The 56,327-nt window shown below is 42.7% G+C and overlaps 1 pseudogene; it reads right to left on the bottom strand.

The window, feature by feature from the left end:
- Positions 1-17,163: 17,163 nt before the first annotated feature.
- On the bottom strand, positions 17,164-56,111 carry LOC149459875 (alcohol dehydrogenase 1-like; annotated as a pseudogene).
- Between the last annotated feature and the right edge of the window lie 216 nt (positions 56,112-56,327).

The raw sequence follows: 56,327 nt of genomic DNA, 5'->3' as shown, positions 1-56,327 counted from the left end.
GCTAAACTTGTGACCCTGCAGACAAATGTTTATGTCACCCCATACAAGATCATAGCTTAGCTGGGCTGCAGCCAACCTTGGAAATCAAGGGCATCATATAGCAGCTATATATCTGTATACATTAGAAAGACTAATCCCCCACTAAAAAGAATCGGATGAGAAAAAAAACAGTTGGAAAATATTTTATTAGATATAAGCAGATGTGTGTTACAAATGTGAGAAATCATAGTAGCAATCCTTCTCTGACAATCAATATCAGTCACAATCAATTGTAATCTTTTCAATGTGTTTTATTTAACTGTGACTTGATGACAGAATTTTAAAGTGGTTGTAAACCTCAGACATAAAATATGAACAAAATGTCTCTATTAAGAGCACCAAGTGTCCTTTCTGTCTGCTGCTTTGTTCCTCTGCTATCTGCATGAGTTATTTCTGACAAGTTTTCCTGACACTAAGAAGAAAATGGTGACAGGGGAGGGACTTCCAGCAGATTGACAGGCCCAGCTCTGTTCCTGTTAGCTGTGTGTGGGTGTGTGGGTGTGTGTGTGTGGGGGGGATGTCCTTTCCCTTCAATCAGCTCTTAGAACTCTCCTTACTGAGCTCTGCAGTGTGTAATTTCAGCTCTCCGCTCCTTTTTGCTGAACTCTCAGACAAGCATTATAAATACAGCACTTTGAACGGATGTAGAAAAGAGATGGCTGAAAATAGACAATCACAATTCATGTAGGAGGATTTGTTTTATCTCTGTGCATCATCTGAGGCTAGTCACTCCGCTGGTTATATGTAAGAGTATCAACAAATCCAATCAAAAAGGTTATATAAATTACATTTTAAAAAATCATAACTCATAATGCATAACTTCGATTTCATTCGAAGGAACAGAGCACATTGATATTAACATCAGTCCACCAGAAGTCTTCAATTAGAACAAGACTGTGCAGATGCCTGAAACAAAACAAAAATAGTGATAGTCAGCATGGTGTGCAATAAAAATACATAGACAACATACATTTCAATATTATATAGTTTTTGGACCTACAGTAAAGTGTATCAAAAGCCAAAACTTGTTTTTAAAGTGGACATTTGCCCCCCTTTCACTAAAATTCACAAGAGCAAGCAGATCTACTGTGAAGTCATCGTACACTCAATCGTTTCTCCACTTTCTGGCTGAATGAGGCACTGGTGAAGTTCCTGGAAGAGCTTCAGCAAGTAAAGGGAGATGGATTCATCTAGCTTTAGTGGAATCAGCCATTGTGAATTGAAGGGGAAGGAAAATAAATAAGGTAGGTGTAGAAAATAGGCAGCCCCATAAAATTAAAATCCAAAGCCTAATACCTAATATATACAGTAATCTATCTATTGTCAATAGAAAATACTAGTGATTGCATTTTTATTGTATCACCACAAGATGCCAGAACTACATCCTGTTTATAATAGGACACAGAAGGGGGGAACTAAATGTCTAACACTTTGTTTCCGGCAGGACCGTGATTACAATGAACATCCCGTCTGACGCCAGTAAGAGTTTTCTGTGTTTATTGCAGGTAAGCAGAAGGCTGTTTAACGTGATAAATAGGACAAAATGACTTAACATGTGTCCTGGTGGTCAGTAAATGCTGGTACTATTATGCAATCAGACTACTTGCAGCATGAATGTGAATATATATTGCAGGTATGCAATTTGGTGCTAAGATACAGGGAATGTGTCTTCTCTATTGTAATACGCTATTGTCACAAGTTAGCTTGCAGCCTCTTGCGTATTTACTCTTACCTCCTTGCTGCTCTTGATTCCTTCACATGTGTGTTTGTCTGTGTTCACCTGTGGGCGTCGTCTCCTATTCACTGGGTTTTATGTCCTTCCCTTCCATCACTTCCTGTCCCGCCTCCTCGTCTGCCTGTCTTTAAGATGTGCTCAGACTAGGCTACATTGCCTGAGCAACTTCGTGTTGTTGGAGCTCCTGTGTGTTTCCGCTGTGTATCCTGTGTTGTCTATCTGTGTACCGACCCCAGCTTCGTTCCTGACCTTGCTAGTTTTCTGCCTGTCCTGACCTCGGCTTGCCCATTGGATTCCCTGTGTCTTCTTCCTTGCACCCTGCTCCCACTAGCGGTCTCCTCCACCTCAGCTGGGTGTACCTGGGGGCCGCAACCTGGTCCCAGCCTGCTGCAAGTCCATCCCCACTATCAGGAGCCCTGGTGAACAAGCAGGCTGGGGCTTAGATTCCGCGCCCTGGGGAACCCCAAGCTGTGGTTTTATAGAGCTCACTACCATAGATGTGACAGCTATTGTTATGAAGAATAGGTTAATAGCCTATCTGCAGAGGTCTAGATATTCAGTATTACGATTAAAGATGTTTATTAGAGATGAGCGAATTATTCAAAAATTCGATTCGGCTGATTCGCCGAATTCGCGGAATAAATTCGATTCGAGGCGAATATATTCGCTGCGAATTTAACGTGTAAAAAGGGTGTTTCTAGGCTTCAGAGAGCCTTTATATTAGTGCAGAACACTGTACCTTTAATTTAAATGCCCTTGGAGTCTGCTGGGGAAGAGAAATAATACTATCAGTCAGTATGACATGCAGATGAGTGCCGTCGATCTTAGAATCACCGCACACTTCACTCATTTGGGCAGTCACGGGGCCAAAACCAGAGTGTGGAGCCACAGTGTGGCGGTGGAGGCAGCAGCAATGGGAGGCCATACAGCACCCTATTACAAAATGGAACCCACCAGCAGTGTGAGGAGACCTGAAAGTGGCACATGGCAGAGTGTGGCGATGGAGACAGCAGCAATGGGAGGCCGTACAGGGACCCATGACACACTCTGGACCTGGCAGCAGCATGAGGAGGCGGTACAGGGGCCCATGACAGATTACGGGCCTGGCAGCAGCATGAGGAGTCGGTACGGGGGCCCATGGCAGATTACGGGCCTGGCAGCAGCAATGGGAGGCCATACAGCACCCTATGACAAAATGGAACCCACCAGCAGTGTGAGGAGACCTGAAAGTGGCACATGGCAGAGTGTGGCGATAGAGACAGCAGCAATGGGAGGCCGTACAGGGACCCATGACACACTCTGGACCTGGCAGCAGCATGAGGAGGCGGTACAGGGGCCCATGACAGATTACGGGCCTGGCAGCAGCATGAGGAGTCGGTACGGGGGCCCATGGTAGATTAAGGGCCTGGCAGCAGCAATGGGAGGCCATACAGCACCCTATGACAAAATGGAACCCACCAGCAGTGTGAGGAGACCTGAAAGTGGCACATGGCAGAGTGTGGCGATGGAGACAGCAGCAATGGGAGGCCGTACAGGGACCCATGACACACTCTGGACCTGGCAGCAGCATGAGGAGGCGGTACAGGGGCCCATGACAGATTACGGGCCTGGCAGCAGCATGAGGAGTCGGTACGGGGGCCCATGGCAGATTACGGGCCTGGCAGCAGCAATGGGAGGCCATACAGCACCCTATGACAAAATGGAACCCACCAGCAGTGTGAGGAGACCTGAAAGTGGCACATGGCAGAGTGTGGCGATGGAGACAGCAGCAATGGGAGGCCGTACAGGGACCCATGACACACTCTGGACCTGGCAGCAGCATGAGGAGGCGGTACAGGGGCCCATGACAGATTACGGGCCTGGCACCAGCATGAGGAGTCGGTACGGGGGCCCATGGCAGATTACGGGCCTGGCAGCAGCATGAGGAGGCGGTACAGGGGCCCATGGCAGAGTGGCGGAGCGTAAGCAGCTAAAATTGAAGGCCATACAGAGGCCTATGTTAAAAAGTCCCCCCAGCAGCAGCGTGGGGAGACGACTAATAGTCGTCTCCCCACGCTGCTGCTGGGGGGACTTTTTAACATAGGCCTCTGTATGGCCTTCAATTTAAGCTGCTTACGCTTCGCCACTCTGCCATGGGCCCCTGTACCGCCTCCTCTTGCTGCTGCCAGGTCCAGAGTGTGTCATGGGTCCCTGTACGGCCTCCCATTGCTGCTGACTTCATCGCCAGACTCTGCCATGTGCCACTTTCAGGTCTCCTTACACTGTTGGTGGGTTCCATTTTGTGATAGGGTGCTGTATGGCCTTCCATTGCTGCTGCCTCCACCGCCACCCTGCGCCATGTGCCTCTGTCGTCTGCTCACGCTGCTGACGGCTTCCGCTTTTTAACCGAGGCCTGTGTTTGGCTTCCGAATACTGCTGCATCCACCGCCACCCTGCGCCATGTGCATCTGTCGTCTGCTCACGCTGCTGACGGCTTCCGCTTTTTAACCTAGGCCTGTGTATGGCTTCAGAATAATGCTGCCTACACCGCCACCCTGCGCCATGTGCCTCTGTCGTCTGCTCACGCTGCTGCCAGGTCCATACTGATTCATGGCCCCCTGTACCGGCTCCTCATGAACGTGGTTCAGTGGGTTTGCATCACTTAACGGCAAATCGTTGACAAACGCTGGGACGTTCAGTGTTGTGCGCATTAAGCCAGACACCAAAGGGCAGCACAGACCTGTTATTACTCGCTCAAGCATGGCTGAACAAAACCAGTCTCTACCACAAATTGGACCCAGACCTGCCCAGGGTCTCGTAAGTAGATTGCACGGAGGAGTAGAGTTCGTTATTGGAATTAACTGTGAGGGACTTTTAAACCTAGGCCTGTGTATGGCCTTCAATTGAAGCTGCTTCTGCTCCGCCACTCTGCCATTGGACTCTTGATAGTCGTCGACTATCAAGTGCAATCTACTTACTCCTCCGTGCAATCTACTTACGAGACCCTGGGCAGGTCTGGGTCCAATTTGTGGTAGAGACTGGTTTTGTTCAGCCATGCTTGAGCGAGTAATAACAGGTCTGTGCTGCCCTTTGGTGTCTGGCTTAATGCGCACAACACTGAACGTCCCAGCGTTTGTCAACGATTTGCCGTTAAGTGATGCAAACCCGCTGAACCACGTTCATGAGGAGCCGGTACAGGGGGCCATGAATCAGTATGGACCTGGCAGCAGCGTGAGCAGACGACAGAGGCACATGGCGCAGGGTGGCGGTGTAGGCAGCATTATTCTGAAGCCATACACAGGCCTAGGTTATAAAGCGGAAGCCGTCAGCAGCGTGAGCAGACGACAGAGACACATGGCGCAGGGTGGCGGTGGATGCAGCAGTATTCGGAAGCCAAACACAGGCCTCGGTTAAAAAGCAGAAGCCGTCAGCAGCGTGAGCAGACGACAGAGGCACATGGCGCAGGGTGGCGGTGGAGGCAGCAGCAATGGAAGGCCATACAGCACCCTATCACAAAATGGAACCCACCAACAGTGTAAGGAGACCTGAAAGTGGCACATGGCAGAGTCTGGCGATGAAGTCAGCAGCAATGGGAGGCCGTACAGGGACCCATGACACACTCTGGACCTGGCAGCAGCAAGAGGAGGCGGTACAGGGGCCCATGGCAGAGTGGCGAAGCGTAAGCAGCTTAAATTGAAGGCCATACAGAGGCCTATGTTAAAAATAATAACATGTTTGGGGCATGATTCATGGCGGATTTAGTCAGTTGTGTCAGGAACTGGTGGTTTGAAATCCAGACTAATCCACGCCTGATTCATTTTCACAAACGTGAGTCTCTCCACACTTTGGGTGGACAGTCGTGTCCTCCGCGGAGTTACAATACCTCCTGCCGCACTAAACACGCGCTCCGATGCCACGCTACTGGCCGGGCATGACAGCCTTTCAAGGGCAAATTCAGCTAGTTGGGGCCAAAGGTCAAGTTTCGTTGCCCAGTAGTCAAGGGGATTGTCTACCTCGGTTGGCAGGGTGCTGTCCAAGTAGGCCCGAGCCTGTTGTTTGAGGTCCTGCTCCAGGTCCACCTGATGCTGCTGCTGCTGCGGCTGGTTAGTAGTTTCCTCACTGCGCTGGTGAAGAAAGCTACTCATCATCGACTGCAGACTGAGGCAGCCGCTGCTGGTGGAGCTGCCACTGCTCCTACCACCCCACCCCTCCCCTGCTGCCATGGCAGTGGAACGCGAGCGCACAGGGCCCACAGTGTCTGAGGATGGACGTTGGCGCAGAAAGGCAGAGACCAACTGACTACATAGGTGGTTTTTATAGTACTTTATTTTGGCCTCCCTCTCAGCAGGTGTGAAAAAGGCCACCATTTTTGAACGGTAGCGAGGGTCCAACAAGGTGGACAGCCAAAATCATCCCTCTGTCTGATGGTTATTATTCGGCTGTCGCTACGCAAGCAACCGAGCATGCTATGGGCCATTTGTGCCAAGGAATGCGAGGGACTCCCTGCCTCCATCTCCACAGCATACTGCCACGGTGCGTCTGGGTCCTCTGTCTCCTCCTCCTCCTCCTCTACCAGATGCTCCTGCTCCTCCACTCCTGTCCGCTGAGTGGAAAAACCACCCATTTCACTCAATAATTCCTGAGCACCAATGTCCTCCTCTACCTCCTCCTCTTCTTCCTGTCCTGCCCCCACAGGGGTCATGTGGCGTTGAGATCTGTGCGCCACGTCTACCGCACCCTGACCAGCCATTGTTAACAGCATTTGTTCCAGGACGTGCAACAGAGGAATGACGTCGTTCATCCCATAGTCCTGCCGACTCACGAATAGCGTGGCCTCCTCAAAGGGCCTGAGCAAGCGGCAGGTGTCACGCATGAGCTGCCAATGGCTGACATCTAAGTTACACAGGGGAGTACCTTTATCCGCTTGTAACATCAGGAAATCGGTGATGGCCTTTCGCTGTTCGTAAAGGCGGTCTAACATATGTAGGGTTGAATTCCACCTTGTTGCAACGTCGCAGATCAGGCGATGCTGTGGAATTCCGTTCTGCCGCTGCAGCTCAAGGAGGGTGTGCTTTGCGGTGTAGGAATGGCTGAAATGCATGCAAAGTTTACGTGACATTTTAAGGATGTCTTGCAGTGGGATGGTGGATTTTAGGAACCGCTTGACAACCAGATTGAACACGTGAGCCATGCATGGCGCATGGCACAACCTTCCTTGACGCAGAGCAGACACCATGTTCTTTCCGTTGTCGGTCAACATGGTTCCGATTTTCAGTTTGCGCGGAGACAGCCATCTGTCGATATCTCTCTTCATTACACTTAGAAGTTCCTCCCCTGTGTGACTACGTTCGCCAAGGCATACCAGGTGCAGCACAGCGTGACACCGTTGCACCCTGCACATGTGATATGCCGGTCGGGTAATGGGACTTGGCACGGGGGTGGCGGCTGAGGACACGGCGGAAGAAGAGGTGGTAGAGGCGGACATCTTTGCTGGACCAAGGACGTGCAAACGTGGAGGCAAAAGTGGCGTGACCTGTCCAAGTTGCTGGTGCGGCTGTGCCGGCACCACGTTCACCCAGTGGGCCGTAAATGACATGTACTGTCCCTGACCGTAGTTACAGCTCCACACGCAGAGACCGACATGCTCAAAGACTGGCCCACCATCTCTTCTACATGTGAATGCAGGGCTGGCACTGCCTTTTTGGCGAAGAAATGCCGGCTTGGCACTCTCCACCGCGGCTCGGCACAAGCCATCATTTCTCGGAAAGGTGCTGAGTCCACCACTTGGAAAGGGAGGGACTGCAGCACCTGCAACTTGGACAGGAGGACGTTCAGCTTCTGCACCGTCGGGTGCGTGCTCGCAAACTGTTGTCTCTTGGAAACGGATTCCAAGAAAGACTGCTGACGGAATCCGTGAAGAGGAGTAGCAGGAGAAGGAGCATCTGAACGAGCGGAAGATCGGAAGATGCCAACGAGCGACAACTCCCCTCAGCAGAGGTGTTGGAGCCTTGACTGGCTGATAGAGGGCGATTGACGTCGGGTGACGGAGCAAGTAACGGAGCGGGTGATGGAGCGGGGGCTGGGGCAGGCAGAACCGCCGTATCTTTATCACGGTTTTCTCAGGCCACCGAATGGCGACGCTGCATATGCTGACGCAACGCTGTAGTCCCAACATGGGCCCCCTGGCCACGCTTGACTTTCTGGCCACATAGTCGACATACGGCTACGTTTACTTCCTCGGGCGGCTTGACGAAAAATTGCCACACCGCCAAGTAGGAAACTTTGCCCCCGCTACTCCTCACTGGCTGACTGCTACTTCCTCCGTGCACACCGGCACCACTACTGGCCGTGGTGGTAGGCTGCAGTGGAGCTGGTGCTCTACTCCATGGCCGTTTGCCTCCACTGACACTGCTGCGACCCTGCTGCCTCCTGGGCAACCCAGCGACTGTTTTGCTCGCTGGCAAGCTGGCACCCTCTTCTCCTGATGATGCGGAAGCAATAGCCTGATGACGACGAGGCTGCCAAGTGCGATCAGCCTCATCATCATCAATTAGGGTCTCCGTGTCACTACTAGCCCCCTCGGCTGCGTGTGGGTCAGGAGACAGACCTGTCTCTAGACCAGCTACCGAGCCACTCTCCTCGCCAGTACTTCTTCGCCTGGCTGCTGAAGAGGCGGATGTCTCCCCCCGTTCCTGACCGCCCTCTGTTAGCTCTTCCTCACTGTACAGTGGGGCTGAGCCCACAGCATGCGATACTTCGCTTGGTGAGGGAACACCAAAGGACAGGGGCAGGTAGAGGACACGTGATTTCAGTGGGCTTGCTCCCGGGCCATGCCAACTAACGGTTGTGTCTGACATACCCACCGACCGTTGGCTGTAGGTGTCAGAGGTGACCTGGGAAGAGGAAGACGACCGAGTCAACCAATCGATGACGGCAGGGTTGTCGGTGGAGACACGACCGCTGGATGACACCGGGAGCACTGGCCTCTGGCTGCGACTAGTGCTGCCTCGACCCCTTCCTCTGCTGCCACGTCTGCTCGCTCCTGAAACATTGCCTCCTCTGCCACTCCTCTGCGTGTTGTCTGACATACTCTTTAATTCAATAGTGGTTGTGAAGCAGAAAGTAACGATTCTGTGTCCCTGAGTAACGATTCTGTGTCCCTGAGTAACGATTCTGTGTCCCTGAGTAACAATTCTGTGTCCCTGAGTAACGATTCTGTGTCCCTGAGTAACGATTCTGTGTCCCTGAGTAACGATTCTGTGCCCCTGAGTAACGATTCTGTGTCCCTGGGTAACGATTCTGTGTCCCTGAGTAACGATTCTGTGTCCCTGAGTAAGGATTCTGTGTCCCTGAGTAACGATTCTGTGTCCCTGAGTAACAATTCTGTGTCCCTGAGTAACGATTCTGTGTCCCTGAGTAACGATTCTGTGTCCCTGAGTAACGATTCTGTGGCCCTAAAGTCTCTGTGGCCCTAACTCTGTCCCTAATACAGACAGGTCTGTCTCTCTTGAATGACCGGAGGCTAATGGAGAATTCTAAGATGGCCGCAATTTATAGCTCCACCATTACACAGTGCTGGCTGGCTGGCTGCTGATTGGCTAATGCGATCACATGTCATGAATGAATGCATTATGGGTCAGCGCGCCTTGTCTGCGCGCCTTCCCAGAGATCCCCGCTCCGTCGCCACACATGTCACTGCCATTTTTGGGAAAATTCGATTCGTGCATCCGAAGTTTGCTAATTTTCGGATTCGGCGCGAATCGAATTTTTCCTGATCTTCGAAACGAATTCCACTTTGCCATGTTCGATTCGCTCATCTCTAATGTTTATTAATGCATATGAAAATACTTATTAATGTATATGGAAATGTTTAGTAATGTATAGAGGACCGTGATTACAGTGAACATGCGGTCTCGTGCAATTAAGAGTTTTCTGTGTTTATTACAGCCATTCCTAATAAAGCACTTCTGGTGTCACCGACCCATCATTCGCACAGTGGAATTATTAACCATATGTGCAACAAAATTGGTGCCTAACGTGGGGACGGGTGAAAGGAACACCGAAAGGTCACAGAAGTGAAAAGGAAAGACTACACTGTTCGTGGTGAAGTTACAGAAAAACATTAGGAGTATGGATATCAAAAAGTTGCAAGACAAAATCAGTGAACACCTGATTCACAGGCCAGTCGATGATTTGATGGAGACTTGCCAGTTTATAAAGGCCTCCGAAGCAAGTATGGCACAAGGAAAAACCTGGCGCCATTACATGCGAATAGTGAATGAGGTGTTAGATGAACTGGTAGAGACTGAAAGTGAAGAAGTGGTGACACAATTTCTGCAGGCAACTAAGAAATTCATTGGTGAGTTAGAGAAGAGAGATAACATGGAAGCACCAAGCGATAGTAGCAAAGACCCTCAAGCGCAACAACAGTTAAAGGATTTAAAACAGCAATACCACAGTATACAGGAAAAACTTCAAGAAACAGCCAAGATGATAGAGGAACAGATGGAAGAACTTCGCACTAAAGACAAAGACTCAAAAGAAAGTCCTGCAAAACAAGACTCTAATCTAGTTGCTCAGAGACTTTCCCATACTAACTTGCCAGAAGTTACAATCAGAAAGGACTTTAAAATTGCTGGTCAGATAGGTAAATTGCAGTTTCCATACCATAGTTTGTAGACAAAATATCTTTCACACAAAACAATCAATATACACTTATTGGGATTTTTTTTACCAAAAACATGTAGCAGAATACATTTTGGCCTAATACTTTTTACTATATATTTTTTATAGCTGAAAGTAAAAAATATTGTTTTCCTTCAGAATGTTTGGTCTTTTTTTGTTTATAGAGCACAGGTCATCAAATACCACCGAAAGAAAACTCTATTTGTGTGAAAAAAGGACGTAAATTTCGTTTGGGTACAGCATTGCATGACCACGCAATTATCAGTTGAATTAGTGCAGCACCCAGTAGCAAAAAGAGGTCTGGTCATTAAGGGGGGTAAATCCTCTGGAAGGCAAATGGTTAAAGGCAAAAGATGATAACACCACGTAGTGCTCAGTGGACCCTCCCTTGTGTATTCCACACTCCTAGCTTTGTGGGCTTAAGAGTCAAAAATGCTTATTTCTGGTGAGATGTGCTCACAGAGATACCGAGGGTTCAATGGATTAACAGACCCATGTATAGGTGCAATTCAACAGTATGTTCCATAACTCACCATGCGGGCAAGAGGGAAACAGAAAGGAGATTTTTAGGGTTTGATGTGGGAATTACCATAGTTTATGCACTGTGCCACTTTGAATATTGTTCCCTTTATCTTATCTAGATTATGGTTCCGAGGCGATCCTTATATTTTATTTTTATTTTCAATTTTTATTAGAGATGGTTTTATCTGGATAGATTATTTTTTATATTTTTTTGTTATATTGGTATTTTAAAGTATTAGATTTTGTGTCACATGAACGGTATGGTTGGGAGTAGGAAGTAGTATCCATTACCAGTAGTTTGAAGCTAGTACACCCAACAGGAAGTGAGTCACTAAGATGGGAGGTGGGTATATTTAGCATGCAGGGACTGTAGATTACTGTCTGTGAGGACGCCCCTTGAGAAGGGGCAAAACGTGTTGACACAATTTCCGGTTCCGGTAGTTCTGTGTGACGTCACATCCAGTGAGTGGAGCGCACGCAAATAGCGGCACTCCGGAGCCATCTTGATTAGTGCTGTATTACCTTTGGAGGCTATGCAAGAATTATTATCTAAAGGCTCATGTATTGCTGATTTAATGTGAGTGTAATATATATTGATGTTTTATTTGAATAAATAAGCCCAACAATATTACAGTATTAGGGTCCTTTCTGCTTCCCTCTTGCCCGTATGGTGAATTATGGAACATACTGATGAATTGCACTTATATATGGGTCTGGTACTCCATTGAACCCTGGATATCTCTGTGAGCATATCTCACCAGAAATAAGCGTTTTTGACTCTTAAACCCAAAAAGCTAGGACTCCATCATATCTGGTGAGTGTGGAATACACAAGGCAGGGTCCACTGAGCACTGCGTGGTGTTATCATCTTTTGCCTTTAAAGAATTATTATTATTATTATACAGTATTTATATAGCGCCAAAAGGTTTTCTCTGCGCTGTACCTTATAGTGGGGGACAGTACATGAGACAGTACAGTAACAAAACAAAACACGAGGGGTTCGAGGGCCCTGCTCTTTCGAGATATATAATATATATTTTTGGACTTTCCTTTCTTTGACACAGATTTTTTTTATTGCAGCACTTAGTCACAGATTATTTAAGATTTTGGACTTCATTTAATTTTTTTTTTTGCGCTGTGTTATTCATTATTTTAACTTCTAACTTCAGCTTGTTCAATTAGGCTTTGGCAATAAAACCTGGAAGCTGATTGTTTCTGTGCAGAGCTGCTCCAAAATTTGGATGCTCCGGTTTTAGTAAATAACCCCCTAAGTATTTAATATAAGATTTTGTGAAGAAATGTGAAAAGCATAAACTTTTAATATCCACTGTGGTTTCAAGTTGAGAAACACTGCTCTAGGTTAATTTTCAGCTACCAGAACATTTTATGGCTTATTTCCGATATTTACTTCTGTCCTCAAAAGAAACCTGTGAAGTCAGTGACTTGGCAACAGGGTTTACAATTGTTCTCAGACCTACTTTTTTTGAAAATTATTAGTTTTAATATTTTTTATTTTTTTGCATTTTGCTTGTGACCTAGAACTGAAATTTTATTATCTAAACTAATGTGTGCTGATGACATGTGATCCTCATCTGCCTGTTCCTTATTTTGCCAATTTCTGCAGGGGAAGGAATGCTAAACTTGTGACCCTGCAGACAAATGTTTATATCACCATACCTTGATTTGCAAGGTTAGCTGGGCTGCAGCCAACCTTGGAAATCAAGGGCATCATATAGCAACTATATATCTGTATACATTAGAAAGACTAATCCCCCACTAAAAAGAATTGGATGAGAAACAACAGTTGGAAAATATTTTATTAGATCTAAGCTGACGTGTGTTACAAATGTGAGAAATCGTAGTAGCAATTCTCCTCTGATAATCAATATCAGTCACAACCAATTGTAATCTTTTTAATTTATTTTATTTAACTGTGACTTGATGACAGAATTTTAAAGTGGTTGTAAACCTCAGACATAAAATATGAACAAAATGTACTTGTCTGTATTAAGAGCACCAAGTGTCATTTCTGTCTGCTGCTTCATTCCTCTATCTGTATGAGTTACTTCTGACAAGTTTTCCTGACACCAAGAAGAAAATGGTGACAGAGGAGGGACCTCCAGCAGATTGACAGACCCAGCTCTGTTCCTGTTAGCTGTGTGAAGGGGGGGTGTCCCATCCCTCCAATCAGCTCTCAGAATTCTCCTTACTGAGCTCTGCAGTGTGTATCAAATGCCAAATTTTGTTTTTAAAGTGGACATTTGCCCCCCTTTCACTAAAATTCACAAGAGCAAGCCGATCTACTGTGAAGTCATCGTACACTCAATAGTTAAACATTTACTGTTTCTCCACTTCCTGGCTGAATGAGGCACTGGTAAAGTAACCTCACAGATGCATCTTGGGAAGGTTACATCACCATTGCCTTCCCCTCGGGTGATCTGCACTGTAACATGTTCCAGACCCAAAGTTCCAGGAAGAGCTTCAGCAAGTAAAGAGAGATGGATTCATCTAGCTTTAGTGGAATCGGCCATTGTGAACTGAAGGGGAAGGAAAATAAATAAGGTATTGATAAACATTCCTAAAGCTGCCTTTGTTGAAATTTTTACAAGGGCAAAGTTCTTCTTTATCTTTGAATGCCGTAGGGGATGCTTAAAACCTAGGGGGAATTTTTTTATGGCCATCTTTGTCCAGTTCAGGGGATATTCCTTCACTTCCTGTCTTGTATACACAACAAGTATAAGAGGAAATCTCTCCAAAGTGAAATTCTGTCTTGGACAGTTGTCACTAGAACAATTGCCCCCGTATGGAGGTTTCCCTCTATTCCTGTTCTAATGCTAACTCAGTATTTTGGATTTTCCTTCAGTTTTTACTCCCTCACCACTCTATCCAAAACTAAAAAAAAGAGAAAAAAACGTTTGTCTTTACATACACTTTAAGCGTATTAATTTAGGATCTAGTACATGATTCTGCAAAGGATGTTGCAGACCTCACCACAAATATATCTAATTGACATCAGTGAAACCACTTTTTGTGGTCCAGGTTTACTTTCAGGATAAATCCACTGCAAGGCCACCCCAAAGCAGAGCTGTATTACCTGCAAGGTGGCCTAGGCAGGACCATGGTGTCTGGAGGGTGTCTAGGGAGCTTGGCTTCAGCCCTCACACCAGCAATCACATCTTCATATGCCTGCATTCACAACTGAACAAATTGTAAGCAGAGTGTATTCCTGTTGATTTTGAAACATTTTTTAACAAGGGCAATTTGAAAAAAATTAAAGCCTGTATGTTGTGCCTAGTCAGGCATAGGGAATAAAGATGAAAGTTGCTCAAGTGTAAATGGAATCTAGAGTGACAGCCAAGTGTCCCAATCCTAATTAAAGTGGTCTTTAACACACAACCAAAAATTCAATATATCACAGCTTACCAATCATTACATGTGGTGGCTACATAAGTTTTAATTTTTTTTAGTTTTTTTTTTCACCTGGTGGCCTGGTCAGTAACACACTTCTTGTATTAGAGTGCCTCAACTCTAGATTAAAGAGCACAGGGTGCACAATTGGACAGGAGCCTTGTCATTTTGGGAGGAGGGGATGCACTGGCAGATTTAAATACACTAACAAAATGAAGCTGAACTACAGCTAATATTTTATAAGCAGTTACAGCAACAGTTTTTCCCTTATGGGATAAGGTTTGTATATAAATAAATATAAATAAATAAAAGCTTACCGTTGTAAGCATCCATACCAGTGTTAAATGGTTTGCCTCATTCCTGTAACTGATACATCTGCAAGATAGTTAGTTCTTTTGAAAAAGAACAGACTTACAGACTTACCGGCCACATCACCAGATGAAAAAAAAAGAAGGAAAGCCTAAAAAAAGAAACACATGCAACCATCACATTTAGGAATTGGTAAACAGCAATATAATAAAATGTTTGCTTTTGGGTTTAATACTATATAGATATTGTGTATTGGGCATACAAAAAGCTTGGTGTGACAGCCTTATACCTGGTAATTGGCCAAATCATTTCTGTCAACACCCCCCTCCAGATCCAGAAAAGAGGGGCTACGAACACACTTGACAGTTCTCCTCTACTTGACACCTATCAAGTCTTATGAGAGACACTGTACCATTTTGCTTGTTGATTAGACTCTGCTGAACCAGGACTTCATACGTTTTTTTAATTCTTCAACCCTTTTGTTTTGCTGTTGCATTGTTGTCTCTTTGTTTTGAAAAGCATAAACATTGTTTCTAATACAGTAGCGCAGAACTTAAAGAATCTCTATCTCTTGAAGGGCGCTACTGTAGTGTAAAACTCTGGATACACCTGTCGGTGGTGACAGTGTGTGTTACAGACATTTATTCTATGTCATAATTGCTATTGCTAGTTTTGTGAAGGTTTAATATGTTTTCATAAAAATATTTGCTAGAAACTAAACAGCCAATAGCTTAGTTAGCTAAAGCCAGCGACAATCGCTCTGTAGCACTTAATTTGTGGTCCCGCAAGCTGTAAAATCTTTGTGCCAGGGAAGGCTGAGAGCTTCATTGTTATATCATTGACAGCACGGTGTGAGTTGATCAGCCATTTGTCACAAGTTAGTGAAAAGGGCATTGATCTGACCCACGTTTGTCACAAATACTGCATTAAATTTAAGCTTTGGTACGGACTGGAAACGTGAGACTTTTAGGCCGCATAATTCACTGCCTGCAAGGAAGTCAATGTGACTCATGTGATGAGATAAGAAACTAACATCATTCTTGGAAAGGTGCCATTTTACAAAATAATCTTTTTTTTTTACTTTCTGATAATAGTATGTTCCCTCACTAAACAATTCTGTAATTGATGTCTTTATATGCAATTAACATATTTTACAGATGTCTCACTTGTAATCTTTGTTCAACAGCAAACCCTTCATAATGCTACCTCGAAACAGCCAACTATAAGAAATTTATGCAGTATGTTCAATATTACTAAAACCCACCTTTTTCCAGATCTCAAAAGTTCAAACCCTTTACTAATTTCAGTAAAAGGGCAAATTATGGGTCACAAAACCATCCGGGTCAAATTTGCTGTAATGCATTTCATTCTTACAGGTTTAATTGTAGAGACATGATTAAGCCCATGGGGTAAAATGCGTCAGCAGGGGGTTTCTAAGGCACAACCTGGCAACAAGCTTGTGTTGTCTGATAAGATTTATGGCCTGAGAAGTTAATTTTAAACCCCTTGAGACCATTGTAGTCAGGCCCTTCTGCTTTCTGGTTATGCAAATAAAAGTTCTGTTTTTAATACAAAGTGACAGTGCCACCAGGCCAGTCTGGGGGTGACTGATGTAAGGGGGAAGTGAATACAGTAAAGTAAGGAGGGCAGTGATATAAAGGTTCCCCCTTATATCAGTAAATTCCCCCCCCCCCTTACCTTAGTGTATTCACTCTGCAAAAGGTGATCTATTGCAGCAGTTTTCACTGGAACAGATGGTAAGGGGAAACTTTCACATGGGACACCTGTCCGACAGAAAACTGCTGCAAGCTCCTTTAACAAATTGTTATTTTACCAGTGCATTTGTATTATTATACCTGGGATTTCTGCTCAATTTCTGTGTTGGTGGGTAATTGTATACAGGACTGAAATTGAAGGGAAATTTCTCCACCTGGACGCAAGTGGTAAAACTGCTGAGGTTTATTAATCGGACCTTCAAGTAAATGGAGAAATACGAGGTGTGTCTTAAGAGTTCAGTGAATGGTATCAGAAAACAAACAAAACAGAAGATGCAAGCAAGTTACCTTTATTGGCCTTCAAAATAATCGCCATCTTGCACAACACACTTTTGGCAACGTTCATAAAGCTTCTGGAAACTGTGAGCAAAAGCCTCTTTAAGAATTGATCGCAGAACCACTGTCACACATTCTAGGATTGCTGCCATGTCCACAAAACGCTCTTCAGGCGAGGAAACAGAAAGAATTCTAGAGGCACCAGATCGGGGCAGTACGGTAGATGATCAAGAACAGGTATGTCACGCTGAGCCAAGAATTGGTGCACATGGGTCACACAGTGCGCAGGCGCATTATCGTACAGCAACATTCACTGTCCATTCCTGTGCAACTCTGGCCAACCATGGTGAATGCATGGTAGCAACCATTTCAAAACCTGCAACGTTCATGGTTTGACCCGCAGGAACGAATTCCTTATGGATGATGCCATCATTGTCAAAGAAGATGATCAACATTGTCTTGACTTTTGCAGGCAACTCCTTTTGGGTCACGGGGAAGACGGTTAACACCATTCCATCGACTGTCGGATTCTGGGTCGAACTGGTAGGATGGATCCTGGTCATACATTGTAATGAAATCTCCAGAGCTTTCCATCCGTTTTGCTTTTTGTTCATCTGTCAACTTGTGCGGCACAAACTAATAACAGATCTTTCACTTAGCCAGATTTTCGTTAATGTCCAATTCCTCCGCCATCATTCGTAGAGTCAATCACCGATCTCATGCCAGAATTTGTCGCACTCGCTCAGTCATGTCTGGGGTTCTGCTGAATGTGGCTCATCCTCAGTTGTTTCCTCCCCATTTCAAAAGTGTTTGAACACATATTCTGCTCACGGCTTCCATCCCGTACAGTTGCACCAACGTTTCATGTTGCTCCGTTTTTCCCAATTTGTAGTAGATCTTGATGTTCACTCGTTGCCCCATTTCACTGTGACCCTACCTTTTACACTGAGTACGTTCAACTGCATGCATCGGCTTTAACCTAACAATCACGTGTACTCCATGCTAGATGGCACTAGGTGACGCTTTTCAATGTGTCTCTGGATAGCCATGTGCAAGAGTGCGAACCTGGCCCATGTTGCCATTGAGATATCAGATCATTCACCAAACTTTTTAGACACACCTTGCATAGTTTTTGACTTTTCTTATAACTTAAACACATTGCTAATAGCACTATCAATATGTGTGTGTAAATATTGATATTTGCATTGTTTTGCACTTAAAATGCTAATTGTATGTACTTTTTTAAGATGTCAGTAAAAAATGTGGCTCTGTCGGTAAAAAAATTTGGTGCTGTTTGTAAATTTTGGTGCTTTCTGAAATTCTCTGGTTAGTATGACGTCAGATTGGAGTTTGGTATCATTTTTTGGTAAGATTTTTGATTCATATAGGAACTTTAAGATGAGCAAACTGACTGACCGAAAATCCAACCATCTGCTTGTCTCACGCCTCACCAAAGCTATGCATGTCAATACACATTTCTCCTGTCATGTTGCACAGACTGATTAATTTGCTCCAGGGAAGGAATGCTTAAAGAAAACTTTAAGTTTTATGAAATATTTTACTTAGAGTAAAATAAAAAAGCTAAGGAGTATGTAAAGTCAAATTCTTGTTCAATAGTATTGGATAGCTCAGGGCATAGTTAAGACACTCCTGTCAGTTTTTTTGTTTGTGTTTGTCAGGAAGATTTACCTTCACTTCTCCTCTCAGAGTCAAAGCACAAAGTACATGTTGTAAGAGAAAACCTATGTAAAGAGAAAATATCACCGAACCATATTTCTCAGTTTGAAGATTTCCCCTTACCTTCTGTTTCTGTGTCAACTCAAAGATATTGCATTTCTCATCCCTCTCTGTACCGTAGACAATGGTGCCTAGAAACAACAGTGAGGGTGAATTTTCCCCGAGGGGACAGAGACAGTGATAAAAAACAGACAGGAGTTCCAACCCTTCAATATTCTATCTAAAACTATCTAAACCAGTGGTCTCTAAACTACAGCCCCGGGGCTGGATGTGGCCCTTTGCTTGCCTTTATCCAGCCCCTGGGGCTCTTTTCCTGCCACTGATGCAAGACACTATTCCTCCCACTGAAACCAACAATGAGGCGCTTTTCCTTCCACTGACACCAACAATGGTGCAATATGGTAAACAATTCAGATGATGGCATAAACCATGGAGGTCAGTAAATTAAGCTTATAAAGGGTCAATTCAAGTAATTCAACCAATAACAATGTGGTAACTCTCAGCATTTTTCACTGCATGTTCTACAGTAGGACAATACGTCCAATAACTTATTGAATGTCAAGCTTTCTTGCTCTGTGACTGTTAATGACAAGCAATGCTAAGTTGCTATTGTGAGTGTTACCACTGCTGTTACTAAGGTAGTTTTTTATGCAAGTGTAGTTCATACTAATCTATAAAGGCATCTTTATTTGGTGTCAACATAGATAATACTGCATGAGTGTGGTTGGGCACATGTTCTTGTTCCTTTCTTTGCAATAGACTGAACTTCATGCAGTTCTGCTGAGCAGTTCTCTATGTAAATACCATAAGGTTGTGCCATTGGCAGCAAGCTGTGTTTATCTAAGAAAGACTTGTGTTTGGGATGCTGACACCCCTGCCATCACATTGCCTGCCTCTGTAGAAAAGTGTCTGGTCATTTTGTTTACAAGCCTGTCAATAACTGGTAAAAAGCAATGTTTACGCAAATCATCCAAACTTTTCATAGATGTTCGTTCTGTAGAAGCCTGAAAAACATAGTCTTGTAGGCGTCAAGATAGCTGTATTGGCCTCTTTTCCTGTTTTGAGCTAACAACACCTGCCTTATCACAGAGTCTCTTTCATCCTTCCATTATGTCTTTCCATGTTTCTTCTGAACATTTTTTGTTATGATGGTCAATATCACAGACTGAACCAGATCATTTGCAGCTGAAAGATCCAAATTAGGTGATTGCAGCTGGTCAGATATATATTTGGAGACTCAGAAAAGATCCTCAATGTGAGGTATATAACAAATTCCTCATCTATCAGCGCACTAATAGTGCTTTTGGTTTTCTCCATGGATGTGGTTGGACACTGAGAACTGTTAGAGTTGCACAGATGGCTGGTAATGTTTTCTTGAAAGCCCATGATGCTGAACACTGGCATGTCCACTGTGTGTTGGAAAGCCTTTTCAACTTCTCTGTGGGTTGCAGTTCTTTTAGTTTTTTTCATAAAAAGATCATGTAAAATAGATCCAGAAAAAAAGTTGTAGAGCATTTTTACAGTTTCAAAAAATTCTGCTGCAGGTTGTACATTGCTTACACAGTCCACTAAGAACAGGTTCAGCAGGTGCGCATGACTATGTATGTAGAGGGCTGGGGGAATTCTCTATGGAGCCTCTCTTGTACCCCATTATTACATCCTGAAATGACTTCTGCTCCATCAGAACATGGTCTAACACATGCATTTATGTCAATGTTGCAACTTCTGAGTGTTTGTTTGATTTTTGTTACAAAATATTCTGCATCCAGGCCAAATTCTAGCTTTGCAAAATGTAGAAATTCCTCTTGCACAACATCTTTGTTTAAAGAGTGTACTGCCACTGAAATATACTCTGTTTTACTTAAGTCTTTTGTTTCATTTACCATTATAGTAAAATGCAGAACCTCTTTAATTTCTGCACTTATGTTGCTTCTCACCATATTTGCCATGATATGAAAATCTTATTCTGGATGTCATGGTGTGTGTATTTTGCATTTAAAGGATTGTCAGCTATCTGTTTAGCAACTTTTTTGTCAACCATGGAAATGACATGTAGTAATTCAGTGAAGTTTCCTCTGTTAGAAGAAATGCAATCTTCTCGGTGGCCTCTCTGTTCGAGACTCTGGGAAGCAGTGTAACGCAAACTTTCCACAACAGCTCCCCTATACTCTCTGTTCTCTTGAACTTTCTTTACATTTATGTAAAAAAAGACAAAACCTCAGCGCCCAGGACTCTCCTATTAAACACACAATTCCCCGTGAGATGCTGCTGTACACAGGTGCAAAAACCAAAAAAACTTATATCAATAAAAACCAGCGCAAACCCACATAATCAATTGCATTACTCAACTTATTAAACAAACTTAAAAACTGTGACAAAAAAAACACTTTTGTGTTAGTAAAAATTTTAATTATAAAATATATAAAAATAAATATATAAATATAAAAAATTAAAATTCATAAGTCCAGTGACAAAAAAATCCCAAAAACTTAAGTAGACAGTCCCGTGACAAAATAAATCAAATAATAATTAAATTATAATTTTCATTGGATTCTTCCGTACCTTTGATCCCTTCACCATCCACCAGTGCAAAAACCAACATTAACCGCACTCACCAGATATTAGTGAGTCACACGCCTTTCAGGAATATTAAGGGCTCCTGGACCCCCTTTACTTTTTATGAGACCTCAGAGGTCTGCCATCCTGCTGTATACCAGGCTGTGGGGTCTTTATGCAAAGTCGCTGTACTTGGAAAGTGGATCATTTTGAAAGAAAATCATTGTTGTTTCTAATAAAATGCGGGTTATATCCCGCTAAAATGTGAGTTGTCTGGAGAGATTACTTTGAGGAGAAACCACTACGGTATCACGCTATGGTCTTTTCTTCTTCCTGATTTTCCTTGGGGAATTCGGTGAGAGGAGTAAGCAGAAGAGGCACCCAGACATAAGAGGAAGCAGCATTTGGAGGTCTCATAAAAAGTAAAGGGGGTCCAGGAGCCCTTAATATTCCTGAAAGGCGTGTGACTCACTAATATCTGGTGAGTGCGGTTAATGTTGGTTTTTGCACTGGTGGATGGTGAAGGGATCAAAGGCACGGAAGAATCCAATGAAAATTATAATTTAATTATTATTTGATTTATTTTGTCACGGGACTGTCTACTTAAGTTTTTGGGATTTTTTTGTCACTGGACTTATGAATTTTAATTTTTTATATTTATATATTTATTTTTATATATTTTATAATTTAAATTTTTACTAACACAAAAGTGTTTTTTTTGTCACAGTTTTTAAGTTTGATTAATAAGTTGAGTAATGCAATTGATTATGTGGGTTTGCGCTGGTTTTTATTGATATAAGTTTCTTTACATTTACCTTATTCTAGCAGATTGCTTATTTTGCAGCTGTGTTTATTCTTTAAGCCATTCTATGAGATTTGCATACATTGTGGTTTCTAAATGAGGACATGGGTTTTCGCCAGTTATGGAACCCGGTCAATGAAAATGGAAGCTTGGCATAAAACTTGTGTACACATTTTAAGAAATGGCGACATGCAAAGCAGAACACAGAATCTTTACTGATGGAATATTCAAGCAATGAAAATTGGCCAAATCAACTACTATTGATAGTCTAAGTTGGGGTCCAAACTTTTCAGGAGGATATTTTTGATGCACTGGCTGTCATGGTCCCTCCTCTGCACATCTGCTAATATCAATTCCCTCTGAAACACGCCTTGACCTATCAGACACTGCCAAATCACTACTATGATTTTATTCTTGTTTTTAATCACATGAGGGATAGATGCAATTTTTTAGTTTAATCGTTTCAGTGTCGGTTTCTTCTGGGCAACTGTCACCTGCCTCCTTATTAATACCTGCAGCTGTTATTATGACCTCTGGATCATTTTCAGTTTCAGTGGGCTCAATAAGTTATGCCTGAGCACGTTTGGTTAAAAATCATAAGAAATATAAGGAAAAAAGAAGCCTTCACTGCATGGGAGGCAACGCTACCCTGCAATAAAAGAATTTAAGTAATAGATGATAATATCCATGAATTTGGATGTATACAACAATTTTTAATTAAAGTCCCTCCCTCCTAAAATACTAGCCTTGAGGATCTTCATGCTTTTTTATTATCTGTAGTGCCCTCTTGTGTAGATAGTTTTTTTTTTTGTGTGTGTATAGTTAGAGGGTTGCTTGAGGCCTGGGACTGAGTCAGTGTGTGTGTTAGTGAGAGTTATTGCAGGTCAGGGCTGGAGGGCTCTAAATGTCAGTCCTCTGGTACCTCCACTGCTCTAGAAACTTGAAGAAGTTTCTAGAAGCAAGTAAGTGGAGGTGAGGAGGGGCTGATCTGCATATTTAGTGTGGGAGGTCAGCCCATAAATATGACAGAGCTGTCAGGGAGCGAGGAGCCAGACACACAAGGAGGTGCAATTAAAGGTAGGTTTATTAATATAAAAATAAGACAAGAGTCTATGCAAGTCCTACAGCGGAAATCGTAGCCAAAGCCGGGGTCAAGAACCAGGAAGAATCGTCGCCAGAGCCGGGATCAGGAGCCAGGAAGAATGGTCACCAGAGCCGGGATCAGGAGCCAGGAAGAATGGTCGCCAGAGCCGGGGTCAGAAGCCAGGAGGAGTCTTAGCCAAAGCCGAGTCGGTATCCAGGAAAGCAATGAGTAGCTAAACAGGAGCTTGCTGTTGTGCAAGAGACAGGACACGAATGCAATGGACAGCCACAAACAGCAGACTTATATGTGATAAGCCGCCACCTCCTGGGGGAGGAGCCGCAGAGGGCTGAAAGCATAAAGGATCTCACAATGCTTTGCAGAAACCTAAGATGGATGCCAGCACATGGAGCAGCACAAGGTCTGAGGAAAGGTAGGACCTTGACAAGAGGCTGGCCAGCAAAGGGAGTCGGATGGAAGATGGATTGAGGAAAGTACTGTTGGTGTGTGTACCTCTACACCCCTGGGCCTACAAGAGAGAGGGCAGTCAGGTGTCATACCCAACTAGTTCTCCCTGAGACGGTATACTTATATATATACGAAGTCCCTTGCCCTGAAATACTTTTCATGACAGCCAGGTGGATTAGGAAATTTTCATTTTGGGTCTGAAGAGGTTCATCTAAGAGTGCACCTAGTAAGGACTGTGTGCTGATTCGTTAAGAGACAAAAGCTGCTCCAGAGGGAGTACAAAGTCCAGGATCTATTTTTGCTTTTTACGTTGAACATAGGAACGTTTGTCTTCAAACTTGTTTCTGTTCCATTGGGCATCCCATATACCTTTAGACCCCATTCAAATTTTTTAACCCACAATAAAACAACAAAAAGAAGCCCTTGAACTGATTACTGACTTTGGATGAAAGAATGGAAAATGTGTGTTCCCTGGCTGTGCAAAGGATAGGGGGACCCAGAAGTCAGTGGCGCCTATGGGGGTAGCGCTTCATATGGGGGCTCATCCCTGATATCCCTATAGTAACCTGCATGGGCATTGTCCCTAGAAACCGGCAACCATTGAGGCAGATGACTATTATGCGCTGTCAAGTAGTCACAGGAATCAAGCAGGAAAGTGGAGTTGTGCTGTGCTGAAGGGATTGTGATTGTTGCTGTGTTATTCAAGTGCTGTTGCAGGTGCCATCATCCATAGCAACTATGTCTGGCCTTTGCAATTGTGGACTAAAAGTGCCATCTGGCTGCCCAACAATGGCTGGGAGTACTGACTGCCCTGCTTTCAGTGCTGATTACAGTTTTGGGTGCACCGTTGCCCATAGCAACTACTGCGGACTGCCGCAACCAAGTGGGTTACAGTTGTTGCCCAGTTGCCCAATGACAGCTGGGACTTTTGCTTACATTACTACAGACCCTGCTGTTGTCAGTAAAAACTGTGCCATTGTTGCCCATAGCAACCAATTCAGACTGTGACTGCTGTTAGCACTCAGTCACCCAACAGCGACTAGGGTTCATGTTCATCTTGTTTCAAGTCCTGCTAAAGTTAGTGTGAATTGTGTCATCCTACTCGCCATTGCCCGTAGCAACCGGGACAGCCTATTACTTTGTGGATTACAAATATCCAGCTGCCCAACAGTGGCTGGGGCCAAACGTCATATCGAGACAAGTTCCGCAAATGTCAGTGAACTGTTCTTGCGTTCCTGTCAGGAAACAGCGCTACTTAAGCCTGCAACTCAGTCACTAAACCCCCACTCAGCTGAGCAAGGGTCAACAAAAGTGCGGGAACAGTTCTGCAAAACAGTGCTGCTGGCACCAACAAGTCTGTGTGGTGGGCAGAACTACCACTTAAAGCCAACCCGGTACACCCAGCACATGCAGAGAAAAGGGGCAAGATGGAGGTTGGTGCACATCTGTACCCTCCGCCATTATGGCTGCCTGAAGTGTAGCAAGTGACTTTGGTGGATACCAGAGTGCATCTGGAACACCGAGGGGGATTTGCCCTTGGTGTAATCAGAGGAATCGAGAGATTGTGCTTAGTGTGCCCTGGCTGCAGGAGGCCTACCACCATGGTCAGTACTTAGATAAAGTGCAGACATTGTGGAGAACTGCTTATGAGGCTGACACCCAGCGGCCGAGCATTCGTCACCTACAGCATGGATCTGTACTCCAGCCTTTACACAGAGCAGCCAGTAAAGAGAAAGTTCCAGATGGCCAGTGAGAGCGGGGTCTTGTCTCAGGGTAGGGACTTCATTTTGAAAGCAGAGAGGGGGGTGGAGTCTCAGGGCTCCGCTGTGAAGTTGGAGGACACTGCCAGCACGGCGGAGACATTGCAGCATGGTCAGTGCCCATGAGTGCTGCCCAGCAGGAACCAGCAGATTTCCAGGAAAGCCAGCTATATGAGTACACTCTGTCAACCCCACCTGGAAGGAGCCAGCAGATGAATATGACTTGTCTTCAGGTGAGCCACTGGGAGTGGCAGTAGTGGGTGGATGGATTGGGGATCACCCAGACTGCAGGCAGAGTTTGGGCCCCTGGAAGCAGACTGACCCCAGAATGTGAAACAGAGTGGGATTGGGGAGACACTTAGGAGGAAATGTAGTCACTGATGGGACCGTCAGAAAGGTCTACTACCCCAGAATCAGCTGAGAGAGAGGAAGAGGTTAATCAGTTGCTGCATTGTGCTGAAGAACTCAAACTGAACCCTGTCTCTCTCCAGCAATGGGTCCAGTAAGGGCCATCTGGCACCTGGGCTAGAACCAAGGCCCAGGATGCTGCCTACAAGAAATAAATTGTCTGGTCACAATCCTGTGTTCTGTTTGGGCAAGGCAAGCTGCGGGAACTTCCACAATTCTCCAGTTTCCAGCAGAAAAATCAAAAAAGGACTGCTCTTGAGTGGGTCCTAGACTACACCTACGTTCCACAATGCATTATAGACTTTATTAAGTCCTCTCGTCCACAATGGGAACCGGACATGGTTTGGAACTTCATGCATGTCTTCAAGCAGTTGAGGGGGTCTCACAATTCTGAAGCTTGGGCTTGATTTCTAGACATCACTTGTGAATGGAGCTTATGACAGGCCATACATACAGTAGCTGTATCAGAAGACTGTGAATCAGGCATCACCCTGTGAAGAATATACAAGTTTAGCTGTATTCTTTTTGGGAGTGCCAGGCTCGGCAATCCATAATGCTAGGACAATGAATGCTCTAGCTTGTAACATGGCAAAACTTCTTAATCATACCTCTGCTGCCTTGCAGGAGTTATTCCTTGATTTACAGGGAACACGCAAAGCAGTACTCCAAAATATAGTAGCCATAGATTATTTGCTTCTTATGCATAATTTTGGATATGAACATTTTGAGTATATGTGTTGTTTTAACCTAACTAATGTCACAAGTTAGCCTGCAGTTTCTTGTTTGTGTATTCTTACCTCCTTGCTGCAGTGCTGTTCCTGATTCCTTTCACATGTGTGGTTTGTCTGTGCTTATCTATGAATGGCATCTGCTATTCTCTTGGTTTTATTTCCTTTCCTTCCATCACTTCCTGGCCCACCTCTTAGTTTGCTTGTCTATATAAGACATGCTCAGTCTAGCCCACTTTGCCTGAGCAACTTCTTAGTTCTCTGAGCTCCTGTCTGTTGCTATTCCTGTATCTTACTACCTATGTACCAACCTCAGCTTCGTCCACTGACTGCTTGAATTCCACTTGTCCTGACCTCGGCTTGTCTACCCTTTTTCCGGCTTCCCTGTTGTCACCTGCCATTACACTCTGCTCACGCGAGTGGTCTCCACATCGTCAGCTGGGGTACCTGGGGGCTGCGACCTGGTTCTAGCTTGCTGCAAGTCCATTCCCATCATCAGGGGCTCTAGTGAAGAAGCAGGCTGAGGCTTAGACTCTGCGCCCTGGGGAACTCCGAGTTGGATGGTCCATAAGGGATCACTACCACAGGTTCATGACAGTTTGCTAAGGCCATGAGCTCTTGCAGCCTCTCCTGGAACAACTTCAGTGTCGATGTCCAGCAGGCCTATCAAGAACGTGTTATGTGGTGTCTGCAGGAACATTCTTCCCGGTTTGATCAGCTGCAAGTTATGTCCACTTCTTCACCGTCTGTTTCGGCTCCTGCTCCAGTTCCTGCTGCTCCAACCCCCACTATTCCTCCAGTGGAACACAGTCCTTTGAAACTCCAGATGCCTCCACCGCCTCACTTCTCTGGTGATCCCAAAACTTGTCGGGGCTTCATCAATCAGTGCTCAATTCACTTTGAGCTAGCAGCCCACCATTTTTCTACTGACCGTTCCAAAGTGGCGTACATGATTTACCTCTTTTCTGGTGAAGCACTGGCTTGGGCCTCACCACTGTGGGAGCGTCAAGATCTAACTATTTGCAGTCTCTCAGCCTTCCAGCAGGATTTCCTTAAAACCTTCGATGTGCCCGGCAGGATCTCATCTGCTGCAGGAGCTTTTTTTTGGCTTCGTCAAGGTAGCATGACTGTTGGACAATATGCAGTTTAGGGTCTAGCAGACCGTATTAAGGATGAACTAGCTGGAAGAACCATACCCACCATTCTGGATGACTTGATTGCTCTTAGCATCCAAATCAATGTCTGTTTCCAGGAGCAAGATCTGGAAAGGGCTGGTCCACGTCACCCCCCAGTGGTTTTGTTAGCTCTTGTTTTCCAGAAATCACCTGATCAATCTACCTCTGCAACGGTACCAGCATCTGAAGAGCTTATGCACTTAGGCCGAACATGCCTCACTCCACAAGAGCGATCGCGTTGCTTAAGACTTGGTCTATGCCTTTACTATGCGGCTGAAGGTCATATAATTTAGTCGTGTTCTGTCCGTCTGGGAAACTCTCGGGTCTAGGTCACTCTGAGGGAGGTGATCTAGACCAGAACCTGAATTCCGCCACCTTCCCTCGATTTATCATACCATTCATTGGGCCCTGAACTCGTACCAGGTTTCTGCTTATGTGGACTCTGGGGCAGCCAGGAACTTTATCGAGCAATCATTGGCCTCTGAATTGGGCATTCCTCTTGTCCCGTTGATGATGCCCTATCTGTATCTGCAGTTGATGGCTCTACCTTGGCCTTAGGATCGCTACAGTTCCAAAATAACTGCATTACTATGCATGTTGGTGTTCTTCATCATGAGGAAATCTCCTTCCTGATCCTTCCTAAGTCTTCAAGTCCCATCATTCTTGGACTTCCATGGTTGCAGAAACACTCACCCTATCTAGACTGGAATTCTGGCCAAGTATTGTCCTGGAAGTCACAATGCCATCAGACTTGTCTCCCTAAAGTTCTCCCACCTCTCTGTGTACCTGTGGCTGAAGTCACCACCTCTCTGATGCTCCCTTCGCATTATCAGGCCTTCCAAGACATCCTTTGTAAGAAAGCTCCTGACTGCCTCCTCACCGTCCCTACGATTGTGCTATTGACCTCCAACTTGGGACTTCTCCACCTCGTGGTAGAGTCTACCCTCTCTCCATTCCTGAGACTCAAGCTATGTCTGAGTACGTCCAGGAAAATCTGCAGAAGGGATTTATCCATAAGTCCAATTCCCCTGCTGGAGCTGGCTTCTTATTTGTGGAGAAAAAAGATGGTACGCTCTGGCCGTGCATTGATTACAGAGGTCTCAGTGCAATCACTGTTAAGAATAGGTACCCTTTGCCTTTGATTTCCGAACTCTTTGACAGGCTCCGGGATGCTCAAATTTTCACAAAGCTAGACCACTGTGGAGCATACAATTTGGTTAGGATCCGTGAGGGTGATGAGTGGAAAACAGCTTTCAATACCAGAGATAGGCATTATGAATATCTCGTAATGCCCTTTGGCTTGTGTAACGCCCCAGCTGTATTTCAGAACTTTATTAATGACATTTTTTCTGATCTCTTATATGCTTGTGTCATCTGGACAACATACTCATCTTTTCTCCAGATTTGAACACTCATCGTTAGCATGTATGTACTGTCCTATGTCTTCAGAACCACCGCCGGTATGCAAAGTTGGAGAAGTGCCTCTTCAAGGAAACCCAGGTTCCTTTTTTAGGCTATATAGTCACAGATATCCATGGACTTTATTTCTGAACTACCCCCCTAAGCAGGTTCCACCATTATCTGGGTGGTTGTGGACAGGTTTTCTAAAATGTGTCATCTAACTCCACTGCCAGGACTACCTTCTGCCATCACTTTGTCTTCCAAATTCATTAAGGAAATCTTCCGTTTTCATGGTATGCCCTCGCACATTGTCTCTGATAGAGGCGTTCAATTTACAGCTCGCTTCTGAAGGGCTCTGGCCACATCCTTCGAAATTAAGTTGGACTTCTCCTCAGCCTTTCATCCGCAGTCTAATGGCCACACTGAAAGGGTCAACCAGAATGTTAAATGTATATTTGTGCCTTCATTTTGGCCCATCAGGATGATTGGGTAGACCTTCTAACCTGGGCAGAGTTTGCCCTTAATAACGATGCCAGTGCCAGTACTGGTGAGTCTCCCTTTTTCACTGTGTATGGTCATCATCCTTCTGTACCATTTCCTGTTCCCATCTCTTCTGAGGTGCCCGCAGCTGCAGAGACACAATGATCATTCAGTTCCATCTGGGCAGAGGTTTCCAAGAATTTACGTTTGGCAGCTTCCAAGTACAAAGTAGCCGCAGATCGTCATCGCCATGTGAGTCCCAAATTTCTCCCTGGTGACAAGGTTTGGCTCTCTACCAATAACATCCATCTACGAGTACCCTCTATGAAATTTGCTGCTTGTTTCATTGGTCCCTTTACCATCCTCCACCAGGTCAATCCTGTTGCTTTCAAACTTCGCCTCCCTTCACATCTGAGAATCCCTAATGTTTTCCATCTTTTTCTTCTGAGACCGTACATCATCAACAGGTTTTCCCGTCCTCATCGCCATCCTTCCCCAATAGTGAGCACTTTGGATCAATATGAAGTCAAGCAAATCTTGGATTCCAAATTCATCAGAGGGAAACTTTCCTGTCTAATTGACTGGAAGGGATATGGTCCTGAGGAGAGGTGTTGGATTCCTTCTACTGATGTTTCTGCACCCCGTCTGGTGGAATTTTCTCATCAGAAGTCTCCTCTTAAGCCTGGCCCTAAACAAGTGGGGAGACCTTGTAAGGGGGGGGATTACTGTCACAAGTTATCCTGCAGTTTCTTGTTTGTGTATTCTTACCTCCTTGCTGAAGTGCTGTTCCTGATTCCTTTCACATGTTTGGTTTGTCTGTGCTCACCTATGGGCGGCGTCTGCTATTCTCTGGGTTTTATTTCCTTCCTTTTCATCACTTCCTTGCCCGCCTCCTAGTTTGCTTGTTTATATAAGACATGCTCAGTCTAGCTAACTTTGCCTGAGCAACTTCTTAGTTCTCTGAGCTCCTGTCTGTTACTATTCCTGTATCTTGTATATGACTGCCTGTGTACCGATCCCGGCTTCGTCCATGGACTGTGCTTGAATTCCACCTGTCCTGACCTCGACTTGTCTACCGGCTTCCCTGTTGTCTGCTGCCATTACACTCTGCTCACACAAGTGGTCTCCGCATCCTCAGCTGGGAGTACCTGGGGGCAGCGACCTGGTTCTAGCTTGCTGCAAGTCCATCCCCATCATCAGGGGCTCTAGTGAAGAAGCAGGCTGGGGCTTAGACTCCACGCCCTGGGGAATCCCAAGTTGGTGGTCTACAAGGGCTCACTACCACAGGTTCATGACAACTAATCATGCTACCTCTATTCAGTCACATATTTAAGCTTGGCATGAGATAGCTTCAGAGATTAGGCAGGATGTCTCTAGTAGTTGGTGGGATTGGTTGTTTGATTACCCAATATGGGAGTTATAAGACAAGCTGTTGGGGGACTGGTAATTGATGTCTGTTGTCTGATTGCTTTTTGCAGTGTATTCATAACCTATTATCGATGACAGGATCCTTCACTCCACCTCAATGAGCACCTCCTAAGCTGGTCCACATCACAACCATCGGTGTAATTAAAATTCACTCTTCAAGTTAAAGTAACCTTGGACTGTATCAGTGTGTCCAAATCTATGGACAAGAGGAGGCACACTGTTGTGAAAACCTTAGCTTAGGAGACATCAATTTTATATATCTTTAGGAAGTTAGGGAATTTGCTTAAGAATCCAGGAACCTATGCTATAACCACTTTTGTGAAATACATTCCCCCCCCCTATCCCCCTGTGGAATGTACCTCTCCCTCTTGGGAGAATTTTGAAAGTATGTATCTGTTATCTATCCAGTGGTATGTATCTAATTAATCACACAAAGTGTCATTCTTGTATAATCCTATACCATTCTGTACCATGCTATACTGCATGTATCTGTTTTACATACAGCATAAAACCCCACCTTGAGTTTCAATAGTCAATCTGCCGTTGAAACCAGACTGCCTGTATGCGTATAAGCTGGTCTCCTTATGTATGATTTGGGTTCTGTCATATCAAGAGTTAAATTCAGTAAAAAATAAGGACACCAGACTTTTGAAAAATTCCTTTATTGAACATAAAACAAAAAAACAGCTTTTGACAAGTCCTTTAAAAAAAAAGCCAGAAAAATGGTTTCATCATTGTAATACATCATCAATGACGGTGTCCAGCATTGTCATGATGATGCTGACTCCTGAAATGAAAAAAAAAGATGCCTGCTGACCTGTCCACACCCACTGAGCACACTACCACACTGCAATCTGACATTTGCTGGTCAGATGTAAACAATTGGGTGGAGCTAGTGGTGGTGTCACCATTAGCTTCACCCTCTTGTGCTGTGCATTGCTCCTGAACTGTGAGAGTGCAGTGTATTGTGGGGCATGGAGCCAACAGCCTGCTGAACTTGCTTACCTTCCATGTGGATACCACCCAAGAAACATTGCATATTTGCTAATGTACCTTGGAGAATTGATGTGATTTTAAAGGCAAAGAGTGGACACATCAAATACTGATTTGATTTAAATTTGTTTCTGTTTATACACTTAGTATGTTGTTAATTTATTAAAATAAACTATTAATTGCATTATTTCTGAAAGCAACTTCACTTTACAGCATATTTTCACAAGTGACTAAAACCTTTGCGCACTACTGTGTATATAATTAGAGTATATTTTTTTAGTTAGGTTTTTTTTTTTTAGACCTTAGACTGCACAGTTCCAGCTAGTGAACAGAGGTGCCACAGTTCTTAAGTAAATTACATCATCTCAAACTTGGAGGAAGTTACAGAGGTACTTCTATAATAGGCAGAGGAATTGGACAAATGACCCGACAGAGGGTAGCTTTAAATATGAACTTTACTAAACAGGTACAGAGTAAGAATAATAATGCAGGCAGGGTTAAAATGGCAAAAGGGTCTGTAATCAGGGGCATGTCTACATTAATTGCCGCCCTTGTTTGCTGACATTGTTTCTGCTTTACAAACAGGAGTTAACTCTCTGTAACGGTGGCCGTACTGAATAGTCTCTCTAAGGCTTTGTACTCACAGATAATAGAGTACGACCACTATTTCAGTAAACAGTACAGTACATAAACAACTGTTTATGCTTAGCCTCTGCATTTCTCCTAGTGAAGTCCAGGGTAGGTCTTGGTACATGAACAGCTGAAGAGATTTCTGGTCTGGCACCACAGGTGAGCAGCTGGAGGAATCCCAGAGTGCTACCACAAGCCAGTGTCTAAAGGCACAGGGTCCCACCATTTGCAGCTTAGTGCTATGATAGCAAATAGAGTGGTGCTCCCAACAGTGGCACAGTCTGCTGTAGAAGTTGCATGCTGTTGGGCTCATGCCTGGCTACCTACACGCCTGGACTAAAAGTAGAGGACTGTACAATCCAGGTAGGGTCTCTATGAGCCACAAAGGGTGGGAAGCAAGGAAACATACTCCCTAGGCAAGTCCAGGAGCCCAGGGGATTGTGCAAACCCAAGGGATTGTGGGAAAAAGGGTTAAAAGAGTCCTTGCCTGCATCTGAGCATGGTGAGTGAAGGAAACTCTGCTACACCACTGTTCATTTGACAGTCGTCAGTGCTGAAAAGCCGGGGGGGGGGGGGATGTTGACAGGAGAGAATGGAGGTTGGGTCCCAATACTGGGCAGGTCTGTGGGGCCACTATAAGCTCTTTCAGGCTACTCTAATCCTGTTTACAGTGGTAACCAAAGAAGGAAAATAAATATGTTGCTGTGCATGACCCATTCTGTAATGCAAATAAGACACAAAACATACCTTTCTCCATTTCTCAATAAACCTTAAGTCTTTATTTATTTCATTAAAACACAGTCAATGAGTTATTATTAGTAAAAAGCTGACACACGCATTTTATAAACAGACAGCTGTCTGCTTACCATTAATTCAGCATTACACTCACTGGCCACATTATTAGGTACACTTTGTTAGTGACAAAAAAATATCCGCCTCACCATTACACCACCAGCACCAGCCTGAACCGTTGATACAAAGAAGGATGGATCCATGCTTTCATGTTGTTTACTCCAAATTCTGACCCTACCATCTGAGTGTCACAGCAACCAGTCTGCCCATTCTCCTCTGACCTCAACAAGGCATTTTCGTCCATTCATCTGCCACTCACTGAATATAATCTCTTTTTCGAACCATTCTGTGTAAACCCTAGAGATGGTTGCACGTGAAAATCCCAGTAGATCTGCAGTTTTTGAAATACTTAGACCAGCTCATCTGGCACCAACAACAATGCCACGTTCAAAGTCACTGAAATCCCCTTTCTTCCCCATTCTAATGCTCGATTTGAACTCCAGCAGATCATTTTCACCAAGTCTACATGCCTAAATATATTGAGTTGCTGCCATGTGATTGGTTGATTAGCAATATGTGTTACCAAACAATTGAACAGGTGTACCTGAAAAGGTGGCTGGCGAGTGTATATGATACTAAAATAGTTTTGAACAATATGAGCAGTCTTTTATCTTTCTTCTACCAAATTAGTTAATTTAAAAAAATTTATCCAAATTTAATTACATGATAGCAATTCATTTTTGTGACTGAATCACAATCAAATCCTGAGTAAAATCTGTCCAACAAAATTCTTCAGTTTAGAACAACAAGATTGTGCGGATGCTTTCAGAGGGAAACAAAAAATAAGAAAAAATAAGTGTAAATTAAATACAAATTATTAGTGCTATACATCTTAAAGCTGAAGTTTAGCCATAAAAAACATTAGCTTCAGTGAGGTAACTTACCTGTAATAAAATATTTTCCATGTCATGCAAGCAGCTGGATTCTGTAGAAATCTTCACTGCTGGGAAGGTGTAAAAAAGTTCCCAATGAGGACTAATGTCCTCCATTCTCCTCCATTGAGGAAAGTTTTTTAATTGATGACACTGCATGTAACATAATCTGTGAATGGTAGAGAGTCAGAGCAGTCGCACGATTCCCTCCCCCATTCACAGATCATTGTGTTGAAGGCAGTGAAAGCCATGAAAGAATGTTTCTCAGTGGAGGAGGAGAGGATGGGTCTTTGTGTGGAATTTTGTTCACAGTAGCTTTACAGAAGACCCAAAGCTGTCTCCACTGCAATGTCAGAATCCACAGGCATTAACACAGAAGTCTTTTAAAGCATAACTCAAGGCAAACATATAAATATACAGTACATTTAAAAGATAAGAGTCCAAATTAATTTATTAGTTTGTACAGAAAAACAGCCAATGTGTTTCAGGGTGTGAAACTCCTCATTCATCAGGGCTTCAGTTAAAATAAGAACCTTGAATGGACTTGAAATAGAGCTTTCTTGTGTGAACCTGTGCAGGGAAACTACTTGCTGGATCTGGAGATTTACTGGATCTTATCTTGTTTGCTAACGCAGACACTGCTGGCCAGTAACACTCCTGATCTGGAAATTAGCTTCCCTGCACAGATTCACATGGGAAAGCTCTGTTTTGTATCCATTTGAGGTTCCTATTTTATTTGAAGCCCTGATGAAGGGGGATTTTCTCTGACCCCTGAAACAAGCTTTTTTTTAGTGCAAATGAATACATGAACTTTATCCTATGGTCTGGTGCTCCTTTCATTTGTTTTTTTTTTGTAACCTGCTGGGGTACCCAATGTTACCACAGAGACTGGGGTCTCACCGGGAGCCGGGGGTCCCCTACTAACGACTAGGACTCAAAACTCCCAGTTTCAGGTCACCTCCTGTGTATCCTCTGATTGGCTATCACAGTGATCAGTCACTGTGAACCCAGCTCCCATGTTTTCTCTCTCTCTGAATGGAGAAGAGAGGTACAATGTACCTCTCTCCTTGCAGAGAGAGAAAAACAACTGTGTGTAAAAAAAAATAAGAAATAATAATAATAATAATAAAAAACACCTTGATCAAGGTTTGATCTAGGTCAGTGCCAGGGTTAGTTTTAGGGTCCAGTAAAGGACAAAGGTCAAAGTCAGTGACAAAGGTCAGGGTCAGTATTTTTTTTAGACAGTATTTAATTTTTTTTTTTAATTAGTATCAGTGTCAGTGTGTTTTGGGTAGGATATATATATATATATGGGCAGCACAGTGGCTAAATGGTTAGCACTTCCGCCTAGCAGTACTAGGGTCGTTGGTTCAAATCCCAGCCACGGCACCACCTGCCTGGAGTTTGCATGTTCTTCCTGTGCCTGCGTGGGTTTCCTCTGGGTACTCCGGTTTCCTCCCACACTCCAAAGACATGCTGGTAAGTAAATTGGATCCTGTCTAAAATTGGCCCTTGTATGTGTATGTATGAATGTGAGTTAGGAGCCTTAGATTGTACAGCCCTTGAGGGTTAGGGACTGATGTGAATGTACAATATATATTTGTAAATACGCGCTGCGTAAATTGACGGCGCTATATAAGTACCTGAAATAAATAAATATATATATAGGCACAACACATATGGCATCACTACGATTGTCAGGAGCAGGAGAATTTATTTTGGGTTGTTCTTTGGTGATAGGTTATGGTAGTAGCAAGAAATATACAGCTAAGTTAACACACAGCTACATTAAAAAAATGATTTTATTTTACTATATTGGGCCAGTTTTCCTTTGACAATAAAAAAAAACTGAGAAGATATCCATTACCATTTACCACCAAATAAAAGCCCAATATGTCCTGAAAAAAACAAGGTATATGCTACCTTGATGCATCAAGTAGTTGTGGTGTGTACAGTTTTACTAACACATGTCAAAGTTGCAAAATTGTGCTTAGGCATTAACATTTGTTTTACCCTTAGGCAGGAAATGGTTAAAGTTCATTAACATATACAGGAACAGTGTCCAGGGTTGATTAAAAATATGCATGAATGTTTTAAAAGTACACTGTTAATGAGAGGCAAAATGTTTAACTTGAATGTCCTCACAGTGAGGGGTTGTTTAGACATCAGTCCGATGTGGCTGCATTCCATTTAGCCCAATTTCCCACTGAACATGCTAGACTCTTCATATGAATCTCAAATATCATAAGACAATATTTGTTTAAAATATCTGAAAAAGGTATTAATTCATAACTTTTATCCTGTGCAGTGCACACTCTTAAAAACTGCAAATAATAGGCAGTACAAAAAGTCCTTCAACATCAAACATGCTAGTTTCCTGATAAATAATGAGAGCCTTAATAATATTTAGGTATTTTTGAGGCTACGTGTTCTCTTAGGAGTAGAAAGTCATGTACTGGAGACCTGTACTGAATGTTGTTTGTAGATTGTGATGTGTAATGCTCAGTGTAATGCCACTCAACACTGCAAGAATAGTTTACACTCTATTGTCTATGTGATGGATGGGATAAACCCATATTTGGTACAAACCTATATTTATGGCATCCTCCATCTAAAATTTGCCAAAATTTGTCCCCCTGCCATAAGATTCCATGGATGGAGATTAGGGATTGTTTAGCTGTCATAATTTTTAGGATCTAATTTCAGTAAACTACAATTATATGTTGCTGGGTTGCTGTGCTTTGTAATTTATCAATGCATTTTGAACCCCCATAATGAATAAGTCCATAGCTACATTATTTTCCCTGCAACCATCCTAAACTGCCTTCCCTAACCTTAAAGCTCTGTCATTGTTATATTATTATCTCATAAATATATTTTTATATATCACATCTATGTTTACTGTTCAATAGATACTGAAACCTTCAGTAAAGGTGCTTCACACTTCACTTTGTGAACAAAAAATAAATTGTCATTATTGATTTACAACTGTGCCACCATACAGGTATATAGTATACACAGATAATATAGTATGCAGAATGTTCCAAAGACAAGTTTTTTTTTTAATTACACAGAATAAAGTAGCAATAACTAATAAACAATTAATAAGAGAGCGTTCCACCAATATACTGTAAGTTTACAGTCCAGAAAGAAATTGTTTAACAACAGAAGGTAAGGTAAAGCATAAGCTTTACATGTGATGACAGTCATGTACCTTGTCAGTTGTCATGAAGGAAGCAATGTTGGTTTAGTGAGTGAAGTAAGTAACTTAAAATACAATATACAGTATCTCCCAGAAGTGAGTACACCCCTCACATTTTTGTAAATATTTTATTCTATCTTTTCATGTGACAACACTGAAGAAATGACACTTTGCTACAATGTAAAGTAGCGAGTGTACAGCTTGTATAACAGTGTAAATTTGCTGTCCCCTCAAAATAACTCAACACACAGCCATTAATGTCTAAACCGCTGGCAACAAAAGTGAGTACACCCCTAAGTGAAAATGTCCAAATTGGGCCCAATTAGCCATTTTCCCTCCCTGGTGTCATGTGACTCATTAGTATTACAAGGTCGCAGGTGTTAACCACTTCCCGACCGGCCGTTGTATATAAACTGCCGGACGGTGGCACTGCAGGGTCGGGTGGCCGTCTATAAACGGCCTCCCCGCACCCTGCTTGTGCGCGCTCCCTGGGAGCGCGCAGCACCGCGATCTGGTGCTCGCTGTGTCCTCCGGACACAGTGAAACACCGATCGTCGGGCGGGACCTCTGTACGAGGTCCCGATCATGTGATCACTGATTGGCCAATCAGTGATCACATGCAAAGTAGTAAGCAAGATGTCACTTCTGACATCATTGCTTACTATGTGTGAAATCTGTGAATGATCACAGAGGTCACATGGTACAAGGCTATTCACAAAAGCCTTGTACCATGTGACAATCTGTGACCAATCACAGCTCACTCTGTATTTCTCAATGAGTGCAGGAATGCACACAGAGAGAAAAGAGAAATGATTGCTTTTACATCCTATATGGGTGTAAAAGCAATCAGTGTAAAAAAAAAAAAAAAAAAAATCTTTATCACCCCCCCACAAGTAGTACAGTGTCACCATGGTGACACTGTACTGCTAGGGTGACAGTATGTAAAAAAATAAAAATAAATAAAAAATAATAATATAAAAAAATAAAATAAAAATGTAAAAAAAAATGTTTAAAAATTATAATTTTTGCTTATAAACTAATTTGGATTTTTTTTTTTTACTAAAAAAATAACGGAATAAATTTTGGCTAAGATTTATGATGAAATATTATTTATTTGCAAAATTTTATAAAAAAAACACTTTTTTAAAAAAATTTTGGACATTTCATTTACATAGCAAAAAAAATACAAATCCCAGTGGTGAATAAATACCACCAAAATAAAGCTTTATCTGTCAAAAAAAAATGGTAAAAAATTCATTTGGGTACAGTGTTGCATGACCGCGCAATTGTCATTCAAAGTGTGATAGCGCTAAAAGCTGAAAATTGCCCTGGTCAGGAAGGGGGTAAAAGTGTCCGGTCTGGAAGTGGTTAATGAGGAGCAGGTGTGTTAAATTTGGTGTTATCGCTCTCACTCTCTTATACTGGTCACTGGAAGTTTAACATGGCACCTCATGGCAAAGAACTCTCTGAGGATCTGAAAAAAAGAATTGTTGCTCTACATAAAGATGGCCTAGGCTATAAGAAGATTGCCAAGACCCTGAAACTGAGCTGCAGCATGGTGACCAAGACCATACAGGACAGGTTCCACTCAGAACAGGCCTCACCATAGTCGACCAAAGAAGTTGAGTGCACATGCTCAGCATCATATCCAGAGGTTGTCTTTGGGAAATAGATGTATGAGTGCTGCCAGCATTGCTGCAGAGATTGAAGGGGTGGGGGGTCAGCCTGTCAGTACTCAGACCATACGCCACACACTGCATCAAATTGGTCTGCATGGCTGTCGTCCTAGAAGGAAGCCTTTTCAAAAGATGATGCACAAGAAAGCCCACAAACAGTTTGCTAAAGACAAGCAGACTAAGAACATGGATAACTGGAACCATGTCCCGTGGTCTGATGAGACCAAGATAAACTTATTTGGTTCAGAGGGTGTTAAGCATGTGTGGCGGCAACCAGTTGAGGAGTACAAAGACAAGTGTGGCTTGCCTACAGTCAAGCATGGTGGTGGGAGTGTCATGGTCTGGGGCTGCATGAGTGCTGCCGGCACTGGGGAGCTACAGTTAATTGAGGTAACCATGAATGCCAACATGTACTGTGACATACTAAAGCAGAGCATGATCCCCTCCCTTCAAAGACTGGGCCGCAGGGCAGTATTCCAACATGATGATGACCCCAAACACACCTCCAATACGACCACTGCCTTGCTAAAGAAGCTGAGGGTAAAGGTGATGGACTGGCCAAGCATGTCTTCATACCTAAACCTGATTGAGCATCTGTGGGGCATCCTCAAATGGAAGGTGGAGGAGCGCAAGGTCTCTAACATCCACCAGCTCTGTGATGTCGTCATGGAGGAGTGGAAGAAGACTCCAGTTGCAACCTGTAAAGCTCTGGTGAACTCCATGCCCAAGAGGGTTAAGGCAGTGCTGGAAAATAATGGTAGCCACAGAAAATATTAACACTTTTGGCCCAATTTGGACATTTTCACTTAGGGGTGTACTCAATTTTGTTGCCAGCATTTTAGACATTAATGGCTGCGTGTTGAGTTATTTTGAGGGGACAACAAATTTACACTCTTATATAAGCTGTACACTCACTACTTGACATTGTAGCAAAGTGTCATTTCTTCAGTGTTGTCACATGAAAAGATAGAATAAAATATTTACAAAAATGTGAGGGGTGTACTGTGAAATACTGTATGCTTCTCCAAATAGGTGAGTTTAAGGATGCGTAAGACGGTATCAAAGGTTGAAGAATGCTTAACTGTATATGCAAAGCAAATCTAGGAAGGGGAAAGGCTTGTCCAGGCTGCAAGGGCATGAGAACGTATCTAGAGTTGAGGATAGGCTATGTGCAAAATGTAAATTCCATTTGTGAAGGTATGTAGAAATGAATGCAGAAATGTAAATAGGGGCAAAAAAGTAATTGGTTAGTTAATTAGGTGAATTGAATAAGTTTAGGATGCTTAGGAGTAAAAGTCTGTTTGTTGGTAGACAACAAAGGAGGTGTTATAATAGAAAAACTGGGATATAGTGAGGGTGTACACTAATGTTGAAGTTGCATCAATCATCAGAAAGACATGGATGAGGGCTATGTTTTAGGGTTAAATATGACAAGAGATGTTAATAAAAATAAATTGCAGTGGAATTAGGTATTTAGGTATTTACAGTGAGGAACAGAAGTATTTGAATGATTTTGCAAGTTCTCTGGTTTTTATTAATTTTAAACAGTATAAAACAGAGGCAAAAAAACACACCCACGCAGGGGCTATCAATTGCACCAATAAAAAAGGCATAACAGAGCAGACAACGCTCTAATTCCAATAAGGCAAAACGTATGCCCACGCAGGGGCTATCAATGGCACATAGGTTACAATAACATCAATAAGACTCTGACTATCGCAACTAAAGACAGTTGTCCACTGTTCCATCAAAACAAACAGAAAAGGAGAGAAGAAGAGCAGAGAAGAAAGGGAAAAAAAACAAAACAAAAAAAAAACCAAAGAGCAGGGGTCCACGAGCGCCAATACCAAACTCCATTACCTCCCCACACTGGCCGGGTGGAGTGTGGGAAAGGCGTATTGCAACCACGGCTCCCATACTTTCAAAAATTTATGTTGAGAGTCGTTGCATATACTCGACATCTGTTCGTTGAGCATCATAGTAGTCATACGATCCCGCACCCCTGGAAAAGTACAAACTGACTCTTCCAGGCCTGAGCAATTGTCCTAGTAGCCGATAAAAACAAATAGGAAGCCAACCGCTGCTGACGAGCCAAGAGGCCCGGTATGGGGCAATGAAGCAAAGCATACCGAGCATCCCGGCGTATGGAGAGATGAAACAAAGTGAAAAGGAGGCCAAACACACGAGACCAAAAACGAACCAACCTCGAGCATGACCACCAGATATGCAGTACATCGCCACGATGGCCACAACCCCGAAAACATCGATCACTACAGGCAGGGTTAGCCTGAGCCAGACGAGCCGAAACCCAGTACCAACGGAACAATACCTTGTAGGCTGCTTCCAGCGTGGTCGTATTAAATGAACATTTAGCTATGAGTGACCAGGCCCTACTCCAGTCCTCCGGATCCACAGCCACTCCCAGGTCGTGTTCCCACTGAACAACATATGAAAGAGAAGTGTGAGACGAGCGTCTGTTCAAAGCTGCGTAAAGAAGGGAGATAAGGCCCGGGGCGCCCAGGTGCTGCTGGCAAAGCCGTTCAAAGGCAGATTTCTGATATGGGAAAGCAGAAGTGGCCCTCAGCAAAAGTAGCCAGTGCCGCAATTGAAGGTACCGAAAAAATTCCGCTGGGGGAACATCCCGAGACTCCCGAAGGACATTCCAGGCGGGAAAGGACCGAAAAGTCAAAAAGTGTTGCACCTGTGAGAAACCATGAGCCACCCACCAAGAAAATGCCCTCGGACAATCTAGACCCGGTGGGAAAAGAGGGTTGTTAACGATTGGAAGCAAGGGCAAAAAGGGTGACATCAGGCCACTGGAGTAACGTACCGAGTCGTCAGACTTGTAGGCCATGGAGCAACATCGGACTCAGCGCCATAGGGCGCAGGGCAGGGGGAAGCCATAGAAGCGTCGACAGTGCGATAGGGGCACAATTAGGTAGTTCCAGCAGGACCCAGAGAGGAACATCGGAGGAAGCGTGCAACATAGACAGCGGGGCAATCTGGCTCGTCTGATAATACTTAGCTACATTGGGTACCCCAAGACCACCCTGGAGTCTATGAGCAAAGAGAGTATTTCTAGAGACTCTGGGGTGTTTATCGGCCCAGATAAAACGCATGAACTTCGCCTGAAGCAACCAAAGAAAGTGAGGGGGAACCCGACATTGCATGATTTTTAAAGAATTTATTTGTCTTGCTCTGCTGAACATAAGCATTTGAACACCTAAGAAACAGCAAGAATTCTGGCTCTCAAAGACCTGTTACTGTGCCTTTAAAAAGTCCACTCATTAATCTAACTTAGTAGCACCTGTCTGAGCTCTTTAAAGACACTTGTCCACCCCACAGTCAGTCAGACACCAACTACTACCATGGGCAAGACCAAAGAGCTGTCAAAAGACACCAGAGACAAAATTGTGGACCTCCACAAGGCTGGAAAGGGCTACGGGGCAATTGCCAAGCAGCTTGGTGAAAATAGATCAACTGTTGGAGCAATTGTTAGAAAATGGAAGAAGCTAAAGACGACTTTCAGTCTCCCTCAGATTGGGGCTCCATGCAAGATCTCACCTCGTGGGGTATCACTGATGATAAGAAAGGTGAGAAAATATCCCAGAACTACAAGGGAGGAGCTGGTCAATGACATGAAGAGAGCTGAGACCACAGTTTCAAAGGTCACTGTCGGTAGAACACTATGCCGTCATGGTTTCAAATCATGCATTGCACGGAAGGTTCCCCTGCTCAAGTCATCACATGTCCAGGCCCGTCTGAAGTTTGCCAATGACCATCTGGATGATCCAGAGGAGGCATGGGAGAAAGTCATGTGGTCAGATGGGACCAAAGTAGAACTTTTTGGTCTAAACTTCACTCGTCGTGTTTGGAGGAAAATGTAGGATGAGGTGCATCCCAAGAACACCATCCCTACTGTGAAGCATGGGGGTGGTAACATCATGCTTTGGAGGTGCTTTTCTACAAAGGGGACAGGACGACTGCACTGTATTAAGGAGAGGATGAATGGGGCCATTTATTGTGAGATTTTGAGCAACAACCTCCTTCCCTCAGTCAGAGCATTGAAGATGGGTCGTGGCTGGGTCTTCCAACATGACAACGACCCGAAGCACACAGCCAGGATAACCAAGGAGTGGCTCCGTAAGAAGCATATCAAGGTTCTGGAGTGGCCTAGCCAGTCTACAGACCTAAATCCAATAGAACATCTTTGGAGGGAGCTGAAACTCCGTGTTGGTCAGCGACAGCCCCGAAACCTGACAGATCTAGAGGAGATCTGTGTGGAGGAGTGGGCCAAAATCCCTGTTGCAGTGTGTGCAAACCTGGTCAAGAACTACAGGAAACATTTGACCTCTGTAATTGCAAACAAAGGCTTCTGTACCAAATATTAACACTGATTTTCTCAGGTGTTCAAATACTTATGTTCAGCAGTGCAAGACAAATAAATTCTTTAAAAATTATACAATGTGATTTCCTGAATTTTTTTTTTAATTCTGTCTCTCAGAGTGGGAATGCACCTACAATGTGAATTTCAGACCCCTCCATGATTTCTAAGTGGGAGAACTTGCAAAATCACAGGGTGTTCAAATACTTCTGTTCCTCACCGTATATCCCCTAAAAATTTAGTTTTTTGGATATTCTTTGAAGAAAATTCCTTCAAGGAATTATTTCAGGTAGGCATGAAAGGGTCAAAAAACCTATTTCTGTATGATTTGTATGATGTTTATTGAAGTAAGTGGATATGAAATCAGACAGCACATGTAATGGCAGGAACACAAGAAGTAGAAAACTAAAACAAAGAGTTTAAAGGTTTAAGAATTGATATAGATGGAGAAGATAAGGGGTGCAAGAGTACAACCTTTTGATACGCTAACAAGAAGAGGGTGAAAGGATGAGGGTGAAAGTTTATCCAGAAAGTAGGAGGAGATCTTTGTTTCCTAAGGTGGAGAAGGTCTGGAGTATCGTAGAATGGCCAGTTATGCCAGATTCTGAGAAGAGTTACAGGATAAGTTCCCCTTTCCACAAAAAAATAATAAATGCACATTTTGTGCAGGTAAAAAAATGTGCATTTATTATTTTTTGTGTTAGTAGCCTGTAAAGCATTGCACCAGTGATCAGCAGATTGCTGATGCCATTCAGGTCTCCTGAAGACCTCTCAGTGTATGTCTTTGCTCATACATCTAGTACAGGCAAGCAAATACTTGCCGACAGGATTACTCAATGAACTACCACAGCGCTCACAGTGCTGCGGTATTCATTGAGGACTACAAGCTGACAGCCACTAAGGCTGTCGGGACCTGTAGTCCATTCGTTTACAGAACACTGTGAATGAATGATGCTGCTGTGTGGGCGGAGTCACGCATGGCCGCACTGTTTTTGAAAACTGACAGCTAGTGCAGGGAACTTCTCATACTTCTGTCATAGGGAGGGGGGGCATTGGGTGACGGCAGGATTAGGAACATGGTACATGTTCCACCCTAAAACCGAGTAGAACATGTTCCCAAAGGTGAGCTTATCTTTTAAAGAAGATTTAGATAGAACCCAGAGTAGTTAGGGGTCATTAGCATTTCTGGTAAACAAAAAAGTATGAATCCTTCTTTATCAATAGAAATACCCACCTTTTGCCAGATCTCAAAAGCTCAAAACCTTCATTTATTTTAGTAAAAGGCAAAGTATGAGTCACCAAGTCATCCAAGTCATATTTTCCTGCAATGTAGTCAGAAACCAACTGGGGGCAGAGCCCATACTTTTAAAACCTAAAAGTGGAAGAGATAAAGTTATAGACAAAATACCCAGAAAACAAAAAACAAAATATTTTACACATCAGGTAAATACAGGTATTGGTTAGGACTGAAAGTAGAAGACCATTTTAAAGGACAGGCATATTTTCATTAGAAAACTCACAACCCTACTCTCCGATCACAAGAAATCTTCCTGCATTTCATAGCCTGCCTAAGACAGTGTCTTTCAACTTTGCAAGTTAGTACCCTTATTCATATTCTGTACTTAAAACAAGCTAAGAATGGCTCCAGACAATAATGGCCAGTCCTCAATTTTTCGGACAATGGGCTCAATTCGCAAAACAGTATTTTCCACCTTAAAGTGGTTCTAAACTAGGCTGAAGGAGGTTTTTTTGCCTTCACGATTTCTATGCTTAAAGGTAAAAAACCTTCTGCAAGAAGCTCCACCCACAGCCCTCAATCCCAATACTTACGTAAACTCAATCTCGATCCAGAGGTGTGCTCAAGAGCAATGGCTTTCCCAGGCCTCTCCCTCCACATTGGCTGAGACACAGCAGTGGGAGCCATTCACGCTGCTGTCAATCACAGCAACTGAGGAGAAAGCATAGGGTAGGGCCAATCCACGCTCTGAGTACCTTAAAAACACACAGAGACAACTTGAGAGTGAACATGCACCAGTGGGATGGATACAGCGGAGAAGGATTAGAACATCTGTCAGGTTTTATTGCTGTCTGTGCCCCCATTAAGGAGATTCACTCGCGTTATTTGTACTGTTTCGTCTTATCACTGAAAGTGAAAGGAAAAGAAATTCCCACATTTTGGATTGACATCGAACACAAATAGTGGGGAAATCTCCCCAGTGGGAAACAGATGGCAAAAAAATTAGAAGGGTTCTAACCCTACATTACTCTATAAAAAATGAAAAAGAAAGTTTTTTCTTTAATTACATTTTTTGCTGTTATATTTAGCAAAGTCATTGCTATATCTTTGGACAGATCTGTTTTGTCATCATTCTCTGATGTTTTTGAATAGTGTCACTCTTCATCTGTCAAACCTTCAAATTGTTGACACACCACTGGGTTTTATATTTTTTATTATATAAAGAAAAAACATTTTAAAAAAAAAGAAGATATTTTCTACTTTTTGTTATAAAACATATCCAATAAAATTAAAAATTCTTCATAAATTAAGCCTAAAATATTTTCTGCTACATGTCTTTCGTAACACAAAAAAAAAATAATTGTATATTATTCGGTTTGTGTGAAAATTACAGTGTTGACAACTGCCTATCACATTTCCTGAGGCTTTAAAATGCCAGTACTGTACAAACATTCCCCCAAATTACCTCTTTTTGGAGAGTAGACATCCCAACATATTTGCTGAGAGGCATATTTAGTCCATGGAAGGTTTTATTTTTTGCTACAAGTTTTTTGGAAAAATTACAAAATAAATATTTTTTTTTGTGATAGGTAGTCAGGAAATCAAATGCGTATTTAATGCCCCTTGAAAACCTGTAGGTGGTTATTGGATTTTGGGCCCCCATATGCAGCTAGGCTCCCAAAAAGTCTTACACATGTGGTATCGTCATACTCAGGAGAAGTAGCAGAATGTGTTTTGGGGTGTAATGCCACATATACCCCTGATGTTTGTGAGAAATATCTCAGTAAAGTGACAATTTGTGTTAGAATTTGTTTTTTCTTTCATTTTCCAAAAACTTGCGGCAAATGACAAGATTGTCCAAAAACGCAACATGCCTCTCAGCAAATACCTTAGGGTGTCTGCTTTCCAAAAATGGGTCATTTAGGGTGTGTTTTTACTATCCTGGCATTTTAGGGCCTCTGAAATTGTGATAGCAAGTTACATCCTTTGAAAGCCCGAAGGTGGTCATTGAATTTTGGGCCCCGGTATTTGGATAGGCTGCCAAAAAGTCTCACACATGTGATACTCCATACTCAGGAGAAGTAGCAGAATGTGTTTTGGGGTGTATTTTCACGTATACCTATGGTATGTGTGAGAAATATCTTTTTAAAGAAGCAACTTTGTGTAAAAATAAAATAATTTTTATTTTTAGCATTTTCCAAAAACCTGTGGCAAAAAAATAAAATCTTTTATGGACTCAACATGCCTTTAAAAAATACCTTGGTGTGTTTACTTTCCAAAAATTGGTCATTTGGGGGGTGTTTGTACTGTCCTGGCATTTTAGGGCCTCTAAAAACATTATGCATATGGTCAGCATTAGGAGTTTCTTCCACACTCCTAATGTTGGACATACGTGTAATGTCCTTTAAAAAAAAAAAAACTAACAAATTCCTTCAGTGCCACCTACCAGAACCTCCTCATCAGTGCCCATCAGTGCCACCTATCAGTGTCCATCAGTGCAGCCTATCAGTGCCCAGCACTGCAGCCTCATTAGCGCACATCAGTGAAGGAGAAAAATCACTTATTTACAAAATTTTATAACAAAAACTAAGAAAAAACTTTTTTTTTTTCAAAATTTTCAGTGGTTTTTGGTTTGTTTAAGAAAAAATAAAAAACCCCAAGGTGATTAAATACCACCAAAAGAAAGCTCTATTTGTCACAAAAAATTGATAAAAGTTTCATATGGGTACAGTGTTGCATGACCGCGTAATTGTAATTCAAAGTGCGATGGCACTGAGAGCTGGAAATTGGCCTGGGGAGGAAGGGGGTATAAGTACCCTGTAGGCTAGTGGTTAAAGTGGTTTTAACCCCTTACTTATACCCATTGAAGAGACTAGCCTCAGATGACACAAAAAGATGAAACAATTACTCCTACATAAGTTGTACCTGTTTATTTGCACCTATTTGTCCTGTACATCTTTGTAAAACTTGAGATGAAAAGAATTTTTCACAAACTCACAAAGCAGGGCTAGGGAACTGCAGTTACACACTGTACAAGAGCACCGAGAGCTGATTGGAAGGAATTAACACACCCCCTTCACACAGCAAAAGAGGAACAATTCTGTGGCTGTCAATCAGTCAGTGCCCTCCCCTTTCACCTTTTTACCTCTTGGTGTCAGGAAAACTTGTCAAAGGTAACTCATAAGGTGCAGATAAGGCTCCATTCACACTAGGGCATTTCAAATTGCGGACAGAATTGCTGTGATTCTGACCTCGATTTGAAAACGCGTTGTGAAAATGTTAAAGCATGCAATCGCGTGTTCAAGTATCATTCATGTCCATGGCACCTGAAAACGCAGTGTGTTTTTGCAGTGATTGTGGTGCATTTTTCTGTGCGAAAAATGCGCCATGATCATGCAAACAAAATTGCAGAATGCCCAAACATGGCTCCAGCACCTTTTTTGGGCAACGCACGTTCGCAGCACGTTTGTCACACAGAAAAAAGCGCTGCAACTGTGGCCTCACATTTTCAGGTGTCATTGAAATGAATACCACCTGAATACACAACTGCACATTTTTACATTAACACAGCGCGTTTTCAAATCATGGGCAGAATCGCAGCAATTCCACCTGCGATTTGAAATGCCCTAGTGTGAATGGAGCCTAACAGAGGAAATAGACAGCAGAAAAGACACTTAGTACTTTGGAGAGGGGCAAATAAACACTACAGAAATATGTACTTTGTTCATATTCCTTATCTAAGGTTTACAGCCACATCAGCAAAAATTGCAGAGAAAGATTATGAGAATATAGTTATTGACATACAATGGGTAGAGGGTCTTTTTCATGTGTCTTCCTGTAAGAAGCACAGATGATTTAAATAGTAGACTTGGAGTATGCCTTAAAAAATGTATGTGGTGTTATAGAATGTTATGATTTTTACAGATGGCCTCAGCAACAGTGTACTCTGGCAAATTGCCAGGACATTGCTAAGTGAGGCCCAGCTTTTGCTGTTCACCTTCACCATTACAGAACTGAGCTCTTAAACTCTAAGCTCAAAGCTAATGCATCAGGGGAGAGTGGAGGTAAGGATATTTGAATCAGAGAAAGAGCTCACTCCTGTGATTAGGAAGATGAACAGTAAAAGCTGGGCCTCACTTAGCAATGACCTGTGCCTTTTCAAGTTAAGCTTCATGAGGTACATAAATGGCCCTCAGCTATACCCACATGGATGAAAAATATATTTGAAATATATTTTAAAAATACTCTTCCCAAATATATTGACATATATTTGAAATGCTACAATTTTGGCCATATTCAATATATTTCAAAATATATTGCAACCAATATATGCAGGTGAAACTCGAAAAAAGAGAATATCGTGCAAAAGTTTATTTATTTCAGTAATGCAACTTAAAAGGTGAAACTAATATATGAGATAGACTCATTACATGCAAAGCAAGATAGTTCAAGCCGTGATTTGTCATAATTGTGATGATTATAAAAACCCCAAATCCACAATCTCAGAAAATTAGAATATTGTGAAAAGGTGCAATATTCTCGGCTCAAAGTGTCCCACTCTAATCAGCTAATTAAGACATAAAACCGGCAAAGGGTTCCTGAGCCTTTAAATGGTCTCTCAGTCTGGTTCAGTAGGAATCACAATCATGGGAAAGACTGCTGACCTGACAGTTGTGCAGAAAACCATGATTGACACCCTCCATAAGGAGGGAAAGCCTCAAAGGGTAATTGCAAAAGAAGTTGGATGTTCCCAAAGTGCTGTATCAAAGCACATTAATAGAAAGTTATGTGGAAGGGAAAAGTGTGGAAGAAAAAGGTGCACAAGCAGCAGGGATGACCGCAGCCTGGGAGGATTGTCAGGAAAAGGCCATTCAAAAGTGTTGGGGACTTTCACAAGGAGTGGACTGAGGCTGGAGTCAGTGCATCAAGAGCCACCACAAACAGACGGATCCTGGACATGGGCTTCAAATGCCGTATTCCTCTTGTCAAGCCACTCCTGAACATCAAACAACGTCAGAAGCGTCTTACCTGGGCTAAAGAAAAACAGACCTGGTCTGTTGCTCAGTGGTCAAAAGTCCTCTTTTCTGATGAGAACAACCTTTGCATCTCATTTGGAAACCAAGGACCCAGAGTATGGAGGAAGAATTAAGAGGCACACACTGCAAGATGCTTGAAGTCCAGTGTGAAGTTTCCACAGTCTGTGTCGATGTCATGTCATCTGCTGGTGTTGGTCCACTGTGCTTCATTAAGTCCAGGGTCAATGCAGCCGTCTACCAGGAGATTTTGGAGCACTTCATGTTCCCTTGCGCAGACGAGCTTTATGGAGATGCTGACTTAATTTTCCAGTAGGACATGGCACCTGCCCACACTGCCAAAAGCACCAAAACCTGGTTCAATGACCATGGGATTACTGTGCTTTATTGGCCAGCAAACTCGCCTGACCTGAACCCCATAGAGAATCTATGGGGCATTGCCAAGAGAAAGGCATGAGAACGAACAAAGCATCCTGGTCTTCCATAACACCTCAGCAGTGCCACAGGCTGATAGCTTCCATGCCACTCCGCATTGAGGCAATAATTGCTGCAAAAGGGGCCCAAACCAAGTACTGAGTACATATGCATGCTTATACTTTTCAGAGATCCAATATTGTTCTATGTACAATCGTTGTTTTATTGATTGCATGTAATATTCTAATTTTCTGAGATTGTGGATTTGGGGTTTTCATGAGCTGTAAGCCATAATCATCATAATTATGACAAATCATGGCTTGAACTATCTTGCTTTGCATGTAATGAGTCTATCTCATATATTAGTTTCACCTTTTAAGTTGCATTACTGAAATAAATGAACTTTTGCACAATATTCTAATTTTTCGAGTTTCACCTGTGTATATATATATATATATATATATATATATATATATATATATATATATTATATATACTGCATGTTAAAATACATTTTTATTACAAAATATATGAAAAATATTTTCACAAATACATTTCAAATATACTATATGTCTTTAAAATACAAATCTACATTTTTGGAATGCATTTGCAAATATATGTAAAGATATATGTTAAAATGACTTTTTTATGTTAAAAAAAATCTGAAGAATATATTTTTTAAAAATATATATTTTTTAATATATTGTTCTGATTTATTTTAACATATAAAAAAAGTAATGTTAAAATATATTTTTACATATATTTGTAAATTCATTCCAAAAATTTAGATTTGTATTTTGAAAGACATACAGTATATTTCAATTTGTATTTTTAAATATATTTTTCATATATTTTGTAATAAAACCGCATTTCAACATACAGTATATAAATATATATTGACTAAAATATATTTTGAAATATAGTTAATATGGCCAAAATTGTAGCATTTCAAATATATGTCAATATATTTGGGAAGAATATTTTTAAAACATATTTCAAATATAGTTTTCTTACATATGGATAGCAAGGGCATTCACCTATAGCAAGGGCGTTATTGAATTTTGGTCAAATCTGCAAGCTTGTTTTCACTCACAGACATCCCATATCTGCATACTTTGGTAAAGGTGAACTAACCCTTTAATGGCCCCTATATACCTGCTGGCCATAGCTAAAAGGACATGCTATGCATTATGTTTAAAAAAATTGACCTGACAAACTGGGACGAAAATTTGGAAGGGCTGCAAATTCTGATTCCCCATAAATCACCACAAACACACCATAGCAGTGAATTTTAACCTTAAACCTACACACAAACAAGATACCACAGGTATACACTTTATGGGACAGAATCCATAACAAACAAAATAAATAATCAGCAAAGATTTGCAGGAAAATGTAAAAAATAAATGTTCTGGATCTCTGTTTTAGCACCGACGGGAGCAAATTCAAGAACCTTAGGTTGGCGTTATTCTGTAAACAATTTTCAAATATGTATCAGGTTATGGCTACCGTTAGTGCCATGGTTAGTCATGCTCTCTTTACAATATATGGTAAATATGGAGGTATGCTGCTGCCACCGAGAGGTTCCAAAGGTAATTTAATGACTATTTCTGGTCGCCACCAGAATTTTTAGAAGGCAATCAGTAGTAGAAGCTTCTATGTGTTTTTGTCCTGTGACCACTGTCATTCATTTATATTTGTCACTGGAGAGATGATGAGAAATCTTTCAATGTGGGACTTGTTCTGGTAACTATTTAGAAGGAACTTCCTTTAGTTTGGAGAGATTCTCTCTCACTTCTGTTGTGGCTCAGGGACAATAAAAAAATAACAGGTGTTGTAACCATTCTCTAATCAGAACACTTTTGGGGTTGATTTACTAAAGGCAAACAGACTGCATTTGCTTTACCCAGAGATTAGTGAATGCGGTGAAGCTGCACTTTGTAAAGAATACCCAATAGGTGCAAGGAAATAAAAACCAAGCATTTGTGCTTGCACATGATTAGATGATGGTAATCAACAGAGCTTTACCATATTTAGTAAGCTCTGGGGAAAATGAGTCCTACTGCTCTTGCAAAGTGCACAGTCTATTTGTCTTTAGTAAATGTTTATACTCCCTAATGTTGATCCGAAAAGGACAATATCTAATAAGACTTTCAAATAAAAAAAACTGGGAACTGATTGTAAGCTATGCGGGTCTCTTTGTAACAGGTAATACATATAGGTGGAAAGATCCAAAGTATAGAATATGTGTATTTTGTTTTATTTTTAATCATGTTGGCTTTTTCTGTAATCTTGGAAAGATATATGTCAGATTTCCCTGAGGAAGCGGGCTTGTCATGCAAAACGCATTGGAGATGACTGTATAAGATCTTCCCCAGGACCATTGTGGGATATGATTGTCAATTTTTGACATAACACATGTTTTTAACAATATTTCGATGTTTGTTGTTATGATTTTTTTAATATATTGTACAATAAAATATAAACTTTATATACAGTGTGGTATCTTTAAAATCCTATTCATTTTTCATATGGTAGGGAATTGGATATACTTCAGTATAATATTCGATAATATATTAAAGAATTAAAGTATCTCAGTGCATAAACAATGTAAAAAAGAAACAAATATTTCATTAGCTTTTTACAATAAAATGTACCTCCGTATAGAGAGCCTTTCCATGTGCGTCCTGTGAGGAGCAGCAAAGGAGAACATGCAAGCTTTGCATCCTGGGGAGCTACACCTATTACCACACTGGTTCCATAGCCCGGGTGAGTACACTACAGTGCTGCATTCTAATTCAACAGGAAAATGAAATCAGAATGAATATGTATGCACATACATACTTTTGAAATAAATGTGAAGCAGCAATAGTCTGGCTGTAAAGAAGACCAGTCATTAGAGAAAAATGGAGGCTTCTATTACTGACTATTTCTTCTAAAAAATACTAGCTGTCATGTTGACCCTCTTGTGTCAATACTTGTCAATATCCCAGAACAAGTAATCAGATAATGATATCTGTTGAAGCCATTTGGTTCAGCATAACAGCCAAGCAACTAACATATTTAGAAGGAAGTCATAAATAGCAGCCCACACGTCTTACCTTTTAACAGAATAGGTATCACAGTGAAATTATAAAAATATTATTGCAGCTGGACATACAGTACTGTGCAAACATCTTATGCAAGTGTGAAAAATGCCATAAATGAAGAATGCTTTTAGAAATAGAAGTGTTCTTAGTTTATTTTTATCAATTAACAAAATGGAAAGTAACTGAACAGAAGAAAAATCAAAATCAAATCAATATTTGGTGTGGCCACCCTTTGCCCTCAAAGTAATATAAATTCTTCAATTCTTCTAGGTACACCTGCAGACAGTTTTTGAATGAACTCAACAGGTAGGTGGTTCCAAACGTCTTGGAGAACTAACCAAAGATCTTCTGTGGATGTAGGCTCTCTAAAATTGTCAGGGCTCGGTGTCCCTGCCGCGATACGCCGGGCGGCGCATGCGCAGGACACCGATGCATTCCAATCAGCGGGCAGCGGGACCCGGGCTATCGCGATGGCCGCGCATGCGCACTCGCAATCACGGACGCGCGCCTGGCACCATTGACAGCACAGGGCAGGCTATTTAAATGGGGATAGAGGTATGTCAAATTGCCGTTTGGTCTTTTGTTCCTGTGTTCCTGTACCTGATCCTGTGTTACTCCGTTGCCAACCTCTGCATTGTACCTGACCCTGATTGTATCCTGCTTAACCCTTGGCTTGCCTGACCATCCTTCTGCCTGACCCTTTGTACCGCGCTGTCCGCTAGTTACTGAACCCGGCTTGTGACCTCGACCATTCTCTGCCTGCTCCTCCGGTACCTCGCTGCCCACACGTTGCTGACCTGGCCCGCCTGACTACGCTTTCAGTCACCCAGACGATCCATCCATCCATCCTGCACGGATCACTATTAGTAAGTCTGCCTGCCTCTTCCCATCAGACTCCATTCCTGCAGTCCCCTGCCAGTGCTCTCTACCACAGCCGAACGCACTCGGGGTCGCGACCTGGTTCCAGTCTGCAACAAGTCCATCTCCACCATCAGGGGCCCTGGTGAATAGCAGGCTGGGACTTAGACCCCTCGCCCTGAGGAAATCCGTGCTGTGGGCTGCTAGAGACACTGCCAGGCGGTTCCTGACAAAAATTCTTCTGTCTTGTCATGAAATTCCAGATAGACTCCATGATGTTGAGATCAGAGCTCTGTGGGGGCCAAGCCATCACTTCCAGGACTCCCGCCCACAAACAGTCTGACCTGATCCACTAAAAACAAATGGATGGGGGTCCATTTTCTTCGTTTGGCTGGATCAGATGACAGTTGGGTGTAAACAGACAGGTGGTGCGTTTACATCCGACCATCTATAGAGGAGAGCGGTCTGTGGCTGTGTCCGCTCTGCATAAGTGGAGCAGACACAGGCCTGTCATCCTCCTGCTCAGCAGGGATCAGTTGACGGATCCCCTGCTGGGCAAGTGGCTTGCAAAAGCGAAGTCTTCCCCATGTGAAAGGGGCCTAAGGCAGAACAGATCTGAGGGATCATTGTCTATTATGTGAACTATGGTAGGAGAATGGACATCACACAATGACAGGCCCAAGGCTCCTACTGCAAAAGCTTTTTTAAGGAAGACCAGTTTTTTTCACTCTCCATGCTCCTCAACCTGGGCGTACCTATAGACAGCCATTGAGAATTCATAATATGGGCTATTAATTTCAACACACTCACTGCTTTGGTCTGTTGAACTGTCTGAAGGAGCTCTGTAAGGGGCAACCCTTGTTCTTTTCATCCTGTCATCCATTACTGAAGGCAACAGATGCATGTACGCATTATCTATGTTAAGCAGCTGATGTCCATGCCCTTCAACCTGAAGATGCCCAATGGATGTTCTGTTCTCTAAGGCTGGCATCAGCCTTTTTACCATTCAGTTCTCTGTTTTGTACTGGCAAATATGGAGCCACCACCTGCAGACATTTTATCTGTAAACCACATAAAGGGAATTTCTTCGAGCTGCTGGTAAAATCTACAATATTGTCTGAAGTCTTTTAAAACTGAACAGTTTTTTTTTAATTATTTAAAATGAACATTAGTATCATGTATACAATAGTTTAAGCTGTTTAATGGAAAAATATATTTACAATTACATACCATAACATCAGTATTCCCAATGCATTCAAAGGAATAATGTACTCCATCTCCTATCATTTCCTTGATCACTTCCTGGATTGGCTTGCTATAATCATTGGGATTAATACAGTCAGTGGCTCCAAAGTGCTTTGCCTTTTCAAACTTGCTGCTGTTTATATCTATAGCAATAATTCTTGATGCTCCAGAAACTTTACATCCAATAATGGCTGACAATCCAATGGCACCCAATCCAAATACAGCACACGTAGTACCAGGCTGCACCTGTTAATTAAACAAATATGTTTCTGATGTTTCATTTTAGATATTGATTAAACTTAATCTCTCATGACTGTGCTGACATTTCTGATCTCCTTCTAAAGATATTAGTTGATTACCTGTCATGCTTACACAATAGTTGCAATGCTTTCTATGCCTCTGATCTTGAAAAGATATGCAAATAAGGAAAGTCATTAATTGCATACTTATTTAGAATCAGAGGGAACCCATCTCAGACAGTTATACACAGGAATGAGGGAAATCATTCCTGGTCAAAAACTGACATGTACTGCCTCACCAAGAACTCTGCAACAGGCTGAAATTAAATGAATGACAATAAATAATACATACTACATGGCACCATTTATGCTGCTGCTTTCAGCAGATTGGAGATTGGCAAACATGGCTTTAAGACAGTCTTGTATAACCCCTCTTACTCCCAGCATGCTTCAGTTATTTTGCTGGTGTCCTAGGAGAATGGACATCTTTTCTCCTCCAAGAAAAGCAAGTCCATTTCTTTGACTTTTATCAAGATCCTTTTTTTCTTCTATCAAGCTTTTACAGTTGGATCAAGCACTGGGCTTTGCTTAGACTTGCTCTTTAGTGAAAGAGGTGAACCTTGGGTGACTTTCATCATCGAATTATGTGCAAACAAAAATGTTGATCTTTAAATTTTCCTTGCACGTCATTGGGTTTTTTACATTCAGTAAGCTGTGTGGAAAATTCTCTTTCAGAGAGCAGCTTCAGTTGTAATTTAACAATGTATTTGCCTTTAGTAAATCAACCACTTTATGTAATGTGTGAGTTAGTCACAGAGCACTTTACAGGTCCAATGTCTCAGCGCAACCAT

The sequence above is a fragment of the Staurois parvus genome, unplaced genomic scaffold (genome assembly GCF_062004578.1).
Source record: "Staurois parvus isolate SC_StPar_1 unplaced genomic scaffold, SC_StPar_1.0 ptg000244l, whole genome shotgun sequence".
In the NCBI taxonomy this organism is placed as follows: domain Eukaryota; kingdom Metazoa; phylum Chordata; class Amphibia; order Anura; family Ranidae; genus Staurois; species Staurois parvus.
Note: the sequence above shows the minus strand (reverse complement) of the source record. Positions and strands in the feature narration are given on the sequence as shown.